Source organism: Lotus japonicus, chromosome 2, assembly GCF_012489685.1.
Source record: "Lotus japonicus ecotype B-129 chromosome 2, LjGifu_v1.2".
Taxonomy (NCBI): domain Eukaryota; kingdom Viridiplantae; phylum Streptophyta; class Magnoliopsida; order Fabales; family Fabaceae; genus Lotus; species Lotus japonicus.
This window is the reverse complement of record NC_080042.1, coordinates 93,261,477-93,317,825: the sequence shown is the minus strand read 5'-3', so window position 1 is coordinate 93,317,825 and position 56,349 is coordinate 93,261,477. Positions and strand designations below refer to the sequence as shown.

The 56,349-nt window shown below is 35.1% G+C and overlaps 5 protein-coding genes and 1 pseudogene across 8 annotated transcripts; 5 read left to right on the top strand and 1 right to left on the bottom strand.

Annotated features, from left to right (window-relative positions):
* Window positions 1-2,679: 2,679 nt before the first annotated feature.
* LOC130735884 (endoglucanase) lies at window positions 2,680-5,392 on the top strand. Its single transcript, XM_057587756.1, has 8 exons — window positions 2,680-2,946; window positions 3,032-3,244; window positions 3,415-3,615; window positions 3,819-3,896; window positions 3,995-4,147; window positions 4,349-4,457; window positions 4,561-4,727; window positions 4,869-5,392. The coding sequence occupies exons 1-8, from the start codon at window positions 2,695-2,697 to the stop codon at window positions 5,232-5,234; spliced, it is 1,539 nt and encodes a 512-aa protein (XP_057443739.1). The 5' UTR covers window positions 2,680-2,694; the 3' UTR covers window positions 5,235-5,392.
* A 16,517-nt stretch (window positions 5,393-21,909) lies between these two features.
* LOC130737310 (uncharacterized) lies at window positions 21,910-23,752 on the bottom strand. The gene is made up of 2 exons (XM_057589061.1): window positions 23,731-23,752; window positions 21,910-22,712 (listed from the first exon to the last, which is right to left on the bottom strand). Exons 1-2 carry the CDS (start codon window positions 23,750-23,752, stop codon window positions 21,910-21,912), a joined length of 825 nt encoding a protein of 274 aa, XP_057445044.1.
* Window positions 23,753-33,137: 9,385 nt separating this feature from the next.
* LOC130741203 (uncharacterized) lies at window positions 33,138-38,298 on the top strand (annotated as a pseudogene).
* Window positions 38,299-39,401: 1,103 nt separating this feature from the next.
* On the top strand, window positions 39,402-42,158 carry LOC130741201 (meiotic recombination protein SPO11-2). 4 transcript variants are annotated; one of them, XM_057594022.1, is made up of 11 exons: window positions 39,402-39,558; window positions 39,635-39,718; window positions 39,812-39,941; window positions 40,028-40,165; window positions 40,239-40,327; window positions 40,501-40,629; window positions 40,789-40,868; window positions 41,038-41,100; window positions 41,249-41,325; window positions 41,415-41,542; window positions 41,916-42,158. In XM_057594022.1, the coding sequence occupies exons 1-11, from the start codon at window positions 39,478-39,480 to the stop codon at window positions 42,048-42,050; spliced, it is 1,134 nt and encodes a 377-aa protein (XP_057450005.1). In that variant the 5' UTR covers window positions 39,402-39,477; the 3' UTR covers window positions 42,051-42,158. The 4 variants fall into 4 exon arrangements, with proteins under 4 accessions (XP_057450005.1, XP_057450004.1, XP_057450007.1 ...); XM_057594021.1 differs by having other exon boundaries at window positions 40,774-40,868; XM_057594024.1 differs by lacking the exon at window positions 41,038-41,100.
* Window positions 42,159-43,273: 1,115 nt separating this feature from the next.
* LOC130741202 (2-C-methyl-D-erythritol 2,4-cyclodiphosphate synthase, chloroplastic) lies at window positions 43,274-46,048 on the top strand. The gene is made up of 3 exons (XM_057594025.1): window positions 43,274-43,706; window positions 43,797-43,927; window positions 45,636-46,048. The coding sequence occupies exons 1-3, from the start codon at window positions 43,346-43,348 to the stop codon at window positions 45,867-45,869; spliced, it is 726 nt and encodes a 241-aa protein (XP_057450008.1). The 5' UTR covers window positions 43,274-43,345; the 3' UTR covers window positions 45,870-46,048.
* Window positions 46,049-50,438: 4,390 nt separating this feature from the next.
* Window positions 50,439-53,371, top strand: LOC130741200 (1-aminocyclopropane-1-carboxylate synthase-like). Its single transcript, XM_057594020.1, has 4 exons — window positions 50,439-50,797; window positions 50,979-51,110; window positions 51,221-51,381; window positions 52,183-53,371. Exons 1-4 carry the CDS (start codon window positions 50,627-50,629, stop codon window positions 53,168-53,170), a joined length of 1,452 nt encoding a protein of 483 aa, XP_057450003.1. The 5' UTR covers window positions 50,439-50,626; the 3' UTR covers window positions 53,171-53,371.
* Window positions 53,372-56,349: the final 2,978 nt, after the last annotated feature.

Below are 56,349 nucleotides of genomic sequence, written 5' to 3'. Positions count from 1 at the left end.
ATATGATTTTTTTAAACCATAACGTCTGGTGGCACGACAAACAATATGTTGAACGACTTAATAAAATTGAAAAATAATGGTTAGAACTTACTAATTTTCTATTTTATTTTTATTTTAGAAAAATATGATTTAATAATAGTCGTGCACTCTCATGCTTTATTTGCTCGTGTATAATAGCATTGTTGTTTTAAATATGATTTGATTGACCGCGTGTATTTAAATTAAGCTAATTTTATGTCTAAGATGATAATGGCATGTGGTTATATATTTTTTCAAGAAAAATATGTTCTTATGTTAAAAGAAATAGATTTTCTATATAATAATTGGATTGAAATTTTATTTTATTTGATTGATAATCTTTTTATTGAGATTTATTTATGATTAGATAAATATAATAACGATTAACTTTTTAACTGGTTTTTTTTGTTACAATATAAATATTGAAAAAAAACATAACTATGTTACCAGATTTAAACACATATAAGAAATAACAAAAGAATGCGAGACTTCCAAAAATGCATGGTGAATGTTTGTGAGTGTTGGGGACGAGATGAGGTTGAAGCTATGGTTGGAGATGGTCACTGGCATAGGAGGAGCTTATGCGGTGAAAGGGTTGATGGTTGTTGCTCTTTGAGTTGTGCCCTATCACGGAGCGAGAGTTCATACAAGTTTCTAGTTCTCTAAGGATTACTCAAGTTATAAAGATGAAAGTAGTTTAGACTGCCGATAGAGGCCTATACCCTAGCCTACACGAAGCACATTCCAAACCAGACCAAGTTAATGAATAGACAAGGCCAGTTTTTTTTAAAGCCTATTGAGTTAAAAATGTCGAACTCAAGTCACTCAAAAAGTCTTATAAGTCTATCATGTCGGTTTATTAAATAAATAAAATTAATATAAAATTATTTTATTATTACTATTATTTTTACATTGAATTTTTATAATAATATCTTAAAATTATACATTTATTGACTTATTTATATTCTGTAAAAAAAAATACTTATTTATATGTTTCGACGTGTTAAATTATATAAGAACTTAACAATATAAACCTCTTAAAGAGTGGATTGATGACCTATTTACTTCGACTTGGACAATATAGATTTTAATATATTTTAGCTTGTTAGCCTATAAGTTTGTTAACATGTTTACAAATATATTTACCAGTCTACTCGAATGCCCTATTTTAAATAGGCTATCAGGCTTGACTGGACTTTCAATGGGCTCAAGCTCAAGCCTGAAAAAAGTTAATGACATATTGACATGTAACTAGTCAGGCTAAAGCTTTTAATTTTGTAAGGAGGTCCAAAATTTAGCATGACCCAACCTATTTCCATCCCTAACCGAAGACTAGAATTTCTTGCATCAACAATGGAAGTGTTTTTTGTTTTATTTTTCGATGTAGTGGGAACGGACAATGATAAAAAAAATTCCGGATGCAAGTGGGCTCTTGGACTTCCAAGTTTTCTTTTCAGTGGGCTTACTGGACAATTGTTTTTGGTGATGGTTTACTGGACTGAGATACATCAAGTCTGTCAGCCCATGCCACAAAAAAGTCTCCACAAAATCAATTGTGTGTTGTGTAGATAATATCTGATCTATATCTTGATAAAAAAAAAATATCTGATCTATATATTATATTTGTAAAACATTTAGTTATGGGCTGTTGTGAGATTTTGTAAAAACGTATCATAAAAGTTTTTCTCCATGTTGGGATGATCTAAAAAACTGATATTTAGACAAAAAATTGAGTTATCAAAATAGTTTTGAACAGTACGGAATTGTAGTCTATGTATAGAATTAATAATTAATTATATGTTTACATTATTTGGATGCATGGCCAGACGATTTTTTGCATTTGCATAGTGGCGTTAGTGTTTCTTTAATTTATCCTTCCTTTCAAATCTCTGTTAATTTACGTTGAATGTGAACCACATATATATACAAGTGTTTTGTGATTTTATATAAGAAAGAAAAGAAAAGAAAATTTATCCATATGTAACGCCGAAGATGTGGGAAGTTAAGGAGAAGCTTCTGATAATGCAATTATTTCAAAAATTGCAGCCAAATTTCTTTGAGTATGGTATATGATCCATGTGATCTTATGGGTATTGATCATACTGAACAGTATTCACCGATAAGGTCAATCAAGATAATTAGAGTTAAAGCTCGAAACAGTTAGCTCCCAAATTAATTAAGACAACCAAGGAGGTAGACAATCTGTATCAAATCCGTGTGCCTAACCATTTTCTTGTACATATATACATCTAATATACTATTTACATGTCAACACATATTACACCAAATTTCTGAATAAGAAAATTGATAATCAAAGCTAACCAAATTCATAGGAGTCGCACATGCAGAAGGCACCATAAACATGGAAAATAATAAACATGACGCTCAAGGGGAATGGGGTGAGAAAGATTTTGTTCAAACTCTTAATGAAAGTACCATCTTCGTGACTCATATAGTTTGATTAGTTCTTATATTTGCGCATAGTGACCAGTTCACGTCACGTTATCCCCACGACGTCAAACTGTCAAAGTCTTTCCCATGTTCGATTGTTCGTAAGTTATGCACTTTTCACTTGTACATTTTAGGTACCGGCCTTTAATTTTCTCCCTATATATACGAGCAATTAGTTCAGCTGAATCCTGCAGAGTTGATTAATTGATAGTTACTAATTAAGTCATGGGGTATTACAATTTGTTGGTCACTGGTTTGTTCTTGTGGTGTGCCATGTTTGGTCACAATGGAGTGCTAGCCATGATGGATGGGGAGATAATAATGAATTCCTCCTCAGCTTCTTCTAACTATGACTATGCAGATGCTGTTGGCAAAGCCATCTTGTTTTTTGAAGGACAACGCTCAGGGAAGTTACCCTCCAATCAAAGGGTCCAGTGGAGGGGGGATTCAGCTCTCTCTGATGGCAAGCTTCAAAATGTATATGACATTATAATATTAATATACATGTTTTTCATACATTTATTTCATATTATATATATGAACCATATATTATGTTTGGCAGGTGAATTTGGTGGGAGGATACTATGATGCGGGTGATAATGTGAAGTTTGAATGGCCAATGGCGTTTACAGTGAGCTTATTGAGTTGGAGCGGTGTTGAGTATGAGAAGGAGGTATCTTCAGTGAAGCAGCTTGATTACCTTCGCAGTGCTATCCGCTGGGGTGCAGATTTCATTTTGCAAGCTCACACTTCCCCAACCACCTTATTTACACAGGCATGTTTCTCTACAATCATATTTGTTATAAACTCAAATACTATTAGGCTTAGTGTTGAGAATTTAAGTGAGTTAAAGTGTCACATTGGTTAGCAAAACAATATAACTAGTAAAGATGTGGTGTCTATTGGTGTTCTTCAGTAGCTCATTATTTTTGTTATGATTGATAGGTAGGAGATGGGAACTCAGATCATCAATGTTGGGAGCGGCCGGAAGACATGGATACACCGAGAACACTCTACAAGATTGATGCTAATTCTCCTGGAACTGAAGTTGCAGCTGAGTCTGCTGCTGCTCTTGCTGCTGCTTCAATTGTCTTCAAGAAAACAGATGCCACTTATTCGTCAAAGCTATTAAGCCAGTCAAAATCAGTAAGCAATTCAAGCAGCATCATTTATTTTCATTCATGACATGAGATTAATCATGATGATCAATTGATCAGGAGTTGGATTTTTGCCACTTCAAATCTCTTTTGTTTGAATTGTAGTAGCTACCTATTAATTTAAGTTATTTTTGCTAGGTGATACAAAAATTTCTAACTTAACCTTATATATTGATAATGTTTAATTTGCAGCTGTTTGATTTTGCTGACAAGTACAGAGGTTCTTACTCAGGCTCTTGCCCATTCTACTGTTCCTACTCTGGTTACCAGGTAGAATTTAAACTATTGCCTGTTGAAACATTTAAACACTAGTTAATCTTTCATAAATCATTCATTGAGGCTTTCATTTTTAACTATGTACAAAAAAGGATGAACTGTTATGGGCTGCTTCATGGCTATACAAGGCTAGTGGAGAAAGCAAGTACTTGAGCTACATCACAAGTAACCAAGGTTGGAGTCAGGGAGTTTCTGAGTTCAGCTGGGATAACAAATTTGTTGGAGCTCAGACATTACTCACAGAGGTATTTATATATCTAATTAACAAAGTCGCATAGTATGTTTGCATTTGTTCCGAACACACAATTCAAATCACGGTAACTTCATAAGCTACATTTATAGCGATTTCCCAAAAAGAAATAATGAGATTTACAACGGCAGAATCAAACAGGCTATAGAACTCATTATTTCTACATCTTTTTATGTTCTATTTTTGTTTTCTCCAGGAATTCTATGGTGGGAAGAAGGACTTGGCCAAAGTTAAGAGTGACGGCGAATCATTTATATGTGCAATGATGCCAGGAAGTAGCTCTCAACAGATTAAAACAACTCCTGGTAACACTACATATGAGCAATCAGTCTTATTTGAAAGAAGAAGAAAAAATTGTGATTGACAGAATGAGCTTAACTTGCTGTATTGTTAACTTGTCTATTATAGGTGGACTTCTGTATACTAGAGATAGTAGTAATTTGCAATATACCACAACCTCAACCATGGTGCTATTCATTTTCTCCAACATCCTAACCAGAAATCATATTGATGGAATCCAATGTGGCTCCACTCATTTCACCCCCTCTCAAATCAGAGCCTTTGCCAAAACACAGGTATATATACTAATCTGACTATGAATTCTTCTCAAATAGTTCAAATCTTGTACACAACAAAAAAATAAAAATTATCATGTTAATCTCAAGAGGCATACATCATACATGTGAATGTGATGTTAATGTGTGCAATTAATGCAGGTGGATTACATACTAGGAAACAATCCCATGAAGATGTCTTACATGGTGGGATTTGGCAGTAAATACCCAAAGCAATTGCATCACAGAGGCTCTTCTATCCCTTCAATGAAAATTCACCCAGCCAAAGTGGGTTGCAGTGATGGTCAATCACAGTATTTCTCTTCCCCTAATCCAAATCCCAATGTTCATGTGGGTGCCATTGTTGGAGGCCCTAACTCCAATGACCAATTCAATGATGCAAGATCTGATTATTCTCATGCTGAACCCACCACATATATGAATGCTGCTTTCGTAGGTTCAGTAGCTCCTTTGCTTGGAGAAACGAGGACCTTGCAGTTTCCCCAAATTGTTGACAGGAAAGCCTAATGAAGCTGATAGTCCAGTAGAACATATGCCTCAATATATGTTTGATTAACTAATCTGATAATATAATTTACCCCAGCCATATATACACATTCATGTTAAGATTATCTCACATACATTTGTCATTACAAGTGAATGCTTGAATCGGTTTTTGTCGACAATCCAAGGCTTAGGCATGATGTACATCTAGATTAATTATAAACAACAACAGAAAGATAAACAACATTGAACCATCCAAAAGGCACCTTGTTGATCACGGATACCAGTGAACAGCTACAAATAACAATTCCAAATTTCAATTTGCATACTTAACAGGTTTTTTTTTTCAAGGAAACTAAGCTAATTCCAAACATCATATCTTTAATATATAAAGTCATAAACATGTATTAATTACAAGAGTGAAAATGCCAAATAAATAAAGTACTACAGAGTTATGCCCAAGGCAACTAATTTTGTTGTTAGGGTATTCACTAACCTAAACCCTTGTTAATTCATTGATATCTGGGTGGATTGGAGCAACGAGGTCAGTGTGGGTCTGAGGAGGATCGGAGCATCAGTGGGGTCTGATGACGTGGAGCAAATAGTGCGGAATCTGAGTTGGATCGGATCAAACGTCGAGCAAAGGGCGGCGCAGAGGTGGATTGGAGCTTCTTTATGTTATGAGGTAGAGCGTCGATGGAGTCTAGGAAGACAAGTAGTGCAACTGAAGTCGAAAGTGAGACAAAAATTAACATGCACCTAATCAGCATACTGATGTGAGGGGTAAGCTTTGTAGTTACAATGGTTAATCCAAATCCTAGCAAGTATATTGTTAAACAAGCGCCATATTCAGGTTCTTTCCATATTCTTCCCAACCAATACGCCAAGACAACGAGGATGAAGGTGGCTACCAATAATGCCAAATTAGGCCAGACGTCAAGATCTGCGGGTAGCGAATCCACCCCGGCGCCAAACAGGGTGGTAAAACAGAGCATGAAGATGGTAACTTCTAATTTCATCTGTTGAATCCTTATTTCGTTAGTGGTGAAGATGAACCAGACAAATAGCACTCCAAACAGAACTCCGGGCCCGAATACGTAGGCGTATTTCCGCACGGTTGGATGGAGTTTAGGAACCACCACGATAGTAGATGCTGCGTAGAGCAGAATCACGCTAGCGAATATCACTTTGGGGGTCACCTTCCCCTTGAATTCCCCCCCGATTCTCAGCCAGTAAGACTTCGGCGGCGGCGTCTGAGATCTCCGGTTCCCGTCGTCAGCTGCCTCCACCCTCAAACTCACCTCACCACCTGAAGCCACTCTCCAAGTCCCATCCATGAGCTTGTGACTGGTGTACGTGCTCGATGACTACTTTTCAATTTCTCTTATAGTCTCTGGTTTCTCTCTGCAGTACAGTAGTAGTGCACCAACCTTTTTTATAAGAGAACACCAAAAGGTGAAGAAGGAAATTTGAGGGTCATGAGACAAAGACTAATCTATAATTACTTATTTTATCTTCAAAAATGAATTTCCTACTTTAAAAGAGTTAAATAATGTATTTGCTTTTAAGTTGATTTAATTTTATCTAGTTCTTTTAAAGTTGTTCGTTTACTGTATTAAGTAAATTAAGTTATCACATTATTGATTAAATCATTTTTATTAACTTTTGAAATTATATATGTAATAGTTGCTAATGTTATGTTACGATGACTTACTTTAGCCCTTAAATTATATCATATCACATTATTGATTAAATTATTTTTATTAACTTTTTAAATTTGACCGATACTTATGTTGTGCCCAATTTAAATCTTGTTTTCGATTTTTTAACTCGAAAAAAGTAAAAATGAGTTTAGTCAATTTAAATAGTTCAATTAATAAAGTCAGGAAAAGGAGTTAATTTTTGTTTTGAGCAAGGAAAAAAGAGTTAATTAAAACCAAGTAATCAAGTATGATCTTCTCTTCCATCTTTTGTTTTCCATTTTCGTGTTTGTTTGACCAGGCCACCATGTATAAAACGGGGAGAGTGGGAGAGCGACGTTTTGCTGGTAGGCAAGGGGGGCATATAGATAAGGAGAAAAGTGAAACCAAGTAATCAAGTATGATCTTCTCTTCCATCTTTTGTTTTCCATTTTCGTGTTTGTTTGACCAGGCCACCATGTATAAAACGGGGAGAGTGGGAGAGCGACGTTTTGCTGGTAGGCAAGGGGGGCATATAGATAAGGAGAAAAGTGAAACCAAGTAATCAAGTATGATCTTCTCTTCCATCTTTTGTTTTCCATTTTCGTGTTTGTTTGACCAGGCCACCATGTATAAAACGGGGAGAGTGGGAGAGCGACGTTTTGCTGGTAGGCAAGGGGGGCATATAGATAAGGACAAAAGTGAAACCAAGTAATCAAGTATGATCTTCTCTTCCATCTTTTGTTTTCCATTTTCGTGTTTGTTTGACCAGGCCACCATGTATAAAACGGGGAGAGTGGGAGAGCGACGTTTTGCTGGTAGGCAAGGGGGCATATAGATAAGGAGAAAAGTGAAACCAAGTAATCAAGTATGATCTTCTCTTCCATCTTTTGTTTTCCATTTTCGTGTTTGTTTGACCAGGCCACCATGTATAAAACGGGGAGAGTGGGAGAGCGACGTTTTGCTGGTAGGCAAGGGGGGCATATAGATAAGGAGAAAAGTGAAACCAAGTAATCAAGTATGATCTTCTCTTCCATATTTTGTTTTCCATTTTCGTGTTTGTTTGACCAGGCCACCATGTATAAAACGGGGAGAGTGGGAGAGCGACGTTTTGCTGGTAGGCAAGGGGGGCATATAGATAAGGAGAAAAGTGAAACCAAGTAATCAAGTATGATCTTCTCTTCCATCTTTTGTTTTCCATTTTCGTGTTTGTTTGACCAGGCCACCATGTATAAAACGGGGAGAGTGGGAGAGCGACGTTTTGCTGGTAGGCAAGGGGGGCATATAGATAAGGAGAAAAGTGAAACCAAGTAATCAAGTATGATCTTCTCTTCCATCTTTTGTTTTCCATTTTCGTGTTTGTTTGACCAGGCCACCATGTATAAAACGGGGAGAGTGGGAGAGCGACGTTTTGCTGGTAGGCAAGGGGGGCATATAGATAAGGACAAAAGTGAAACCAAGTAATCAAGTATGATCTTCTCTTCCATCTTTTGTTTTCCATTTTCGTGTTTGTTTGACCAGGCCACCATGTATAAAACGGGGAGAGTGGGAGAGCGACGTTTTGCTGGTAGGCAAGGGGGGCATATAGATAAGGAGAAAAGTGAAACCAAGTAATCAAGTATGATCTTCTCTTCCATCTTTTGTTTTCCATTTTCGTGTTTGTTTGACCAGGCCACCATGTATAAAACGGGGAGAGTGGGAGAGCGACGTTTTGCTGGTAGGCAAGGGGGGCATATAGATAAGGAGAAAAGTGAAACCAAGTAATCAAGTATGATCTTCTCTTCCATCTTTTGTTTTCCATTTTCGTGTTTGTTTGACCAGGCCACCATGTATAAAACGGGGAGAGTGGGAGAGCGACGTTTTGCTGGTAGGCAAGGGGGGCATATAGATAAGGAGAAAAGTGAAACCAAGTAATCAAGTATGATCTTCTCTTCCATCTTTTGTTTTCCATTTTCGTGTTTGTTTGACCAGGCCACCATGTATAAAACGGGGAGAGTGGGAGAGCGACGTTTTGCTGGTAGGCAAGGGGGGCATATAGATAAGGAGAAAAGTGAAACCAAGTAATCAAGTATGATCTTCTCTTCCATCTTTTGTTTTCCATTTTCGTGTTTGTTTGACCAGGCCACCATGTATAAAACGGGGAGAGTGGGAGAGCGACGTTTTGCTGGTAGGCAAGGGGGGCATATAGATAAGGAGAAAAGTGAAACCAAGTAATCAAGTATGATCTTCTCTTCCATCTTTTGTTTTCCATTTTCGTGTTTGTTTGACCAGGCCACCATGTATAAAACGGGGAGAGTGGGAGAGCGACGTTTTGCTGGTAGGCAAGGGGGGCATATAGATAAGGAGAAAAGTGAAACCAAGTAATCAAGTATGATCTTCTCTTCCATCTTTTGTTTTCCATTTTCGTGTTTGTTTGACCAGGCCACCATGTATAAAACGGGGAGAGTGGGAGAGCGACGTTTTGCTGGTAGGCAAGGGGGGCATATAGATAAGGAGAAAAGTGAAACCAAGTAATCAAGTATGATCTTCTCTTCCATCTTTTGTTTTCCATTTTCGTGTTTGTTTGACCAGGCCACCATGTATAAAACGGGGAGAGTGGGAGAGCGACGTTTTGCTGGTAGGCAAGGGGGGCATATAGATAAGGAGAAAAGTGAAACCAAGTAATCAAGTATGATCTTCTCTTCCATCTTTTGTTTTCCATTTTCGTGTTTGTTTGACCAGGCCACCATGTATAAAACGGGGAGAGTTGGAGAGCGACGTTTTGCTGGTAGGCAAGGGGGGCATATAGATAAGGACAAAAGTGAAACCAAGTAATCAAGTATGATCTTCTCTTCCATCTTTTGTTTTCCATTTTCGTGTTTGTTTGACCAGGCCACCATGTATAAAACGGGGAGAGTGGGAGAGCGACGTTTTGCTGGTAGGCAAGGGGGGCATATAGATAAGGAGAAAAGTGAAACCAAGTAATCAAGTATGATCTTCTCTTCCATCTTTTGTTTTCCATTTTCGTGTTTGTTTGACCAGGCCACCATGTATAAAACGGGGAGAGTGGGAGAGCGACGTTTTGCTGGTAGGCAAGGGGGGCATATAGATAAGGAGAAAAGTGAAACCAAGTAATCAAGTATGATCTTCTCTTCCATCTTTTGTTTTCCATTTTCGTGTTTGTTTGACCAGGCCACCATGTATAAAACGGGGAGAGTGGGAGAGCGACGTTTTGCTGGTAGGCAAGGGGGGCATATAGATAAGGAGAAAAGTGAAACCAAGTAATCAAGTATGATCTTCTCTTCCATCTTTTGTTTTCCATTTTCGTGTTTGTTTGACCAGGCCACCATGTATAAAACGGGGAGAGTGGGAGAGCGACGTTTTGCTGGTAGGCAAGGGGGGCATATAGATAAGGAGAAAAGTGAAACCAAGTAATCAAGTATGATCTTCTCTTCCATCTTTTGTTTTCCATTTTCGTGTTTGTTTGACCAGGCCACCATGTATAAAACGGGGAGAGTGGGAGAGCGACGTTTTGCTGGTAGGCAAGGGGGGCATATAGATAAGGAGAAAAGTGAAACCAAGTAATCAAGTATGATCTTCTCTTCCATCTTTTGTTTTCCATTTTCGTGTTTGTTTGACCAGGCCACCATGTATAAAACGGGGAGAGTGGGAGAGCGACGTTTTGCTGGTAGGCAAGGGGGGCATATAGATAAGGACAAAAGTGAAACCAAGTAATCAAGTATGATCTTCTCTTCCATCTTTTGTTTTCCATTTTCGTGTTTGTTTGACCAGGCCACCATGTATAAAACGGGGAGAGTGGGAGAGCGACGTTTTGCTGGTAGGCAAGGGGGGCATATAGATAAGGACAAAAGTGAAACCAAGTAATCAAGTATGATCTTCTCTTCCATCTTTTGTTTTCCATTTTCGTGTTTGTTTGACCAGGCCACCATGTATAAAACGGGGAGAGTGGGAGAGCGACGTTTTGCTGGTAGGCAAGGGGGGCATATAGATAAGGACAAAAGTGAAACCAAGTAATCAAGTATGATCTTCTCTTCCATCTTTTGTTTTCCATTTTCATGTTTGTTTGACCAGGCCACCATGTATAAAACGGGGAGAGTGGGAGAGCGACGTTTTGCTGGTAGGCAAGGGGGGCATATAGATAAAGACAAAAGTGAGGGTGAGGGAAAAAAAGAAAAGGCTCTCAAAAGCGTGTTTGCTGGTGGCGCTGGGTGTATGTTTTGCGTGTAAAGAGCGGGAGAGTGACGTTTTGTCTTTTTGACAAATGAGACAGAGAAAGAGAATAACAATCAAATCTTTTATTTTGTCTTTTTGTCTCAACTTTGTAACTATTTACCTTTTTTACATATAATGAGATAAATAAAGGTGAGAAATATATTTGTGACCTTTTAGTCCATTTTGGTTGATGTATTTGTGGACCTGACTTGAGAAATAAATCGATCTTTTCTTCTTCTTTATGCTAATGTGGAATATGCATGAAAAAAAGAATTGATAATTTAGCATGACTGTTATTTGGATAACCTCTTGATTAATTTTCAAGAGAGAGATAAAAAAGCTAGACAAATGAAAAAGCGAGAGGGAGTTCTATATTAAGAACTGCATGTGTAGTAGCTGAGGAAAAAGTTAGGAGACTAGTCACGTTTTCTCTTGGGTTTTGAACTTTTGATTTGAAAAGCCATAGAAATATGACGGGATAAAAGAATTTTTCTCGGCGTCAATTGCACAATGAAAAGGTCTAAATTGTACAAGAAATAGTAAAGACAAACAAAAGGAATATGTTCTCAGCGTTATATATTTGGAAAATTGAAAGACAAGCAAAACAACTATATGCTACAAGGTCTAAATTGTACAAGAAATAGTAAAGGAATGAGAAAACTTTCAAGAAACACATAGAACTCCTCCCGCGAAGCTTATCGAGTTAAAGCATCAGCAACAATGTTCCACTCACCGACTCACGTGTAAGAAAACATTCACTCTAATACCAATTCAACATATCTATGGCAAAAAAAACTTAGCATATCTCTGATTCTTACGATATCATGCATCAACCAATAATTATATATGCACATCGATATTGATGCTAAGCATATCGAGAACATTCTTGTAATATGATGTTACTACTAGAGAAATAGTATTTTACAGCGACAAATGTTGTTGGTAAATTTGGGAAGTCGTTGGCAAAAATATCTTTGACAACAAAAAAAAGCCGTTGCATGTTGCTGCAAAAAGCCCCGTTGCGAAAAGTTTTGCCACGACATTTATTGTTGCTGTCATTGCTAAGTTTTTTGCAACAACTCTTGTTGTTGTTAATCTAAAAACTTCGTCGCTGCCATAAATTATTTTTGGCAACCAATCACGTTGTTGTCATACCCAACATGTCTTAACGATTAAATTCGTTGGTAAGTTTGGGAAGTCGTTGGCAAAAGTATTTTTCACATCAAAAAAAAAGTAGTTGCATGTTGCTACCAAAAGCCCCGTTGCGAAAAGTTTTGCCACGACATTTGTTGTTGTTGCCATTGCTGAGGTTTTTGCAACAACTCTTGTTGCTGCTAATCTAAACATTTTTTCGTTGTTATAAATGATTTTTGGTAACCACTCATGTTGTTGACATACTTAACATGTCTTAACAATTAAAGTTGTTGCGATAAAGTATTTTTCTCAACAAAAACAAGTCGTTGTGGTAAAACTTTTTTTCTCTACAACTCAGTTGTTGCGATATGAAAATTGCAAACAACTTAATTCGTTGTGATAAGATATTTTTTCTCAACAACTACAATTGTTGTGATATGGAAATATTTCCTCAACAATTAAAATTGTTGCATTAAGGTATTTATGTCAAGCACTAATTTCGTTACAAATTAATTATTTTTTGAATTTATATTAATTACATATACTAATTTAATTCTAATGAATATTTAAAACTAGTAGGAAATTATTAACAAAAATAAAAACAAAAAGAGAGATAATATTTAGACTATGAGAAACATCATTCTCATATGAATAGAGGATAAATATAAAACACCAAATAGATTAAAAGCTCATTACAAGAGTCATCTCAAACAAGGATTCAAAATATAACACCCAAATGAACTAGAATTCAACAACCTACATATAACCACCTAAAAATTAAAACCAGAATATCAACTAATGATTAAGCAAACTAAAATTAAACACTCCTAAATGTTCTTGTTCTAAAAAAATCAAAGACACATAATATATGAATAAACTGTGGCCACAACATTACTTTCTTGTCTAAATCAATGTGCTCTGATCATACCATCATAAAGTGTTGAAATATCACCTATTGGCCTGCACTTTTAACACAAACAAATTTTTCTGGGTTAGCACAACTTGTTGTATGCACTGAATAGAAGAAAGAGTAAAAAAAAGGCTTAAATACTCTAGGGGTCCCTGAAATTGTACCCCGTATCAAAATAAGTCCCTGAAAATTTTTTTCCCGATTCCGGATCCCTGGAATTGTTTTTTTAATCAGAATAAGTCCCTACGCCGGAGAAGACGGTGGTTGACGACGGCGGTCATGGCGGCGCTACGACCAGGGTGTTGGGCCGGCTTCGTCTCGTCCTCAGGAACTCAGTGGTGGTGGTCTCGTGGGCTGGGTCGTCACAGTTGAAGAGAAAAGGTCAGTCGCAAGTTGATTTCTTCTCGCCGGAATTTATGGAGCTTCTCGGTTTCTTCGTTTTAGCTTTGTTTCTTGCGATTTCTTCGCCCATATCAGATATATGAAGGTCTAGGAGTGTTTTAAACATGTTATTTCATGGTTTGTGGAAACAATGAGGAGGCAACCACTGTCTTCTCCGGCGTAGGGACTTATTTTGATCAAACAAATTTTTCTAGGGACCCGGAATCGGAAAAAAAAATTTCAGGGACTTATTTTGATACGGGGTACAATTTCAGGGACCCCTAGAGTATTTAAGCCAAAAAAAAAACATCCAAAATATATTTAAAATGGTTGATGCATCATATCCTTCTCTTCAAATTTGCTCATCTTGGCTCCTCCAAATTTGTTGGTGAAGCTCCGCCATTGGCCGAGTTGTTCTTTTTTGATACGGAAACTACATCAAATACTAAATAGGCTACCACACCGATGGCACAAATTCTCAAGAGCAGTATTATTACACTGTCTTTCATTTTCAATTTGCAGAACAATGTGATGAAGCTTTGTAGAGGGTGTTAGTTCTGGAGTGAATTAAGAAGTGCTATATTTATAAGTGATTCCGTAAATGAGGTTGTCACATTTATTAAAATCAAATCAATTCAAAATCGTTATTCAATTTTTTTATTTATATCCAATATTTCCTTATTTACTTGATATATGTATATATATATGTGCATGTGTGATTAATTCTATAAATGAGGTTGTCATGTTTATTCAAATTGAATCAATTCAAAATTAATATATATTCACTCTTTTATTTATATTCATGAACATTTTCTCATTTACGTAAAATAAATATATAATCTGCAATTCTGCATTCTACAATGTGTTAAGATGTTAGCATTTTTTTTTTAAACTAAACAAACACGTGCTTTGTTTGGATAGGGTGAAATTAAACAAGAGGAAGTAAAAGTGAGGAGTGGGTTTTGGTGGGAAATACAAGGCTATGAGGCATGAAAAAGGGAGGATGAGAAAACCATACATGGGCCCCACTGGTTCAATTTTCATGTTTTGATGGCATGATTCTCGGGAGAAAGTCAAAATAGTTGATACAATTCTAGCACCGCCCGTTTCTCACACAATGCATAATACATGGGCCAAGTTTTGCTGCAACCTCTAAATTGCAATTTGCAAGTCTAATAATACTCTCTGATTTGTGGTTGTTTGGTACTAGTGCGATAACTCGTGCGTTACACGATATTTTATGATGATTTGTTTTAATAAATAAATTAATTTTTATATATATGCAATTTTTAAATTATAAATAAGTTAATCGTGTATAAGTTAAGCAGATTTTTTGTTACCGTCGGTGTTGGCTGGTTTGTCCCCTTTGCTTTATTTTTTTCTCTCAAGCTTGTTATTAATATAATTTTAACTTTCTAAAAAAAAATAAGTCAACCGTGTAATAATATATGAAGAGAAAAATGAAATAAATAAATGATATTGTGTTGTATACAACAAACATTTCCAAAAACTTCCTTAAGCACTACATTTGCAGTACTAGTCTGATGTTGGCCGACTTATCCAGTATACAAAGATTAAGAATCTTTCTTGAGCGTACTCTAGAGATAGCTATATATAACTAACCATGAGTGAAGACGGGTCTCGGAAGGAAGAGCTCAACCTGAGATAAAGTTTGTCATTGACTTTTGTTTATGGTCATCGCAAAGCATATTACAATTGGAAACTATCTTCTTCTGAATTTAATTGGTAATTTAGAATCAAAAGGAACCAAGTCCATTCTTGAAATGTGTACTTTGTCATTAGCATTTGTTCCCGTAATAGCAGTTGCACTAATAACACGTTCATCCACAATTAACCTGGTTTCATTGTATAAATCTGATGCTTGGTCTATATTTCTCAAAAGCATGATTGGAGTACCAACTTTCAATTTGGCATTCCTGAACTTTTAGTGTCGTTCAAAAATTCGGTGGTAAACCACTCACCTCGGATTTTAGAATCCTCATCAGAGAGCAAGGCAGAGTCAGAGCTCAGGTATTCATGTTCTTGAGCAGCTATCATGCCAAGCATGTAAGTTTTTATCATTTCAACAACATCCAGTGTAGGGGCCAATATTGCTCTATCTTGAAAGAATTGAAGGTCGTTCATTTTGTGCGGAAGGTCAGGATATGTATATTCAATCAATTCCATTAATGGTTCAGGACTAATTGGGATGAGCAGATCTAGCGGGATTCGAACCCCATACTCTCATGCTCCGGAATCAGGATGATCGCCGTTTTCAATTTTAAGAATCCAATATGCAAACTCATTGATTTTTTTTGCTTCATCATCTGTCTTAGTTGCTGTTAGCCGCATGTTCTTAGACAATTTCATAACTTTACAATGTTTCCACAATGATGAAGAGTTTATAGTAGCTTCCACAACTTCATGTCTGCTTCCTCTAGTTATTACAGGTAGTATTTGTCTAAAATCACCTCCAAGTATTACTACTTTTCCTCCAAAAGGTTTATATGTGTTGTCTTCATTTTTCACCCTCATTAAATCTCGGAGTTTAACGTCTAGAGCTTCTTCGAAACAAAACTTTTTCAACATTGGAGCTTCATCCCATATAATAAGGCTTGTTTCAAGCAAAAACTTTGCTCGTAGACTTCTCTGCTTTATATTACATGTTGAGGTCTATGTAGCATCTAATGGAATGTAAAATTTAGAATGAGTTGTTATGCCTCCAGGGAAGAGTAATAATGCTATGCCACTAGAAGCAACATTAAGCACAATTAGTCCCCTGGATCTAGGTAACGCGGATAAAGTGTTCCAAACAAAAGTCTTTTCGGTTCCACCATAGCCATATAAAAAGTAGAAGCCTCATGAGTTTAACAACACAAATGTGACAACCCTTTCATATACAAATTTTTGCTTAGGTGTAAACATACTAAACAACTCTTCATATTGTACCTTTAATGCATCTTTGTCATAGTTGAGTTCATCGACCATAAATCTATTGTCAAATTGCAGGACTTCATCATATTCTTCTGATAAGAATACTTAAATGGTATAGAATATAGATGCTTGCATGTTCTCCTATGTTTGCTTAGTAAGAGACTTGTGACACTTCCATGCCTTATTTCTCATAGATTTACTTTTCGAGAAGAGTTGAGGGTCATAATTTTGGTCTCTAAGGCATCAATTTAGTATAACAAAGGTTAGTTTCTTCACATTATTCTCATGGCTTATAAATTTAAAGATCAATATGTTTACTTTTGAGTGATATCCAATGTTGTGCCACGAGGCAACCAGAAAGTATTGATGTAGCTTATAAAAAAAAAGTATTGATGTAAATTAAAGTGGTAAAATACAATTTTGTGTTTTGACATTGACATCTTTGCCTCCCTTTCTGGGTTAATGAGAATGTTTCATACTGTGCGTGTGTTTGATGGCCCTTCAGACTTTTTCATATATGATTGTCCTGATCCAACTGATCTAAACTTTAATTCATTAAGAAACATCTAAAACATGGAAAACCAATTACTTTTACATATGGGGAAGCAACTATAAAACATCTATTGATTGCATGATCTTCATCTTTTTAAGTTAATAGAAATTAGTTTAGGATCTAGATCTAAGTGTCCTTACATATAATACGAAATTATAAAAACTAACTTGCATTGTATCATATGCACAAAAAAAATTGATGCATAGATAATTGAATGATAATCATAGTCACTCACGACTTCAATTTTAATGTGTGTATACAAAATAATCATGCAGGTGGCTTCAATCTTATTGCGTGTATACCATTAATCAAGCCATATATGATGCATTTTATTTATGATATGCATTATTATGATATTTTAGCCTAGTTCTCCATGATCACACTTGTTTTGGTTTATATTGCACAAGGGTCTAATGTTTTCATTTTAGCTATTTTGAACTCTTTGCCCTAGAACAGGCATATCTGGAGCTACAGAGATGCAAATGGAGTTTATGATATGGCGTTGGAAATCTGACTCGAAGCCCTACAACTTTCATGTTCGGCCAAAGACCCATATCCTACTCCAAAGTAGTCAGAAGTTCCATTCAAGGATGTTGTCGCTGAAACTGTGAGTCTGGAGCAGTCTGGACTAAAGTTAGCATAACATGGGTTGCAGAACTCCGAATTGAGAAAACTCATAGAGCCCACAAAGCTGACTTAACGGGCTACAACTCTCATATTGGTGTTTATCCAGAATTCGGCCAACTTATGGGCCAAACAGACGCTTGAAGTTCCAGAAGAATCACTCGCTATTGGGCCAGAAGTTGTGAAGACCTAGGACTCACTTTTGACCTAGGAAACTCGGTTTTCACTTTTATAAGTAGGAGATCTGAACACTTGTGCCTCCATTCTCTTCTCCTCTCGACATATCTTCCTTATTTCCCTATGTTTTGCTAAACTTCATAGTTGATCTTAAGGTGTAACCTTCATGTATGCAGACTTGATATCCTTTTTTTTTTTTTTGAATTTGACTTGATATCCTTTTCTTAATAAGTATTATTTCTTGCTTTTGAATTTGGTTTAGTTATCTTCTCTCAATGATCTGAATATTTTCTACAAGTATTGACCGATTGGTTGAACCTTGTGCGTTGATGTTCTGTTTCAAACGCTTATTCAATAAGGAGAAACCTTGTGTAAGAGGCGATTGTAATTACACTTTGTTTAAGAAATCTAACCTCTAATACCGATTGGTGTTAGTTTTAAGGATTATGTGACCGAAGATTGTTCTTGTACTTTAAAGGGGCGATCGCCACTTTTTAACTTGAATCAATCGAATTCTAGACGATTGTCTAGTAGAGAATCTGGATTATTAACTCACGATTGTGAGTTGAAATTCAACCCAAGAAATCATTAAGTAATGAATTAATATCTAAAATATATTATGATCAATGATTGTCTGCTGTAGTTTGAATGGTTACTTCCTTAGGGTTGACGCTTTCTTCTTCTTGCTTTCCTATTATTATTTTACGAACAGACAACCAAACCACCTTTTAATTGCTTTTACCTCTAAATTCGGTTGATACTCATTTGAGTCCTGTGAGAACGATCCTGGTGATTTTACCTTGTACTGCATTAATTTATTTTATTGCAGGATTACTTTGACACGCACCCGCGACAGTGCGTTCGTCAACCATCCATCGTCAAATATTGCTGGAGCATATGCTTGGACTGGGCCATGGGAACCATATACAAAACCTGCATAGTTGCTGAGATAGGCAGGCTTGACCTGTGTCATCAGAATATAATGAGAAACTTCAACTGGTGGATTAGATTTCAGAGTCCACAGGTGAGCTTCCAAAAATGTTTATGCCATAAAATTTGAAGTATATGTTTGATAAGTGTTGTGAGTCATGCAATTAAGGGGATAAATAATTTCATTATATGTAGGAAAATCATGTTTTTAAAGAGAGCAGCTATATAAGAAGCAAGATGAAAAGGGTTTCTAGAGACTTCATTTTTGGATGTTAAATATCAAAGTCCCACATAATCTCATATATTCTTAATCTGACATTATATGGTGAAATTCAACAAATTTTGCATCTTGGGATGGACGTTCAAGCCCATGAGCTAAAATATTTTAAGCTAAGAAATAGAAGAAGGATTTGCATGAATCTATAAACACTTATGATATTTGTTTTCAGATAAAAATAGTAAAACAACTCAATTATAAATTAAAACTCATCAGAAAGTTATGAAAATATATGTAGAAAAACTCAAGTTATATTGATAAAAACAATACCAATAAATTTATCATTCTAAACCATTGATGTCATATTTTTTGTTATAAAAATGGTAGAACAAAGAGAAGCATCTTCAAACTACTGGGTATGACGTCAATGAAATGTTGGGGAGGTCAGCTGATAAGTGTTAATTTTACCTAATTTCAATGAGAAATATAGACACTTATCCTTGTAAATTCATGAGAAACCTTGACCAAATCTAACTTCTTTTGTTTAGAACTTGTTGTTAGATGTACTTTAGGATAAAATGTGCTTAAACTTGATTATGATCTTGATTTGTGTTTAAGGAATGAAGATTCAAGGAAGATGACAAATTTTGGCAAGAAAATAGGAAATTGAAGATGCCCAGGGCGCCCAGCGGTATGCAGAGGCCGCTCAGCGCCCAAGGCGGTGGCAATTACCCTCCTCTGAAGTAACTGGCCGCTCAGCGGCCAAAAAGGGGCGCTCAGCGGCCAGGCACGTGACAGCACATTATAAAAGGCTCTTTTCAAATCAAAACAGGGGATAACTTGGTTTTTTGGAGAGAGAATTCAGCAGAGAACATAAAGGGAAGGAACTTAGAGCTTGGGTAAGCTTCCATCGAGTTGGAGCTACGCCGAAGTCGGCACGGATCGTCACTTCCATCCTATTTCTCTTGTAAGCTTGTCTAGCTTCCATGTCTATGGATAGCTAAGCTTTTCTTTGTTGGGATTTGGTGTAGTACCTTGACTCTATGTATCTAACTTAGTTCTTATGCATATGAATCTATTTATCTCTTGATTTCAATGGTATAATCGTTCTGAAAGCTTGTTTTAACTTGATCAATTAGAACTTGATTAGAGATTTGATGTGTGAGTGAAAACTACATATTTGAATTGGATTTAGGTTATATCATCTAATAATCCTAATTGCTAGACATAGAGTTAGGTTTGTTAGTCGTTAAACACCCGAATCAATCACGCTTCGCTTTGTTAGTTATGCGAGACATCGGTAATTAGGAGAGCGGACCGTTAATCTTCTTATGTAAGGAATTAATGAGTTAGATAAGAACTGGTGTGATGGAATCAAGAATAGAATGATTCATATGTGTTGAATTAAATGATTCATAACGGTTAAGGTGTGAAACCCAATCCCAACAGTTTTCTCAATTTGTTTAAACCCGTTGTTATCATCACTTTCCTTTATATATATGATGTATTTCGAAACAATCAATCAAAAACTTTGTTGAATTCATTGCTTAAGTGATTTTACTAAAGAACGGCGTTGTATTTCCAATTCTCTGAGGATGATAAAAACCCTTTGCTATACTACGATTGAATCTTGAAGAATTCAAAGGTGGTTAAGTAAAAATCTTTCAACATCAGCAGAGGCCCACTCCTAGAAGAAGAACCGTGGGATCTCCCCTAGGAGGCTTTCCCACCAGCTGAGTAGGAGATCCAAATCATCGACCTGTGGGGAGTGAGAGTTAAGCCCAAAACCTAAAGTCAGTTGTGACGACCCCTATTGGCTTGATGTTACAATTTTAGTTATTATGGGTTTAAACTAAAAATATTTTGTAAAATTACTATCCAAAAGTTTTTTCTCAATTAACATTATCATCTATTTTTTTAAAATCAATATATAAAATTCATTAAATAATAAATTAGGATTCATCATCAAATTAGTCCCTATGTTTGTAAGCTGATTTGAGTTTAGTCCCTCGACGAAAAGTAGTTTGTAAGCTGATATTTAGGTTTTTTTAGTGGTTTGTTTATTATGGGTTTTGGGAGGAGTTTTGGGTGAGTAAAGGGGAATGGGAGGGGATGAGTGTGATGAAAAAGAACGATGATGCTGTAAATTTTTGTACAAGATGAAGAACATGATAAAATAAAGTTAGTGGTTAGAGATTTTAGATTGAAGATGAAGATGGAGAAGAAGGATGAATATATTTTTTTAGTTAATTGAGTAATTAAATTAATTAATTAAATATATTTTTTTAATTTTAATTAATTATTAATTAAATAGGCGGAAATCAAATTAATGAAAAATGACCTGGAAAGTGACATGTCAGCTCTGACCTGCCACTCAACAGCCTCACAGAGTCACAGGAGCTCCGTCCTCTGACGAGTACTAAAATCAAAACTTCCACAATCGTGACGATGAAAATCAAATTATTTTTCGGCGAGAGACTAAACTCAAATCAGCTTACAAACATATAAACTAATTTGATGATTAACCCAATAAATTATATATATACCAATTATTTCTATATTTGTGCAATTAAAAATTGCATAAATATAATATTACACCAATAGCAAATATTATATAGTAAAAGTAACCCGTGCAGTGCACGGGTGATTCCGCTAGTTTTATTACATATAAAATGGTTGATGCATTATATCCTTTTCTTCAAATTTGCTCATCTTGGCTCCTCCAAATTTGTTGGTGAAGCTCTGCCATTGGCCGAGTTGTTCTTTTTTGATACGGAAACTACAGCAAATACTAAAATGGCTGCCGCACCGATGGCACAAATGCTATAGAGCAGTGTTCTTACACTGTCTTTCATTTTCAATTTGCAGAACAATATGATGAAGCTTTGTAGAGGGTGTTAGTTCTGGAATGAATTTTTTTTTTTTTTTTTTTTGAAATTGGGTTTCATTCAAAGAGAAGAAGCCACAGAGGCAAAAACATCATCCTGGATGAGAGAGGAAACCTCCAACGGAGCCTCTTCAATCAAAACCAAACAGCCTAAACGAAAAGCAAGTTTTGCCAACGCGTCGGCAACAGAATTGCCGGTCCTACGAACGAAAGTAAAAGTAAAAACATCAAAACTACAAAGCAGTAAACGACAATCCTTAACAACTGTTTCCAAATGGGAGAAACCACCCTCTCTACGTTCCCAATAGTTGTATAGCACCAAGCAATCCGTCTCAACCCAGATGCGGCGAAACCCCAATTCCTTTGCCAACCCCAAGGCCCAGCGCAAAGCAAGTGCTTCTGCCAAAACCGATGAAAGAACCGGGCCCATGGTCGATGTAGCAGCAGCCAAGACCTCCCCCTCCTTGTTCCTTGCTATAAACCCGAACCCAGCCTCATGAGATTGCAGCAATGAAGCATCAAAGTTCACTTTAAAAATTCCTGCAGCTGGTCGACGCCATGAAGAAACATGCTCGCGGCCATGGCGGTGAGGAGCAGTTGACTGGTTGCTCGACGGGCGAAGGCTAGACGCTCGCAACAGGATCTGATCAACAGAGCTTTGCTTCGCGCTGAAGAGAAGATCATTACGTGCCTGCCACACTGAATATAAGATGGAGAAAAACATACCAATGCCATTACAATCAGCTGCACCCAGAAATTCAGAAACTACAGCTATGAGGCCAGCTCTTTGGTTGAAACTTTGGAAGGCAGAGGTAGCACCGAGGTGCTGCGAAACGGCATGGCGAGCATGCCTCAACTTGCTACCTGTTCGTGCATTATTACACAGTCGAGGAGTGGCAACGGATCCATTGTGCCCTCGGTGTTTAGCGGCTCCGGAAACACATGAGCATGCTCTCTTTTTTTGTCCGTTTATCAAACAGGTCTGGTTTGCCTCTCCGCTGGGGTTTCGTCTTCATGAGGAGTGCTCGGTGCAAGAATTTTTTACTGAAGTTCTGGAATGAATTAAGAAGTGCTATATTTATAAGTGATTCCCCGTAAATGAGGTTGTCACGTTTATTAAAATCAAATCAATTCAAAATCGATATTCAAATTTTTTATTTATATCCAATATTTCCTCATTTACTTGATATATGTATATATATATATATGTGCATGTGTGATTAATTCTATAAATGAGGTTGTCATGTTTATTCAAATTGAATCAATTCTTGTTAATCTTCTGATGTATAAAAAAAAATTTGAATCAATTCAAAATTAATATATATTCACTCGTTTATTTATATTCATGAACGTTTTCTCATTTACGTAAAATAAATATATCATCTGCATTCCACAATGTGTTAAGATGTTAGCATTTTTTTTTAAACTAAACAAACACGTGCTTTGTTTGGATAGGGTGAAATTAAACAAGAGGAAGGAAAAGTGAGGAGTGGGTTTTGGTGGGAAATACAAGGCTATCCTGTTTGGAAGAGGCATGGAAAAGGGAGGATGAGAAAACCCTACATGGGCCCCACTGGTTCAGTTTTCATGTTTTGATGGCATGATTCTGCGGAGAAAGTCAAAATTGTTGATACAATTCCAGCACTGCCCCTTTCTCACACAATGCATAATACATGGGCCCAGTTTTGCTGCAACTTCTAAATTGCAATTTGCAAGTCTAAATGCCTAATACGCTCTAATTTGTGATTGTTTAGTATGATAGAGATAAAAAAGAGAGATATGAAAAATAATGAAGTGGAAGAGAGAAAAAAAAAACACTTTTGATTAAAATAACATATTTTAAAACTAAAAAGTCAACAATGCCGATAGTGGCGTTTCTAACACTTGGCTTCATTAATCCCCATGTGGCAATGTCACATGGGCCACCGGAGCTCTGGCGTTAACCCAGAGTTCCGGAGGGATGAAAACCAAACCTTTTGACAAATGTTAGAAACTAAAGTCTACATTTACTTCGGTAAGGGACGAAAACCAAATATATGGTAAAAGTTAGGGACTAAAAACTTATTTAAGCCTTCAATATATAACTACAAATAAATGTCCATATATACCATCTCTATAACTTTAGCTCTTGGTAGTTTTCTCTTTTGTGTTCTTGCCCCCTTTTTATTAAGTTAACTATATTTTGCTCCTACCTTCGTTTTTAGTAAGTAAAAAAAAAGTGTCGGTGTGAATTATGTTGGTGTCAATAAGGTTTCCTTGAAAGGAGTTGGCTTCATTAGAAATAAATTCCTACATGTTTGTGGTGAGTTTGGAGAGACATAGATACATGAGAGAGAAATTGGGATGAGTAACTCACTTCACTCTCGTTTGGTTGTCTTCAACACCATGGAGCAAAAAAGAAGTTAGCCAAAGAAGTTAGATGTGCGGAACCTACCTACGCCCTTTAAGCAATTTGCTCAAAGTTAAGAAGAAACTCGGCATATTTGAATGTTTTTTTATCTGCCTTTTTTGTCCCTTTATATGTTATGTAATTGAATTATTATTTATACATTTGAGGGCAAAATTGTCTTTTGATATAAAAAGTAATGTCTTCTATTTTTGCTCTCTGCTCAACTAAAAAAATGAGAAAAAATTCATCCATTTCTTCTCCTCTTTCTCTTCTATATCTATCACACTCAATGTTCATAAAATTAGACTAATCACTGAATTAGTCAAGACACCGGCTCAAAGTTCAACGATCGAACTGAGGTTGAACCAGTAGTAACTAAATTATGTTTTAATATTATATATGATAATATGTAATATATTTACACAAGATATTAAGAACTTTAGACTAACTAAATCTCATCTATCTATCTATCTATATTTTCTATCTATTTATCTATCTATCTATACTATCTATAAAAAGAGAGTTTTCGACGCCTTGAGGGCAAAACAGTAACTTAATAAATTAATACACATGAATTGCAATTTTTATAAGGTTATATTTGTAAGTTTGTGAATATTTTTAAATGAAATCAATCCTGGCCATTGCTTTGTTTGGTTTTTATCTTAACCGTTAAACCTTTTGACCTTTCTTCTTCATATTTACGTTTTTTTTTTGAACGTTCATATTTACGTTTTTTTGAACCGTCTCGATTTGATTTTTTTCGAAACAGCTGAGAGAAATAGAGAGACAGACGTAACGAATGAACAATCATCTTCCTCTTCCAATCCTCTAAATATAGCACCCTCAGATAGAGAATTCACATGGTTGTTAAAGGTGGCATCATGGTGTTTGAGTACCTCCCTGAAGGTTGCATCGCAAATGTTCTTTCCCTCACATCTTCTCTCGATGTCGGCAGGCTCACCTTGGTTTGATTTCGGCGTTGTCTGTGACAGGTTTTTTCTCTCTGATTTCTACACCATCGTTTCCCAATATTCTTTCCTTCTTCTCCCTCCATTCTAAGAAGCGCCTCTGCCTCTCTCTCCCACGTTCCCCCTTTTCTTTAATAATCCTTTCCTTTTTTGGTTTCGTTTTTTGTTTCAACACAACTGATTGTGTGCCCAGAAACATGGAAGCAATTTGACGCTCCAAAGGTTGATGCTGTTGGCGTTGATGAAAAATGGAGATGGAAAGGGAAACGCACAAGAATATGATTCTCTTTCTCTGATGTAACTTTTAGGTACGATTATTAGTAAGAAAAAAAATCGAAGTCAGATTGTGTTGAAGGAGGTTGTGTCAACTTGGGATTGGCAGCGAATTCAGTGGGACTGGGTGGTGGAAGCGAGATGTGGTGAAGGAAGATTAGGGCTGAAATAGTACTTAATGAACCCAGTGGGAGAGCATGAAATGAATGAATCGAAAACGGAAGAAAAACTTGAAGAGGGAATGGAAAACAGAATCTTAGAAGAGGTGGAAACGAAAACGACACACATACCCACGAAACACTCAAGGCAAAATGGAAAAGAAACAAATGGCCAAGATTGAAAGGGAAGAACGGCCAAGATTAAATCCCTAACTAATTTTATTGAGATTTACCAAATTGCCCATACAGAAATTATCATTCATGTTCAATCATTTATTGAACAAGATACTAAACTGTTTTATGAGGTATCTGCATAATTTTCACAAGATGTAAATATTTCTCTTAAACACAACTCTATACCTACCAATTACATCATTTTTTGGGTTTGGGGAAGGGGAATTGGAGAAGGAGTAATTCTTTTTAGTAAATTAACTGATGTTTTTAACTATATCAAGGGTCGTGGTTACTGAAGCATGAATATGAGTTGTTATGGGAGAATATCAAACTAAACTAAGGTAGTGGTCCATCACCACTAAGGTTCTTCTTTGACCGGAAAGGGTTGACAAATCATTAGACTTTTTTGAGGCATTTTTCAATTACTTGGAATCAAAGTAAAACATACTGTAGACTGTAGAGGACTTTAATAGGGGACGAAATGACTTTTAAACCTTGATAGTATACTTTTTACATATATTTACCAATTTAGTGTATCTTTTTTTTTTAATTACCAAGTTAGTGTATATCGCCACTTAGAGTGGCGATACCATTTTTTTTCCTGTTAAAATCGCCACTGCCAGTGGCGATACCAATCTTTTATTTTTTTTTTGGCTTTCTTCTTTTGCGACGGAAAATTCCGTCACAAAAATCATAGTGCAAAAACAGCACTAGTGATAGAATGTGGAGGAGAAGTACTTCGTCACAAAGAATTTAGCGACGGATATGTATTTGCGACGGAAGTTTTATCTGTCACAAAATCCTTATGAATTATGGAAACTGAATTATCGACGAAAGCTTGAGAGGGTTCCGTCGCAAAAATAAGTGACGGAATATGCTTCGTGACCGAATTCGCCGTCGCAAAAGAAGAAAATCACTAATGCTGGTTATGTTTTGCACTAGGACGGAAATTTCCGTCGCAAATAAAGAAAGTAAAAGAAAAAAACTGGTATCGCCACTGGTAGTGGCGATTTTAACAAAAAGAAAAAAAAAAAGTGGTATCGCCACTCTAAGTGGCGATATACACTAACTTGGTAATTAAAAAAAAAGATGCACTATATTGATAAATATTTGTAAAAAGTATACTATCAATGTAAAAAAGTCGAAATAAAGAACATTGTTTTGCATGTAAAGGAAAAGGCTAGAATATGTCTCATGTGAAGGAGTAGGCAAGAACATTGCTGCAGCCTGCATGTGAAGGAATATGTCTTAATAGACAAGAAAACTTATTCAACTTTTGTTTGAGTAACTGAAAAATAAGTAAGATTCTAAATTTTTTAATATGAATGCAATTCTAATTTTTTTATATGAATGGCATTGACCATTCAAATTCTTCAATTGTTAAATATCAATTAGCCTATTCAACTTATGAGTATCTGAAAAAATAATTAAGACTCCAAAACTTTTTATATGAATGCCATTAACCATTCAAATGCTTCAATTAGTATTTTCTTGTTTCCTATTTTAATTTTCATAACAGATACCCCATAAGTGCAATCAATTTTATTTATATGGACTTAATATTTTGACACACCTTAACGGATCACAATCCAAAAGAATGAAAATATAACGTGCACTTTGAGTGGATCGATCTATCCTAAGTCTCAATCCAGATTTAAATCTAGCCCCACCTTACAATCCTTGCATAAATAATATATGCAATTATTTTAAAACTTCAAGGTGAAAATTTATTTCAATGTGTTATGGAGAAGAGAAATTTATTTGAGTACATATATCTAAGTTCATCAGACATCAATTATGATAATCCAGATGATATCTACACATTAGAGTTTTTAAACACAATAAACTCTTCAAGTTTTCTTAATCATTAATTAAGGCTCAAAATTGGCGCTCCAATAATGCTTATAAGAAACATCAACCTAACATCTGAAATGTGTAGTGGTACACGTCTCATTATTGCTCAAATGAGGACATATGATTTGATAGCAAATATTATATCTAGAACAAATGCCAGACAATGAGCGCTTATACTAAGATTAAAATTAACTCCATCAGATAGGAGGATTTCATTTAAATTTCAAATGAGACAATTTCCTATAGCACTCTATTTTGTCATGACAATAAACAAAAGTCAAGGACAATCATTTAAAAAAGTGTGGTTATATCTGCTAAAACCAGTGTTTTCAAATGACCAACTAAATGTAGCATTCCCTTGAGTCACACATCGTTAAGGATTAAAAATCTTCATTTTCAAAAGTGATGGAAACAATTCTCATATTATTTCAAATGTAGTTTACAAAGAAGTCTTTTGCAATGTCGTATGAAGAGGAACTTTTTACAAGAAGTATGGAAAGATACGTTTGCAGTTTTATTCTCAATGTAATTATCTCAATTGCAAAAAAAGAAGGAATTGACATTTTTGGGCAAGGATAAGCTTCAGAACGATGTGGGTCTGTCTTTCCCGAGATGGCGTGCTCCGGTGAAACCTTGCGTCTCCCTAACGGGTGATGGATCTTATGATCTGATTCGCCAGGGTATAGAATAGGGGGTGAGATTAGAGATACCACAAGAACCTGGGTTAAAGGTTTCTATGCTGGGTCAGTGGGTGGTAATGCTCTTCAAACAGAAATTGATGCAATTCAGTTAGGTTTTGACCTTTTATGAGACCTTGGTGTCAACTATGCTACATGTGAATCTAATTGTCTTGGGGTAGTTAATTCGATGGTGGATGAGAGGTTTCACGTTCACATGGTTGCTGGAGATTTACTGGTGCTCCATCAGAAGCGCACTCCGGCATGATTGGAGGGTGAAGTTGCAGCATATTCCTAGGACGAAGAATGAGCCTGTGGATCACTTGGCAAAGATGGGTTGCACTCCAGTGCTTTGTTACTGTGTTGGATAGGCCACCCCTCAAGGTGAAGCCTCTTTTGACTAATGATATTTTAGCTTTATAGTTTACGTTTAATCTTCTGATGTACCGAAAAAGTGTCTATGTTTAGCTATACATGTTACTTCAACTCCCTGTTAAAAACTATTCATTAAATAAATAAATAAAAAACCATAAATCGAGCATTTAGGAAAACAACGACAAAAGATAATAAAAAAGAGCAACTAAAAAAGATTCAATACAAAAAAATACTTACAAATTTATGATTTCTTATATCTAAAATAAATTTTGTTTTTTTTAATCCGTAAAATATCTTTAAAAAAATACAATTTTAAAAAAATCACACAAAAAACAAGAATGAATATCCCCGTGCATCGCACGAGTAAAAGATACTAGTATTGTTATAGATTGTTCGTTTATTATAGATTAACTTGATTAAAAATATTTTTTAAATTAAATAACACACAAAAAAAATGAAAATTGACCAATTCATCCTGGTTTTCAACACGAGTTATGTACTCCCTCCGTTCCACAAACATTGTTGTTTAAGATTGTGACACAGAGTAAGATAACAATTATTGATAGTATAATGTTACTAAAGTACCCTTATTTAATTTTACTAGTACCATGTGCGGCTATTAAATTCTACTTGAATAGAGAAAAGTTGTGATTGTTAATAATAAAGGTGATGAGTGAGAGAAAATTTATTAAATAAGGGTATAGGTGGAAAAAAATTAGTATAAAATGCATTGTGTTTCTAAAACATCAAATATTTTAAAATATTGAAAAGTGTCCAAAACAACAATCTTTCTGGAACGGAAAAAGTAATATTTTTCACCTATTTTTTAGTTAAACGAACCAATTGCCAGACCTGTTGAGGCAGTCGATCCAATCTTGTTAATTTTCTAAACACTGATCATAGTCAACAATGTATATCTTTATTTCTCACACTGATCATGTTTATTTATCATAATAAAGTGATCCATGTCTATGATATAATAGAGACATGTTATTAACTTTGTGCTGTTATGCTATAGAGATGATTTGACATTGGTGAATGCCATATGTTACATTATCACATATTATTTTTTATTATGACTTATTTTATATGTAATAAGTTATTGCCTCTTATATATATGTAATACCTATCCTTATTTAATTATTTGTTCCCAATTACCTATTTTTGTTCACTTAGTGCTTCAATAAATATCTTTTCTTTTTCTTATATAATCATCACATATCCTGGAGTTTCTTTGCGGAATAGTGATTGCATAAGGCACTCATTTGCCAACAGAGTCTACTAAATCTACCATTTTTTCTTTATGCTTTCTTGGCATCTCCTAACTTATAACTTATAAATAGCCTTGCACATTCAGGTGATGTAATGACTTCTATTGTCAACTCTACTTATCCGTCTTTCCTTCAGAACTACGAAATTTCATTTTTTTTTCCAAGATCGTGCTATTTTAGCTCCTACAAATGAGATTGTTGATAGTTTGAATGAATACATGATGTCATTGTTGCCCGGAGATGAGAACACTTATTTGAGTGCCGATAACACATGTTCATAATACAACAATGTAATGTGAAGGAAATATTTTTACAAAAATGTGAAATATTATGTTCTCAGTTTTATTCTCAATCAAATAATGCCAAATGCAAAAACAAAACACATATTCTTAGCGCAACAATGTTACTTAGTGCAATATATAATATAATCTTATCCACTCATAGTCTAATTTTTTTATAATCTTTTAATCAATAAAATATATTTAAATAAAAACATATTTAACAAAAATCACACAAAAAAAACCCAAAAAATGAATATCCCCGTGCATCGCACGGGTAAAAAGTACTAGTTATGCAATAAATCAAAAGTCTTATATAGTTCTATGGACTGTGATTCAATAAAATCAAATGGTTCTTTTTTTTTTTTATCATGTAGCATGTGTTTGTTGTTTACTCGTAGTAAATCGGAATTTGGCAAGTATTAAGGCAAAGCTAAAATGAAATTCTAAGATGGTATTAGAGTATAAGGCATGAAGATAAGGTTCTACTAGACTGTTTTTTTAAATATGCGGGGCATGAAGTGTTGCCTTAATAATTTTACACAACAGCTTTGGAGTGTATATTAAAACCGACACAACTTGAAATGAACTAGAAGAGTCGCCTTTTCTTCACCTTTAGGCCACACTTATAGCGTTTGTTACCATAGAATGTATTTTGTTGCCTCAGCAATAGGTAATGCCAGCATATTTGACAGTTGAACAGTGTTACCTAATTAGAGTTTAGGCTTTAGTATCTTTACCTACCTTTTTCACATGTTGCTAAAGGTGAAAATTGTAGTGATATAAGCTTTGATCATTTTTGTTTTGTTTATCAAGATATCATCACAACTTGGTGACATGAAATTAATCATGCGAGACTCTAAAATCATGTTAAGTGGATATGTCTCTCCAAACATATCAAGATCAAACAGTGTTATGCAATTATGACAAGACTCCAATTTAACTTTTTTAGAATATTGTGAACATGGATTAACATAACTGTTCACAGATTTTGAGTTTAACTCTCACCTTCCCATAGATTGAGGGTTCGAAACCCTTTGGGTCTGTATGATCTCAATTAGTTGACAACTCTCCTAGGGAGATCTCCTAACACTTTAAGGGCTGATGTGTCCTGAATGCGTGTTGATTTTAAATGATGTGGCATTTTTCAATTTTTGTAAATGCTCATGTGGAACGTAGAGGGACAAAAACCAAATCTAAAAGTCTTACGTCACCCATGACTATCTGGTTGGTCCGTAATAAAGTGATTTTCCAGGGAGCAGAATTTGACAGGTCCAAGTACTGGAGTTGGCACAAATGCGAGCTTGGCAGTGGCTACGGAAAAAAGTGGATGTTTTCACTTACTCTTGGTTCGAATGGTTGCATAATCCCAAGACCATGCATTCGGTCCTTATAACAGGGTAGTTGCGGCATAATGGGGTATAGGCTGCAGTTCAGGTTTTACTATCATATGACATATTGCAGATGCATGCTGTGTATTGTTGAACCCAAATTATGATCACGCTGGCTTCTATGATAGGCACTAGATGACAGTGGCGGATCCAGGACCCCGGGGTCAGGGGGTTCAAAATTTTTAAATGAACACATCGATAAAAATATAATTAAAAATAACTTTAATATGTTTATACATAAGAAAGTATACAAGTCATAATTGATCCAAATAGGTGGATTTTTGGTGCAAATAGGTGGAAAACTTAGTCTACTAGTATAATTTAAAATTTTCAGGGGGTTCGAAAAAAATTATATAGGGAAATAAGGGCATTTTTTTTTTGTTCAGGGGTTCAACTGAACCCCCTGAACATAAGGTAGATCCGCCCCTGCTAGATGAGGTTTATATATAAGCTACACATGGAATATCTATGGGATGATAATCAACATGTCAATTCCATTTTTGGTTTGGCATAGGATTCTTATTTTAATAACTGTTCACATGTTTTGGGTTTTACTCTTAACTTCTCATAGATTGAGGGTTTGAAACCCTTTGAGTATAAATAATCTCAATTGGTGGACAACTCTGCTAAGAGTGAGTCTCTATTAACATCCTTAGTATGTCGTGGCACACCCGGAAATCCAGAGGTGCTAGGCTGCTAGCTACCTCTCGTTCTATATTTTTTTATAATTAAAAAAAAAACTTTTTTTAAAATATGCATGGGCTGCCCAAAAAAAATGAGTTCTGATATTTATTGGTGTACGTGGTGAAATTCATTCAAAGGTGAGATAAAACCCAACTGGAAACTGTACAAAGTCCAGTAGTACAGACAAGGGCCGCGGCCTAAAACAAGCAATACATTCACACTTATCACCACCAACAATAATTCATAGACCATCAAACAATTAAGTGTGTGTTTGGTTTTAAATTTAGAGAGGCCAAACGTGGATTTAGAAATCCAAAAGTAACTATTTATTACTTCTGAAAATGTGGATCAGACTCAAACATGAATCATGGATGAGTTTTCCAAACGTGCACTAAGACATACTGTGACACTCTTTTTTTTTATCTCATTTTCCTGATCACATCACATTATATATCTTACTTATCTCTTGTCTTCCTATCTCTCATCATAGTGGTCTACATTCTTTGAATGTACATTAATATTTATTCAACCACCACACTTACACAAATTAGAGCACTTAAAGCTAATTAAGACCACTAACAACCTGTCAGAGGAAAAAAGAAACTCCAAGAATCTACCGTAATTCAGCAAATGAACTATACATTCAGGAGTTATGATATATTTCACATTAAACTTTTTCTTATAATTATTTTTCACTTATTTCTTTTGTTGTGTCTCTTTAAACCATTTTTATCACATGCCAATTATTTCCCAATTTGTGTTCCTATATATATATATAGTGTGAACTGACTTAATTGGAAAAGAAATATCTAGTCTAGTCTAACACAAGGTGGGAAAGAAGCCACGGACGCAATGACAGTCAAGCCCGCAGAGTTAAAAGTGAAGCTGCAAAAACTGCTTACAAAATGAACAGAGGAGTTGATATGTATTAATGAAAAGCAGATTCAATTGCAGAACGATCTTTAATGCGTCATCTCCTCCCCTGTTCTCTCAAAATCAGATTCATGGTGTAAGGTTTTGCAACTTCTCCTTCAAATCTTCTTAGCTGAGCTTGTTGAAGGTATTGTTTTTCTTTTATTTGAAACGAATGACAAATTGCACTCTATATTTGTGCAAGGGAAAATCGATTTTGTAGAATTAGGTAGTAGCTACCCAAATATGCTGTTGGGGAGTTTTACCGTGAACATTATTGTTAAAAATTTCATCAATCTATGAATCATGTTTCTACAATTTACATTTGGTATTCGTTATTTACAACATGATTTTTATGTACTAAAATTTATTTATTTACAGAGAACTTCTTAACATATGAACCATATTTTTTAAAGAGTTTTGATATGTTCACATCTCACTTTTTTCTCTTATATCACTTTTTTCTTCTTCTCCTTTCTTTTCTTGTATTTGGGATTAGCACCCCTTGTGCTAAATTTGAATGCAATTCTTTGTTCTATCAAAAAAAAAATTCACAATTTTTTCTTTCTATCTTTCTTCATTATTTAATCGCCCATTTTTCTTCTTTTAGTCCACGGTACAATTTTTTTCCAAGGTAGGTCCACGTTTTAGACTTGAGAATTTCTGACGCGCAACTTATAGTTGACTTTCTAGCTAGTTGCGGCATTTAGGCCAATCAAATCCACAAAGAGTATGCTAATTAAGATTTACATTCACTTCTCTTGTTTAATTTCTTTATCTTTTTCACATCAAATCTCTATTTTTTGTTTTTAACTAATTTGTTTACACAGGAGGAGGGAAGAGATCAACTTACATAGACATGTTTTCAGGCATAAATTTTGACGAGTTCAGCAGACGACTTTCAAAGGTAAATCTGGTGAAAAGCTCATATATAGCCTTTTAATCATCACTGTAAGAATAGTTAAGATTTTTTAAAATTATTTTGATTCTAATGACTGCAACATGCTTTTCTAACTTAAGCTATCTATATATCCTTATCATGTTATGGTCATTTGAAGTTTTTTTTTTATTGGCCAAATTTCCCTTCCAAGGTTCGTTCGAACATTGAACATTCCCTTCCCTGACCCTTATGCATGTCCTCATCTTTTATCACTTGGGCTATCATTTAGAGACAATCATTTGAAGTGTTGTACATTTTTTTTCTAACTATGCTTAAGTGGATCTCTGAGACCAAACTAATTAAGAAATCAATTTCAGATGAACATTAATGCCGCCTCAATTTCGCTGGATGAAGAGTATCGGGGGCTGATTAGTAAGAGGTCTTTCGTATTGAGTAAAATTGAAACGGACGGAGTTGAAAATGAACGAATCCATGATGATGTTCGGAAGTGGCTAAATGAAGTAGAGAAAGTAGTAAAAGATGTGAAGGAAAGAAAAGCATCAAGAAATGCAAGTAGGATGGATGATGAATGGTCCTCGACAATGATAAAGAAGATAAAAAGGCTTTGTGAGGAGTGTAGATTTACTGAATATTACATCCCAAAACCAGACTCATCATCATCATGTGAGTGTCTTTGTGAATATTGCCTAGCTGCATCAGCTGTAGAGCCTAAATCCATCAAGACACAAGATGTCCCAATTCCACCGCAACCTTCAAGTGTCCAGGAGTACGCCTCTCATAAAAAAATTGGGTCTTCATTTTCCTCGAAAGTCCCAACTCCACTGCAACCTCCCAGTGTTGAGGAATATGCCTCTCACAGAAAAGTTGGGTCTTCATTTTCCTCAAAAGTCCCAACTCCACCGCATCCTCCAAGTGTTGAGGAGATGTGTTCTCATAGAAAAGTTGAGTCTTCATTTTCCTTGAAAGTATCGACCCCACCGCAACCTCCAAGTATCGAGGAGTACGCCTCTCGTAAAAAAGTTAGGTCTTTATTCTCCTCAAAAGTCCCAACTCCGCCGCAACCTCCAAGTGTTGAGGAGTACGCATCTCGCCAAGGTCCATGTTTTTTTAATCACTTCTCTTGTTAATTTAATATCTATATCTTAATTATTCACATCAATCTCTATTTTATTTTAACTAATTTGTTCACGCAGGAGGAGGGAAGAGATCAACTTACACCAACATGCAAGACATAAATTGTGACGAGTTCATCAGCCGACTTTCAATGGTAAATTCGGTGAAAAGCTCGTATATAGCCTTTTAATTATCACTGTAAGAATAGTTTCAGATTCTTTTGATTACTCATATTGATTCTAATGACTGCAGCATGCTTTTCTAACTGAAGCTATACACACACATATATAATATATATATCCTTATCATGTTATTTTCATTTGAAGTGTTTTACATTTTTTTTCTAAATATGAGTTATGTAAACAGTTTTCCATGACATATCTGTATTATTGCATGGATAGTAAGCCGTTAATTTTTTTAAATAAATTATTTTGGCGGTTACCTATGCTTAAGTGGATCTCTGACAGCAAACTAATTACAAAATCAATTTCAGGTGGAAAATGTCACCTCAATTTCGCTTGATGAAGAGTATTGGGGGCTGATTACTGAGAGGTCTCACGTATTGGATAAAATTGAAATGGACGGAGTTGAAAATGAACGAATCCATGATGATGTTCGGAAATGGCTGAATTAATGAAGTAGAGAAAGTAGTAAAAGATGTGGATGAAAGAAAAGCATCAAAAAATGCAGGTACGATGGATGATGAATGGTCTTCTACAATGTCCCAACACCGCCGCAACCTTCAAGTGTTGAGGAGTACGCCTCTCGTAGAAAAGTTGGGTCTTCATTTACCTCAAAAGAAGCTCCAAATCAACAGTTGAAGGTGGAAGAAGAAGATGATGCTTGCCATAAATCTATAAGTTGTTCTTCTACAACTCCACTTACAAAGTCAATCTCTTCTGCAAAGTCTATGTCTTCCAACTCTACGGAAGAAGCGTTTAGTGATGATACTTTTGTAGGCTTACAAGTAACGTCAGGAGACTTTATGTATTTGGGCTCTTGAAATCAAGCTAAAAATATTCTTTTGAATGCACTGCAAGATGATAGATACCATTCAATTGGATTATTCGGAAAGAGAGGCTCTGGTAAAACAACGTTGGTGGAAGCTGAGATACCTGAGGATGAAAATATTTTTTCACTTAATTGTGTCTGTTACTGTGTCAGAACAAGCAGATATTGCAAAACTTCAGAATCAAATCGCTCACCAGTTGAATTTGAAACTTCAGGCAATTAAAAGTAAATACAGAAGAGCATCTGCAATAAAATCAGCATTATTGAAAAGTGTGGATAAAGTTCTTGTCATCTTTGATGATGTTTCGACAAACTTTGGTCTTCATGATATTGAAGATATTGGCATTCCTGATCCTAGTAAACAATGCAAGGTCCTTTTGATCACACATGACAAAATGTACTGCAACATGATCAGATGTAACCCTTGGATTCCTCTGCATCCCTTATCTAATGAGGATGCTTGGAAGCTGCTCCAACAATATTCAGGCATAGACAATGACTCCCCATCCGACCTGATCAACGTGGCACGTGAAGTTGCATTTCTATGTATAGGGTTACCTCGTGTAATTAAAGATGTTGTGTCTGCTTTACATAAAAAGGACACTAAGCACTGGAAAGAAACATTAGACTGTCTAAATCATTCTACAGCCTCCCACCAGATTTTCATCAGCTTTAGAGGGAAAGATACCCGCGATGATTTCACTGCTTCTCTCTTTGATGCTTTAGTCCAAGGAGGATTCAAGGTCTTCAAAGACGATGAGCAATTGCGGAGCGGGGACCAAGTTTCAGAAGCTCTCGTAAAAGCAATTGAACAATCAAGGTGCTCAATCGTTGTCTTATCAGAAAACTATGCAGAATCTTCATGGTGTCTTGATGAATTACTCAGGATTCTTAAGTGTAGGAAAAAGATGAAACAACTGGTTTTGCCAATCTTCTACAAAGTGGATCCCACAAACGTAAGATATGTGAAAGGAAGCTTTGGGGAAGCCATGACGAAGAAGAAAGAAAGGTTTAAAGAGGATACGATACAAGAGTGGACTTCAGCTTTGTTCGAAGTTTCCGACTTGTCTGGAAGGGACTACAAGACTGGCCGGTAAGCAATATATATCCTTCCAATTATTTTCATTTATTAATCCATAGTTAATATCTAGTCTCTATTTTCAAAAAAAAATTCTAGTCTCTTAGCTAACTTTTTTTTCAATTTAAAAGTTTAAATATCTTTTAAAATGATTTTGTAAATAAGGATTGTCCATATTGTTGGTTATTCAAGTTTTGTTTCTCGTTTGAATTCAATTTTATATTTTGTGTGACTGAGCTATTGTGAATTTAAATTTATGAGAAACTTGTTTTTGTATGAATTTTGTAGAATTAATTCTATCTAATACTCCCTCTGTTCCTATTTATAAGTCACAAAAAACTAATTCTCTTATATTAAGAAAAATAGTTAGTAATAATAAATTTGTAAAGGAAATGATTAGCTTTCCTAGACTACCCTTATTTACTTTTCTATAATTTTCTCTCTCCAAGTTAATATATCAAAAGTTCATCATCTCTTTCATATTAAATATGAGGGTGAATTTGGAAAAAATTATTTAATGCTTCTTAGATATTAGAAAGTGACTTATATTTAGGAACACATTTTTTTTCAAAAAATGTGACTTATAATAAGGAATGGAGGGAGTAGAAATTAAGAAAATGAAAACTGTATGCATACATTAATTAAGAGACCGTGTCTAATGTTTATACTTTTGCAGGTCCCAAGTTGTGTTTATCAAAGAGATTGTACAATATGTCCGAGAGAATATACATCGTTTGCATATTGTATAAAACACTCTTATGGAATTGAGGGGAGATTTTTGTTCTATTATTACATTAAGAGTTGCAAGAAACAAATGGAGACAACGATTATATTAATATTGCATGGCTCACAAAAGGCTTGTGATTGGAATGTTCATCTTCAATAGTGAGACTTTCTTTGGAGACTAGAGTTGCTATTGCTATATATATTGAAATTTGAAACCTCAAAAAATGGAACATATATATATAAATCATCAGGTACAGTTGGGTAAAATAATGAAGTTTGTACGAGTATGATTTTTTGAAAAATATACAATAGAAATTTTGAGGAATCATTAATCAAAATTTATTTAAATTTTTTAAAGTGTCCTGACAATGGATCAAATAAGCCATTAGCTCTTGCATTCAAGCTATAGAAACTGTATGTGACATCCAAAGTAACAACATCAAAATAACTAACTTCTACAGAGCTAAACTTCAATTTGATGGTACGAAATTACGAATATATCTTGCTCACAGTCAATTGTGTTTCTATTATGCTTATTACCAGCTTTTCCCATATGATAGCATCATAGATAGTTTATGGATAGCTTTTCCCACTCTTCATCAACGCGTCAGAAGGACCATCATATTCTTCAAGCTTTACAAAATCTTCACTAAAAAACTGTAACTCCTCCTCGACATCTGATGCACCAAATGATATGATAAAAATAGTTTATGGATAAAGCTACCTGATTAATCATGTTAGCTCAAGAAGAACTTAGCTTATCAAAACTAATTCCTACCAAGGAAAGTGACCAAATGAAACACAAGGCCTCAGCCAGCACACAGGGAATTGACATCGCCGTGTACCCCAATAATACAAGCCAATAAATTATCCCTTGAGTCACGAACCATAAGACAAAAACCAAGGTATCTCTGTATATTGTGAAAATATGGACAGTTCACAGTAGCACTTTGTAATTGGTCAGTTTCCGAATCATGTTGGCCTATACAACCTAACCTGTTTTTGGAGCTTCACTTTCCACGTTCTTAGGCTACTTTGGTGTACTATGACAATGTTAGTGCTATACCTATTCGGCAATCCCTAGAAAGTTCTCTTTTTTATGACTTTCAGACGAGTCTCAGCGTTCGTGAACCTCCCGCTTCGACTGCGGGAGTGTGATAGAATATGAATATTCTTCCTGCAAATACGCCTAACCTAGGTATATATACTCTTACAATGACGTACATCCAAAATTAATTTACTAACATTACTAACAACAAGTAAAAAAAAGCAGAATTAATTAATTAATTCTTTTTGAAAAAAAAAGAATATATGTTGAGAAATTTGAGTTGAGTTTTATAGAGAAACCCCTTTCCCTCTCATAAGACATTGCTGTGCGCGCCAACACTATGCAGGAATGGAAGATCTGCAAAATTCGTCGCTCAAGTTCTTCTCCGATCAAGAGCTCTGCTACGCCGATATCGTCCCTCCTGCTCAGGTAATCAACCCTTGCTATATATATACGCTCTTTCTTTCCCTCTCGCTGTGAAACTCCAACGCTTTCATTTTCACAGGTCCGAGCAAGAATTGAAGTTTCAGTGCTCAGTTTCCTCAAAATCCTGAACGCATCGAACCCTTCCATCTCACATTTGCCTCTGGTAACGATTTTTGAATTTGCAAGTTCCATTTTCTCTTTTAATTTTGATCAATTTCAAATTAATTTTTCTCTTGATTGATTTGCGAATTTCCAGATTCAGAGAAAATCTAGCAACAGTCGAGTGAATCATGGCATGTTGACTGAACTATCATGCGTTTTTCTCTCACATTCTGTGTCTACAAGGTCTTTAACGAGACCTAATGCAGCAAAAGCCTTTGTTAGGGGTAAAGTACTTACAGATTTGACTACTATTTTCGTTTTTCTTCACAAGAAATTTTAGGTTTCTGAGTTGTGAATTTCTGAATTGTAGTGTGGAAGGTGATGGAGATGTGCTATCAGATTTTGCTTCAGGAAAAGCGTGTTACTCAGAGGGAGCTCTTCTACAAGCTGCTATGTGATTCGCCGCACCTGTTTCCTTCTCAAACCGATGTAAACAGGACAATCCAAGGTTCTCTCTCGCGCTTAATGTGAATTTTGATGTCTTGGTTCTCTGAATGGGAATATCAATTTGTATGAAACAGATCTTGGAGCTTTGCTTCGGTGCAGTCGATACAGTCTTGGAATCATGGCGTCTAGTCGAGGACTCATAGCTGGCCGCCTGATTTTGCAGGTACCTCATCAAACCTTCATTCAAGGATATGTATGTTAAAAATGCACTTTATCGGATTTGAGATAGATGATTATAGTATTCTTGTATATGAAGTGGTGAAATGTTTTGAATTTTGATGAATGTTGCAAACATAAGCATTAATCACTTTCAGTTTCCGAATTTTCATGGATTAGGAACCAGGAAAAGAGGCTGTGGATTGCACTGTGTGTGGATCTTCTGGACATGTAATTTCTGGTGACTTGGATTTGTTAGGGAGCTTGATTTTAAATTCAGATGCTCGGTACATTATAATTGTGGAAAAGGTGAGTTTGTTTAGTGGTAATTTGGCTTCTTCAAATTCCTAATTTTACTGACCTTACAATGTGCTACTGTGAATTGTGAAACTGTCCATAGTTTCCCAATATAGAGAGATACCTTTTGATACTGTGACAATTAGTTCTGTTTAGCACGCAATATTTCAGCGGCTCACTGAGGATCGGTTTTTTCATCAAATTCCAAGCATTCTTATCACGGCTAAAGGTTATCCAGATATGGCCACAAGGTACTGTGCACACTTGCTGGCTAGATAATTCCATAGCTTTGAAGGGATGCTTCTAGATGTTCTGTTTTTTTCAAACTTGACTTGACAATATCATATCATATATGGCAATGGCAGTTATAAGTTTTGCTGATGAGTGCTTGAATGTCAATTTTTTTATATTTAAGCTCAGATTTCTTCTTCATCGAATTAGTCGAGCTTTTCCGGACTTGCCAATTTTAGCTTTGGTGGATTGGTATGATTGGTTGCCTTTGTGCTGAAATACAATCTTTCTCTTTAATCTTTTAGAAAAAAGAAGACATTCTACTTCTTCCTTTTTGTTAACAAAGTTATTGTTAATTTGTATCTCCTTAACTCCTTTCTCACATTAAAACTTTTTACAGGAATCCAGCAGGATTAGCTATTCTATGTACCTTCAAATTTGGAAGTATAGGAATGGGCCTAGAGGCATATAGATACGGTAAATTTATAATCTCATTATACCACAAACCATTCAAGCTCTAATATGTTGGAATGAAACTTGAGAAATGATTTATTTGCATTATCTAGCTTGCAATGTCAAGTGGTTAGGACTGCGGAGGCATGATGTACCCCTGCTACCTGATGAATCCCTTGTTCCATTGAAGCCAAAGGATCTGCAAATTGCTGAAAGCTTGATGTCCTCAGGGATCTTAGAGGTAAACTACGCAGAAGCTCTGAACACACACACAGCCCTACATTTACTTGCCTATACTGGAGTCCTGATTAGTGATATTTGCTCACCACTTTCAGTTACATCATTTTTATGCTGCTTTAGTTCTTGTATGACGCATTTTGGCACAGATAGCTTTTGTGATTTTGTACCTTTTGGTAGATTTCTACATGAGTTTTGCATTCTCAGATGCTTATGCCAGCAATTATTTTGCACAAGAGTTGTACATGTTTACACAGGTGCTGCATAAGAATCAATCTGCATAAGAATTATTTTAATATTCAAAAAGCAATGTGCATCATACAATTCAGCTGAAGTGTGTTTTGACTGTTTTCCATCAACCAAATGGTGTTTGACAGGAGAATTACAAGGAAGAGGTTGCCTTAATGGTTCAAAGTGGAAGAAGAGCTGAAATTGAGGCCCTGTACTTTCATGGATACGATTATTTGGGGAAGTACATAGCTAAAAAAATTGTACAGTCAGATTATATATAAACAATACTAATAGTCTAATACTATGTTCATAACATTGTTTGGAACCAAGTCTAGTGATGTAAAATGTGAGTTTGAGCTCAGTCAAACGTGGTTTGACCCATTTTGATACTCCCTCCGGTCCTATTTATAAGCAACAAAAAAAAAATTCACATAGTTTAAGAAATGTAGTAAAACTAGATAAAATGCATTAAATTTGTCTTGAATTAAAATAAACTTCCAAAATTACCCTTTGTTATTCATGTTGGAAAGTGGGAAAGATAGAGAATAATTAATGAGACACATTTTACAAGTTAGAATTAATAAGGGCATCATTGGAAAAAATAATTAATATAGTTCAAACTTTTATTTGGTTCTTATAAAAAGGACCAAGATTTTTCTTCTCTTTCATGCTTATAAATAGGACCGGAGGGAGTATGTTTTATCAGTTTTTACAAATAAAATTAAATTTTTAGATAATAGAAATTGGATAATTATTAATCTCTAATTTATGTATATATTTTACTTTTTATTTAGTAAATTAACATAAAGTTACAAACATGCTACACATATTTATTTTTAATTTATTAATATACATACCAAAGATAGTTGATTATATTAACCAAAAAGTATTAAAAAAATAGATTGAGAAGTATATAAAGAGTTTTTTTTTTGAGGGGAAGTATATAAAGGGCCCGTAAGCAGACAGGATAGGATAACAGTAATCTTATCCTGCTGTAATATGTTGTTTGTTGCGCCAGCTGCATAGGATAACACTATCATGTTCCTTATCCTATCATGTTTATCATGTGTAAAAGTTATCCTGAGGGGGAAGTTATGATAGAAATTATTATAACAGGATATCAGTTTATGAATATTATGAATTTTTCATTTCAAAAGAAAAATTTGATACATTTTTCATTGTTTCTATCACATCATATCAATATTAATATCATGTCCATGTCAAATGTATGATAGGATAAAAGTCTATCATGCTCTTATCATATGATGCCCTTATCCAATCATTTATCTTATCCTGCTCTTATCCTATCCTGACCATCAAACGAGCCCAAAGAGTTAAACACATTCAAACGCATTTATTTTTTGTTACAGTCAAATGCATTTTGATAATTATACAATCAAAAACAATTTTTATATTTATAAAGTATACAGATTAAAACAATTTACCATATCTAATTGCATAAAAATATAGTGCCTTTTTTTAATATTTTTCACTCACTCCTCTCATCACAACAAATAAAATTGTCTTCTGTCTTGTCTGAAATTGTTGGTCGCCATTTCACTGCTGAAGCTCCCAAATGTCAACGGCCATGGCGGCTTCATCTCTTTCAGCATCCTCCACCGCCGTCCCGTTCAAAATAACCAGTAGTTCTTCTCTTCTATCTCCTTTCTCTTTCTCCTTTCCTCGCAAACACCACACCCACGTTCCCAGCCTCAGACTATCACCAACCGCCTCAGCCGCAGTTTCAGCTTCTGGGGCTGCAACTCCCACAACCGCCATTGAAATCGACCAGTCCCCTGTCTCCACCAAACCCTCCAAGGCTCTTCCCTTTCGGGTCGGGCACGGTTTTGACCTCCATCGGTTGGAACCCGGTTACCCCTTAATCATCGGTGGGATTAACATACCCCATGATAGAGGTTGCGAGGCTCATTCTGATGGTAGTAGTTCAATTATATTCACAACCCCCTTTCTGATTTTTCAATCTTTGAATTTTTTTTTTTTTTGATTATGATTGTTGTTGGATACAGGGGATGTTCTGCTTCACTGTGTGGTTGATGCGATTTTGGGGGCGTTGGGTCTTCCTGATATTGGGCAGATTTTTCCGGATTCGGATCCTAAGTGGAAGGGTTGTGACTCTTCTGTCTTCATCAAAGAATCTGTGAGTAGTATCCACCTACATACCTTGTTTTCTACTTTGTTTTATGACTTTATCCATTATAATCTGATACTAGTTTTAGCCATTAGTGTAGTGATTTCACAATGTTGATTTGAATTCAATTTTTATTATTACGGGAACAAATTAAAAGGTGGTCAAGTGTTCACTAGAATGATCTGTCTGTTCAGTCACTGATTGTACTTGTAATTCCATTATAATAGATGATTCGTGGACACTGTACATCCCTTTTGAAGTTAGTATGTAGAATTAGATTTAGAGCTTTGAAATTTGGAGCATCATGGAAAGAGATGGAATGAAATGACACATGATGAAATGTATTCCATTCAATGCCATTTCCTATCTCTATTTTTTTCATTCCCTGAATTTGGGGATGAGGAATGATATATACCTCTCCGCTCATTTTTCACCTTCATTTCTATCCATTTCTCTTTTCTCTATCAATCAAATCACCTATCACATCTTCACTTTCTCTCTCCTTTCTTCCTATCTCTCTCTTCCTCCACCTCTCCACACCACCTCAAAAATGAGGTGTGAAGATATAATTATTCTATCATATTCATTTAATGAACATATTTATTGTTCATTAATCTCTCTACCATTCCATCCACTTTAAAAAAATAGAATGAAAGTTTTTATCTATTCCCGCATATAAAATATAAAGTATAAACAATGGTATGGTAGTTTTAATTTATTTATTCTATACTATTGGATAAAATGTTACAGACAGCTGAGCTAACCATTTTCTGAGGCAAAGTCAGAAAGAGTGTCTTGTATATCTTGTCCTGACCTGCTCTATAGGGGCCAACCTAGGTCCAGTTGAAAGCTCTTAACCTTAGTCGGAATAAATGATAGGCTGGAACAGTGGGAGGTCACATCTTTATGTGCAGGGTGACCCTTATCTATAAATGGTGAGAACCATGCCATTACAGATGGGGAAACCATGTCTTTACGGTCGTTGTGAATGAGATCTCCTGGTGAAGATTGCGATTTTAGGGGAAATCTTTAAGGGAGTTAGGAGTTGTTCTTATCTCGCATCCTGTGAGTACTTGAATTAGTTGGTTGAGTCTCTTGTTGGTTGGGCCAAGGTCGGACGCGATATGGTCTGCGTCAATAATCCGGTCCATAACACTACTGTTGCTGGTTCAACAAGAAATTTCATTCTGATCATTTACACATTTTGCAGCACATACCACTTCATTCCATTTCATCCTGTTTAATTTCAATACCCATTGTTAGATATCCAAACATCACCTTTGTTAACTCAAAGATCAGTGGATAGTTCTTCAAATTTTAGCTGACAAAAGATTCTTTAGCATCCAATCTTCAACTTCCGTTTGTTACACTAGTATCAATATCATTCAGCCAAAGATATAAAGCAAAGAGTAGAGACTAAGCTCATAGAAATTAAAGTCAGAAGAATTGGCTTATTGAAGTTAGGGACAGACTCGGAAATGAGATTATGCCTTGCTTGATAAGTTGCTCAATTCATACTCTGCATGTACTGTGTGTTTCTGCAGTTTTTACATGCCATTTGTGTCAATTTGCATTTGAATTTGCTGTATGAAAGCCGTTCAAGGGAACCATCTTTGGATATTGGAAGTTTTTTCCTAGGATTATGATTGAAAATAAGTATGTACTACAACCAGATAGTTTTTGGGCATTTTCTAATCTGTGTTATGGTTTTTCACAGGTGAGGCTTATGCATGAGGCAGGTTATGATATTGGGAATTTAGATGCTACATTGATACTTCAGAGGCCAAAACTAAGCCCACACAAGGATGTTATCAAGGCCAACTTATCTGCACTGCTTGGAGTTGACCCTTCTGTGGTAAATATCAAAGCAAAAACTCATGAAAAGGTAGACAGCCTTGGAGAAAATAGAAGTATAGCGGCTCATACAGTGGTTCTTCTAATGAAGAAATGAACAGAGAATCTGGAAATATACTGAAGAGCATTAAAGAATTGTAATCCGTAAAAATACTGTAAATTTTATAAATTATGCTTTATTGGCTAATAGTGTACTGTTTAATGTTTATACAGATATTATAGATCTCCCTGGTTGTTAATTTTTGGTTTAACGATTCACTGGCAATTCGCTCAGAATTTGGTTGTTGTCTTCAGTATTTTTTGTATTAGAAAATAAATCTTCAGTGCTCGTTTCACAGAGAACTCATAACTTCTTTGTTTGACAACAGTCTGAATTTAACTCCGAAGTTTGATTTTGGTCTCTAAACCGAGTAAAGTTGCAAAAACACTTATGTATGTAAAGGAACAATCTACTTTTAATCTTCATTCTAGAATCAGCTCTAATGACGAGTTAGTTGAGGGACAAAAAATAGGATTAGGATTTGGTGATTTTAACCAATGACTTTGGTGATTCGAGTAAGATGATCGATTTCTGAAATTAAGAATAGGATTAGGAAATTGTGATCTTTGGGTGGAAGAGATAATATAATTTTATAAGTTAAATATGTTTTTGTCCCTCTAAAATTAGTAAATTTAGTTTTAGTCTCTCAACTAACGCGTCATTTATCATGTCAGCATGCCGCATTCCCTCTCCGGACACATGCCAAGGCAATGACTAAATGTATGAGTGTTTTTACAATTTTATTTCAGTTAGATTAGGGACCAAAAATCAAACTTGAAAACTAAAAACTTCATGTTAATTAATGCTCTATGTGTAGCTTTCTTCACTTTTTCAAAGTGTTGGAGGATAATTTGGAGAGTGGCTTCCGAGGAAATTCCAACTCTCTATTCTATTTAGTTAAAAGTACTAGAATTTAAATAATGACCCTAGTCTTTTTATAGTCTATTTGGTTCTCTAATGCGTTGCTTCTTTCCCCTCAATTGCCACAAGAAATGTGATCACCCGTCAAGTCTGATCTAGCTAACAATATAGGTTGTTTTTTTTTTCTTTCCTCAGTGTATCTTCACTGCCGATAATTGTGAGACTAATTTCTCAATTCACAGTCAACATATTAAGTGGTAGTCTAGTAGATGACCGATTAAAGAGTTTTTCTATTTATAAAAGTTGAGAATCAAACCTCCAACTACTTATTTAAGACACAAAGTATTGTATAAGTGTGCCAACCTATTTGGTTTACATTGGTTGTGTTATTATTGAATAATAAAAGTTGCATTATAAAAACTAAGGCATAATAAATTATAAGTATCATGATAGAAAAATTAGTAAATCAAATCACGACTGTCAAACTTGTCGAAGATGAAAAGCTTAATAAATAGAACTTAGCGGCATGCTCGGTTTGAAGGGATATGAATGCAGTTCTTCTACATTCTAAATTTGCTATTGATCAACTTTGAATTAATAGTATGCCATCGCAGTGGTGAATCTAGAAAGCAGAAATAGTCGTGCTTAATCTCTCTTAGTCTTTGAGAATGTTTGGTTGTGAGTTTAATACAGAATTCAACACATAATTGTTTCACGTGCATAAATTGAGCCCAATATATTTATTGACCAAAATCTCCAGTCAGTGTTCCAACTTTGGCTTTCAAATAGATGGAAATTTACCGAGCGAAGCCGGTCTAAGTGGTGAGTTTGGATAGTGGGCACTTGAAAAAGATTGAGTGCATACACAATAAAAAATTACCGTGAATTAAAATTAATGCATAAAAATAACTTTTATTAGCTTTAATTTATATCTATCATAATTTTACCTTCAATGTGATGATTTCTTCTGTGTATCCACACATACACTTTTTTTTTTACATACCACAAGAATTGATCTCTGATCCCCTTATGTACTCAACTCATATATCTTCAACTTCTACTACTTGAGTTATCCTACAAGGACATCCTCACATACACTAAATAAGCACAACCAAATTTAAACACAATTTATTGCATTATAATGACATTGATGAGTATTGAATCAATTTTTTTATCAGTAACGGAGGAGAATATTGTAAATAACAACGCAGTATACCATATGGTACTCCAAGTCTCCAACTCAAACATGACTCAAATGGCTTTAAAACAATTTATTTAAACCTTTGACTAGAAAACTGCGTTCTCAATTTTGAAAAATAACAATAATAATTAATATTTGATTATAATAATTAATAAGAAATATAATTTTTTTTCTGTATTTTTATTATAATCAAATATTAATCATTATATGTATATATATAATCAGCTTTTTAATCTTAACAAATTTAGTTTCTGAATTGTTTATGATTAATTTAGTCTTTGAATTCCATAATTCTTATTCACAATCATCATTCTCATATTGAGACTCTCTGCAATTCACATGCTGAAAAGCACTACCTCGTGTTATTTCCCTTTTGGAGGATCTGAATTTCCACGTTCCATTCTTATTCATCATTCTATTTATATGATATCTCACTTTCCATCTCCGGCCAAGTTGCCAAAAAGTTCATGCTCTTTGATCACCGAAAGCAATTTAATTTATGAAAGCAAGAAAAAATATTCTTTTATCACATAAATAGCTTCACACGTAATTGGTTTCACATAATAACTTTCAAAAAAAAAAGTTTCACATAATACATGTTAAATTTTTCTTAACGAAGATTTTAGGTTTGACTCACATAAATAACATCACCCGGATGTACATGATATTCTCAAAGATTATCTCCACTAGTAGGAATATGTTGCCTATAAAAAAAAATTAGTAGAATATATGTGATGATGTCTAATGCACATATATTTTTAGGATTTGTATACATGGGCTTAATTTATCATCAATTTAATATACTAAAGCAAAGCAATGAAATGACTTAAATGCCTATGTTAACCTTAACATGTTCTCTCTCTTCCCTCTTTCTATCACCATGTTTTCTTCTTCTTTCGGCTTGACCGGCCATTGCACCCCGCCCTCTTCCCACCACCATCTCATCTCATCCTCTCCTTCCATGTAGCTATTTTTCGACGTTGCTTACTGCACCTCCTACCTTTCCACCACTCCAACAACTCCCTGCCCTCACCTCTTCCACTCTCCCCTCCCCCTTTAGCTCATCACTCTCACACCTCTTCCAATATGTTTACACAAACATTGTAGATTTAAACGATGAAGTTCTTCAACAAAGGTATATACATACAAAGGGAGAACCTTTGTCATTGTAATCTTGTCATTCCGTTAGTCTCTAAAGCTCCACCACATGGAACCTTGTTCCCCTAGTATTTTGTGTTTTTACCCAGTCCATCACCTTCGTGAAAGCCCTTGGACGATGACACATTTCAGTCTCCTCGAACAACCGAACTAGGATCATCACTCTCTTCTCTTCGACATCAAGGGTTGTTTGAGACCATGGATTAGGGCATTTTCTTCTTGCCCTGTCATCGGGTCAACCTCGTCAATAAGTTCTTCCAATGCTCAAACCTTCATCCCCGTCCAAAAGAAGTCACCAACTTTTGCACCATTGCGGCCATGAAGGGGTGCCTTCCTCCATTGCCCCTCTCTCCCTCTTTCTCTCCCTCCCAATTTTTGCTTATGTTTTGTTCGGCTTGCCCATCCTTGTACGTGTGTGCATGTGTTCTAGTAATTTAGGTCACAAATGCATAAAGCTCAACCACCTAGTCTCGGGACGACGATGGCGTAAAGTGACAGTCGCCCTAGGGTTTTGACATGGAGAAAAGCAAGAAGAATATGCATATTTGTAATTTTGATTTTCATTGATTGTAAATTTGAAAAATAAAATGTTATAGGTATAGATTTTAAAAACATATATATACATTAAACGCAAATAAGTTTATTAAATGACTAATCTCTCTTATCCCCACTCACTTTTTATCTTATCATATCATTCACTTTTTTAATGCTTAATTACATTTCCGGTTACTAAAGAATGCAAATGTTCATGACTTAATTACCTACATAAACAATAAACAATTAAAACTACTCATACAAACAACAATTTCTTTAGAATAATTAAAATATAAAATATACCAAGTAAAAGAATTGTCAATATAAAATAATATACTTTTTATTTATCTTTCATGTCGTATTATTTAACAAGTACCCTTCTTTCAAATGATTTAATTTGTAAAGATATTATTATATTAAGAAGTTAATATGTTTGAAAATTAATTAATTATGTGTTTAACTTATTCAAATAGTAAATCATAACTAAGCTATCACACCTGATAGTTGTGTGATTAGTTTCTCACGTACCACAGCCTAAGCACCAAATTATAGAGCACTGAACAATTTTTTTTTTTACATTTACAAGAATTTAGAATCTGAGTTTAACTCTATAATTATCTAGTTAAGAAGCGAAATGTTGAATCACTACACCAATTTTATATACCCTGTTCACAAATCAATCTCTCATTTAAATGCAGAATTTTGGAAATGAGGTGTCAAAATATAAAATATCAAGTACGTGGAATGACCACGTAAAAGTTTATATTAGAAGAAGCATTTATGGTGGTGTCCTATGTTAATATTGCAAGGACTCTCCTTCGTAGGAAAGTTCATCTATATAGTACTTGGACCATTAACTAAGACGCGCGCTCAACTCTGAAAATCAACGTTAATCTCTGTGGAACATGCTCTCAACTCTCTCTATATATATGTACCTCGATCTCTCGAACTTGTACTTCATTCACAGCTACACACATTATATATTGTGACTCAAGAGGTAGACACAAACCCCTGCTAGCTTCTCCCTCTGATATTCATTCAACCTTGTGACTAAACAAACATGGAATTGATGAGCATGAACCAACCCCAATTGCTGTCTAAGATTGCCACAGGCGATGGACATGGTGAAAACTCCCCATACTTTGATGGCTGGAAGGCTTATGAAGATAATCCCTTTCATCCCACAAAGAATCCTAATGGGGTCATTCAGATGGGTCTTGCAGAAAATCAGGTATGTTTCCAGCTACATAACTAATTTCAATTCCCACAAAATCTCACTAATAGCATGTTTAGATCAACTTATTTTTCCCAATGTCAAATTGACTGGTAATCCGTCACTAAACTGTGACGGATATAGTACATGAATACACTGATTATTCATTTTTTTCTCTCTTGATTCAAATTATTTGCAGCTTGCTTCTGACTTGGTTCAACATTGGATAAAGAGTCATCCTAAGGCATCCATTTGCACTCCTGAAGGAGTACGTCATTTCAAGGCCATTGCTAACTTTCAGGATTATCATGGATTGCCTGAGTTCAGAGAAGTGAGTCACATTAATGAGAAACTTTTAGGAAATCAATTAAACAAGGTAATTAATTAGTTAAGTTTGGTTAATGATGATGAACTAACATAACTTGAATTGAACTTCCACAGGCTGTAGCTAAATTCATGGCAAGAACCAGAGGAAATAGAGTCACTTTCGATCCTGACCGGGTTGTTATGAGTGGCGGAGCAACTGGAGCACATGAGGTCACTGCCTTTTGTTTGGCAGATCCCGGAGATGCATTTTTGGTGCCAACTCCTTACTATGCAGGGTAATAAACTCAATTCAATTTAATTTCCATACATTTAATAGTATGTTTTTTCACTTTAATAAAACTTCTGGCACTTTGTGAATTATCCTTTTAGTTATTACTATAATTGTTTATCTTTGTGGAAGGAGAATTTAGTGCAAGAGAAAATTACTATGGAAGTTGCGATGATGTACTTTAATTAAAACAAAGCTAGAATTGATTTTCTGTTCTATTGACTGCCTATGTAACCTTCCAGTCCTAAGCAATTAGGCCCACAAAGTATTAATATTTTGGTATTACAGGGTAATGCAAGTGGATTTGTTGATAACCCAATACAAGATTCCAAGGTCAAAAGCTTAATTAAAATTAGTTAGTTGCAAGCAATGGTTCTCCATTTTGGCCGCGTATAGGACAACACTAATATAATATTATTTAATTTACTTCAATTGATAACATGATACAAGATTACCGGGTCAAAAGCTGAACTAAACCCAATTAATTAGTAAGCACTAGCTCTCCATTAAGCCTTGTAGGTTTGTAGGTGAAGTCAAAACCATTATTTTACTCACTTTCTTTTTTTATTGTTTGTTATGGTCAAAGATAAACCAAACTTGTTTGGATACCTGATGGAAAGTATAAAAACTGAAAAATAATACATTATGATACACTTTTTAGCAATTTACTTCGATAAAAAGTTATTTAAATGAGTTATTTTTCTGTTTTCATACTATTCAAACAGGCTTATACTAATACCATGAATTTGATTGACCAATCAATAGGTCTTAATTACCTTCTAATAAACAGTTGATTTTCCTAATGCAGTTTTGACAGAGATTTGAGGTGGAGAACAGGAATTCAACTTGTTCCAGTTATCTGTGAAAGCTCTAACAATTTCAAGCTCACAAAGCAAGCCTTGGAAGCTGCATTTGAGAATGCCACAGAGGAAAACATCAGAATAAAGGGCTTGCTCATTACCAACCCATCAAACCCACTGGGAACAATCCTGGACAGAGAGACACTAAGAACACTAGTGAGTTTCATCAATGAAAAGCAAATCCACCTAGTTTGTGATGAAATATATGCTGCCACAGTTTTCAGTAACCCTGGTTTCACAAGCATTGCTGAGATAATAGAACAAGAACAGGACATAGAATGTGACCTTGACCTCATCCACATTGTTTATAGTCTTTCAAAGGACATGGGGTTCCCTGGCTTCAGAGTTGGAATCATATACTCATACAATGATGCTGTTGTCAACTGTGCTCGCAAAATGTCTAGCTTCGGATTAGTTTCCACACAGACCCAATTTTTGTTGGCATCAATGCTTTCAGATGATGTGTTTGTGGATCAGTTTCTGAGAGAGAGTGCAAAGAGATTGGGTGAAAGGTTTGCAATTTTTTGTAGGGGGCTGGGCCAAGTTAGCATAAAGTGCTTGCAGAGCAATGCTGGTCTGTTTTTATGGATGGATTTGCGTAATCTTCTGGAGAAGCCAACATTTGAAGCTGAAATGGAACTGTGGAGAGTGATCATTCATCAAGTGAAGATCAATATTTCCCCTGGCTCCTCTTTTCATTGCTCTGAGCCAGGGTGGTTCAGGGTGTGCTATGCTAACATGGATGATAGAGCTGTGGAGGTTTCTCTGACCAGAATGCGTGCGTTTGTGAGTCAAAATTACAAGGAGGCTGAGAAGAAACCTTGTAGCCACAGAAAGTTGAGGCTAAGCTTCTCAGCCAGAGGGTTTGAGGATTTCTTGATGTCACCTCGTTCTCCTATTCCTCAATCACCTCTTGTTAAAGCCAGCACTTGTTAAAGCCACCACTTGATCAATTGACATCAATTTTCTCAGCATTCAAGTACATGCTGCTTAATTATTGCTTGATAGATACTCCTTAATAACTCTTTTTTTTTTCACTTGCAATGTGTTGAATTGGATTCATGATGAAAGAAGTTTATAGAGTTTGTAGGATTTTTTCTATTTTCATTTACAATTGTTAATAAGGCTTTTTGTGTGGAAAATTTATGTATTATGTGATGGAAATTATAATTGTGTGATTAAAAGTGTCATTCTACTATCTCAATAAATGAATTGTGGTGTCAAATTCTAAAGAATAATTTTATATTTTGGCACTCCAGTTCCGCTTAAATTAGAGAAAGGAAGAAAAAAATTGAGAAATAATCAAATAAGAGATATCGTAGGTGATTAGATAAAGGAAAAACAAAAATGATAGGAGAAAATAAATGGAAAGGAGATAAAAAAAAGTGAGAAATTCATTTTAGACAATAACGTTAGTCATCACAATTATTTGATGATGAGACTTGTTGAAATGAATTCCGACTTAATCCATTTGGTGAGTGGCTTGAGTTAAAAAAATAGATGCTCATATTTATGTGAGCCTTTTTTATTCCGCTTGAAAGATTTATATTTCATGGGATATTATTTTTGTTAAGGCCCAGTTTGGAAGAGCTTATTTGAGCTTATCTGACAGCATAAGCTCTTATGCCAGTGTTTGGGAGAGCTTATGCAAACAGCTTATGGTCTGCCATAAGCTATTTTCAGCTTATTTTTATAAGCTACTCAGGATAGCTTATGAAAAACAGCTTATGCTTATACACAGCTTATTTTTAATTTATTTCAATAAATTTTTTAAAATAGCTTATGAATAAGCGCTTATGTCATAAGCGCTTATGACCATAAGCGCTTAATTAAGCTGTTTATCCAAACGAGGCCTAAGTAGCATTAGTCAATCAAATTATTATCGTTTAACCTTCCAACAAGTGCTTTGAAATCAAAGATATTTTTCTTAAGATGTGTTTTCCTCCTTCTGATGATAAAAAGACATAATTGACCTTCTAATTATGTACTTACCGTTTTCTCTTTTTCATTAGACATTGTCACACTACAAATCTGCAATACACGCACTAACTATACATATGCTTATAATGTAATAGAATATATTTACTATATCAAACAGAACTTTACTCTGAAGTATAGGGGTTGTCTAAATGACTCATGATGAAGTTTGAGTTAAATAACCCATCATCTAATCACATTGAAGATAAGTGAGTTGAAATTGATTAGACATTATTAAGCCGGTTGGTTTTACCGTTCCTAAGCTTTAATGCCGTAGTAAATTGTTTTATTATTTGGAGTTGATGAAAACTTATCTTTTCATTAAAATTTAGAATGGTGAATTATATGTGGCAGTTTTGATTTTGTTATAATAACTTGAACACGGCCTGCTACAAATTAGAATATTTACTTATGGTATCTAGCAATAATCTTTCGTAACACATAACACATGCCCTTAGCCATAAAATCAATATAAATTTAGTTTTAGCTCATTAAATAATTGCTTTAATACATTTAAATATTACATTTGGTTTTGGAGGAGGATTCGTGTGGGGATCTTGTGTTTTACATGTCTGGTTTAGTGTATCACAAGTTCTTCTGCACTTATTTTCTTTGCCTATGTATTACTTAATTTTTAGCTTTTTTGTATTGGTTGAAATACCCCTCATACTTCTAATCTTTTCTAGTTAATATATGATTGCTTATTAATAAAACATTTGTGACCCAAATTAAAATTCTAACATCTATGTCCATATATACATATATATGAATGAATGTCTTCACTAGGGGAAAACAAGGCCCTGGCCCCTGGGTGGGGAATGGTAGTAAGAAAACTGCATCCAACATTCATCATTATCTATAATGATTGGAACTATATGAATAATGTAGTATGATCAATTAAGAGGTGAAGTGAAAGAATTGGGCGAGGAACATGCGGATCAAATCAGCATTAAAAGAGCCAATGGTGGAGACATTTCATCTGAGTTAATAACTTAACCAACCATGCTTATAATGCCAATGTCCTTAAATTTTTTTTCTCCCCTCTGATCAGTATCACTGCTCAAAATTCCAACTGGTTGGCCCACATGCCTCACATCCTTGCCCCTCCTTAAAGCTATGTACAATCATATATTTTCACTTTCCAATTCCTCTTAAAGGCCTAAAAATCCTTTATACATATTATACTTTCAAAGTTTTAGCTTGCAGTTCATACAAGTAACTTCACTTTTCTGTCTTGCACATCAACTTGGTGGTTCATTCACATCAATCAACACTTCCCCCCACCCCTTTCAGTACTTCTCTAACTATATTCCGTATACATAATTACGTATTATAATACAAACATTTGAAATGTCATATTAAACAAATGCCTTTTGGTAGTTGTATTTAAATTAATCAATTGGAGCCCAAACAAAGGTTTCTTTCTTCAAGAAGCATGAGATTCTCACTGAACATTAACCAGCTTTTTGTTTGGTTCATTTTACTTTGGATAGTGCCTCTTCAAATAATAGGATAAGGAGAGACTTTTAGTCATGCTGAACTCAAGCTAATTAGTTTGTATGTTACTGTTTTAAAGTTCAATATATTTCAAAATGTTTAATTATCTTAAATATGTTATAGTTAAAATAAAATAACTACTTGCATACATGACCCTGCAACTTGCTGTTTTATCCAATCATTATCAAGACAGAGAAATCATGTTGGAATTCACTAATATATTTGCAAAATCTGGATGGCGATATTAAGATTCAGGGGATTACTGAAGTTCATTGCATGGTTAATTACTTTAAGAGCCAATGTCATTGTTTAACAGCAACATGATCTCACCTCTATAACTAATGGGGCTTTTCATGGAGGTATCATTGAAACACAATAATAGGCCACTTTAGACTAAGCGACAGTATATCTTCTCATCACACTCCATAGATTAATAAGTGACATGTCTTTTTCTTTAGGACATATTATACTTACTCATGTACTGATTTGTTCTTATTTGGTGTCTCATCTCGTGCCCCATTAATCAAACCATGTCGTGTCAGATAAAAATCACTCAAGTAAGATTATAATTGTTATACTCATGTGTAGCTACGTCTAGTAAATCCACTTGCTACTGAAGTAACAACTTTGCTGAATGGTTG

Excerpts from the sequence above, each read along its gene's own strand:
- LOC130735884 (XM_057587756.1), top strand. The coding sequence starts at position 2,695 with ATGGGGTATTACAATTTGTTGGTCACTGGTTTGTTCTTGTGGTGTGCC. Across the intron at positions 3,245-3,414 it reads CAACCACCTTATTTACACAG|GTAGGAGATGGGAACTCAGA; the intron begins GCATGTTTCTCT and ends TATGATTGATAG. Across the intron at positions 4,148-4,348 it reads CTCAGACATTACTCACAGAG|GAATTCTATGGTGGGAAGAA; the intron begins GTATTTATATAT and ends TGTTTTCTCCAG.
- LOC130737310 (XM_057589061.1), bottom strand. The coding sequence starts at position 23,752 with ATGGGGATTAATGAAGCCAAGT. Across the intron at positions 22,713-23,730 it reads GGGGATTAATGAAGCCAAGT|GTAGCAAGTTGAGGCATGCT; the intron begins GTTAGAAACGCC and ends ATGCACGAACAG.
- LOC130741201 (XM_057594021.1), top strand. The coding sequence starts at position 39,478 with ATGGAAGATCTGCAAAATTCGTCGCTCAAGTTCTTCTCCGATCAAGAG. Across the intron at positions 39,559-39,634 it reads ATATCGTCCCTCCTGCTCAG|GTCCGAGCAAGAATTGAAGT; the intron begins GTAATCAACCCT and ends TCATTTTCACAG. Across the intron at positions 39,942-40,027 it reads AGCAAAAGCCTTTGTTAGGG|TGTGGAAGGTGATGGAGATG; the intron begins GTAAAGTACTTA and ends TCTGAATTGTAG.
- LOC130741202 (XM_057594025.1), top strand. The coding sequence starts at position 43,346 with ATGTCAACGGCCATGGCGGCTTCATCTCTTTCAGCATCCTCCACCGCC. Across the intron at positions 43,707-43,796 it reads TTGCGAGGCTCATTCTGATG|GGGATGTTCTGCTTCACTGT; the intron begins GTAGTAGTTCAA and ends TGTTGGATACAG. Across the intron at positions 43,928-45,635 it reads CTGTCTTCATCAAAGAATCT|GTGAGGCTTATGCATGAGGC; the intron begins GTGAGTAGTATC and ends GGTTTTTCACAG.
- LOC130741200 (XM_057594020.1), top strand. The coding sequence starts at position 50,627 with ATGGAATTGATGAGCATGAACCAACCCCAATTGCTGTCTAAGATTGCC. Across the intron at positions 50,798-50,978 it reads TGGGTCTTGCAGAAAATCAG|CTTGCTTCTGACTTGGTTCA; the intron begins GTATGTTTCCAG and ends AATTATTTGCAG. Across the intron at positions 51,111-51,220 it reads GATTGCCTGAGTTCAGAGAA|GCTGTAGCTAAATTCATGGC; the intron begins GTGAGTCACATT and ends GAACTTCCACAG.